At 42.5% G+C, this 67,997-nt stretch overlaps 1 long non-coding RNA gene across 1 annotated transcript; it reads right to left on the bottom strand.

Annotated features, from left to right (window-relative positions):
* Positions 1 to 29,169: 29,169 nt before the first annotated feature.
* Positions 29,170 to 49,902, bottom strand: LOC129737450 (uncharacterized). Its single transcript, XR_008735323.1, has 4 exons — positions 49,830 to 49,902; positions 34,252 to 34,548; positions 31,559 to 34,130; positions 29,170 to 31,412 (listed from the first exon to the last, which is right to left on the bottom strand). It is a non-coding gene; the product is annotated as an uncharacterized LOC129737450 (long non-coding RNA).
* Positions 49,903 to 67,997: the final 18,095 nt, after the last annotated feature.

Genomic DNA, 67,997 nt, shown 5'->3' with positions numbered 1-67,997 from the left:
TACCTTGTAGTTGGCCTATTTTTGTGTCCAATTAGTATGCTAATAATGGTAATTATGTTCTATACTGCATGTCTCATCACCTAGAGGGTTTTTAAAATGATAAAATAATGAGAATAAACAAGCTGATGCTGACATTCACTGGGCCATTCTAATTACTTACTGAGAGCACACTAGGGAATCAACACTCAACCAAAGAAAATGATTCTTGCTTACTTTGTTAAAACTACTCTTTTCAAAGAGCATTAATAGTTTGCTGCTGTTTTCTTTATTACAAGGGACTGCACTATTTTCCCTTTTATTTGCCCTGTTAATATACCGTACCAGGAAAAAGAAGAAAAGAAAAAAAAAGATAATCAAATTATGTTTGACTGAAGTGATAACTGTTTGCAGGGGGTGTCAGAAAAAACAAATAACTGTAATTGCTGAATTATACACCTTTGTAATGGCTACCATTTATTTCTTCACTGCATGATAAACATACCATCACCTTTCTCACCAAGAGAAAGTGGCATTTTTTCAGCGGGCTGGTATTGCCATGTGCTGGAAACATGCCAACCGCATCCCCCAGGGTGAGCGTCCCTTGCAGCCGCTGCCAGCGCCCGTACTCGCAGCCACTCTGCAACACGGGGTCTGGGCTCCCCCTCCTCCCATCCTCTTCCCCACACTTACAGACCCCTCAGGGGTTGGTTTGTGTTTTGGTTTTTTTTGAACATTGGAGGTTTGTAAAGATTATGCCCTAACAAAACCTATTTTCTAATGAAAGCTTTCACAATGCGTAAGGGGCATTATCATCAGCAACACATAGTAGCACGTACACTGGTTTGTACTAGCAGCCAGTTTTAAAACAATGCCTGGCACCCATCTATAAGCATGCAGACACCAGAAACATACACACAGGGTTTGAAAAAAACATGTCTTTTTCAGTCCTCCCGTACTCAGCAGTAACAGTATGTCTACTCACTGGCTGCATCAGAGGAGTTCACTGAGGACAGGACCTGGAGACAGCTGTTGCATTAACACCAGAGTAAAGAGTCAGGATTTTCCAGTTTCAGCACAAAGAAAACCAGAGGTGGATACAGAGGGTAAAACTGAGCAGAGCATGTGGGAATTCTGAATCCTTTATATATCCGTTCAGGATTGATGTTTAGCATCAATGTTATTTTACTTTTTTTAAGAATGAAAAGTTGGGTGATAACTTTTTTTTTCTTTATAAAATTAATTTGAAAAGTTACTATCCCAGGTATACAAGTGAAGCTGTATGAGAACTTAGGGTAGTCAGAAGAAGGCAAAGAAGATGCAGAACGGAGGCAGGCAGACAGACACCGATTGGTCAGGTTTGCCTTAATCCTCAAATTAATTGATTGTGCAGAAGATGGATGCCAAAAGACCTTCAAGGTTTGGAACGCAGGCTGCCTCAGGAAGCCCATTTAAAACTACAAGCTGTGATTAAAAAGGTTGTTTGAATGTAAATCCTTACAAAGACCATATAAAGAAAAAAATTAACAACATTGTAAGTTTATATGGATGTCAATATTTTACTCCACATACTAGTAAGCTTTAAGACAATCCATCATAAAGCCAAGCTGGGGTGATGGCTGTAAATGCTGTTTGCCGACACAGAGCAGGGGCTGGTTTCAATAAAGGATGTAATGTGTAACATGTTAACAGGGACTCATTTGTGCACCCTGTATTGGTTACTCCTTTGCTGTCATTTTGAATTATGTCTCAATATATCTTACTTGTTAAAGTAACTAACCACCGGCAAACAAAAAGTTAGGGTAAACTGGGAAAAATAGTGGGAAATGATGGAGAGATAAGGTATTCCAAAATACTTATACTTTGCAAGATATCAGAGATACGTCCAGCTCAGAACTAGAGTTGTAGTGCTAAACAGAAAATCTCTGGATGTGCCTGCTCTCCCTCCCCACCTCCTCCCGCACCGGCAGGAAAATTACACCCTTGTCTCATTGAATATGAGCTTATTTTTTTAAATTTTTTTTGTGAATAATCTCCAGTGTTTATTTTCCACCCCACTGTACCGGTATTTATGCAGAACGGCGGTACGCAGCCCCAATTGTGTTTGAAGAGTCACAGGAACATTTTGAGCTGCTGTTTGAATTCTGCAGCATTCTTACAGATGTGGGAAATCTTCCTGACAGTTGCTAACTATTTTGGCCATGATTTTTTATTTTGGAATGGCAAGCTAATGAAGAAAAGAGAAACTGCAAATTTATTTGAAATCAGTGAATCAGTGGTTATATTTGTGCCTTTTGTCCTTTAGGGAGATTACCAGCAGTATTTATGCCACCACCGCTAAAGAATTATCACTTTAATCAGTTCTTGAGAGAGAGAAATTCAGAGCGACAGCTTCACTCTGAGGTATGTTGAAAGTGTTTAGCGTAGAGTTTAAGAGTCACCAATGCCTAAGATAAATGCAGCAGCCTCAGTGACAAATATATTCTATAATTTTAAACTGTTTTAAAAAGCAAGACTGACTGAGCACAAAGGCAATTTTAAAGTGAAAGCCCGTAGCGCAGGAGCTAATAATTAACTGCTGTACAAAGGTGATGTGGATTAACTCATCTGTAAATCCTGTAACTTTTAGTAAGAGAAGAATTGTTATAAATGACAAATTGCACCAAGCTGCATATACCTCCTACTTGACAACAACCTCAGTAATTAATATCTCACAGTAAATTCTAGGGTGATATCTTTGATTTAGCATGCAATTTAACGCAACATACATCATTAGCTTTGTGAGCTTTTGCCAAATTAAACAGCCACTAGGAAACACAAATAAGTACATTCAAGTAATAATAAATATACATATGTGCATTTGTATATAATGCTTATAGATATGTACAGTACTTATATAAACAGTCCTACAGTATGCACATCTTCAGGGAGAGAAGACCCTAAGAAAGGAAAATCCTGCTCCCAACTTGTTAAAATCTCCAGGTTTCACTGGAAAGGTGAACTATTATTGAGCTGTAGGCATACTGAATTATATTGTTCGATATGTCAGCCAAAGCCACAATGCTAGAAAGCTGGTTGCTTTTATAGATACAGTCAGGTTGGAATCTGATAAGAAAGATGCAGAAAATGTGAACTTAGTGGTTCTGATACTTCAGACCTCTGCAACTACAGACCTAAAGATTGATTTGCAAAATCCATATTGCTATCTTGGCATTGGCTGCTGCTGTAAATTAGGGATTTTCTAATACTAGGTAGCAAAATTAGTTGATATTTCTCACAGCTGCATTACTGATCACTGATCGTTGAAATTTTGTGGAGGGAAGTGGAAAATTGCTTGGTTTTTTCTAGTACAATGAGAGAATCGAGAAAAAAATTATTTTTCTCTTGCTCTGAGCATCACCTGATGAATTATCTAAGAGGCATATTTTCCTTTTCTTACCCAAGGGTGAGCTTGGATATTTAATTTTTTTATTACTTATTTAAATTTGCATTGCCGTCAGTTGAACTTCTGAGCACTTTTGCAACTAAGATAAGCACCTATGTATCCTTCTGCAAGTTTGCTCCCTGTTAACAGTCTCCTTTAAGTAAAAACTTTCTAGAGCTGGGTTAAAAAAAAAATAAAAAAAAATCAGAAAACTACATAAATCCAGGTAGACTTTTCCAGTAAGTCATTCAACCTCCAGTTGCTCTGTAGCTGACCTAGTGCACACAGCAAAGCTCAGGAGAGGAGAGCTCACCTAAAGACCAGCAGCACCTGCCCATGCTGCAGAGCACTGGCCAACAGCCGATGGAGTGTTGAACAGTGACATGATCTAACTAGCTCTTTCCAGAATAAGGGAACCTAGAATAAGGGAAGCACGGTTAGCCTGAGGGTCAGAGAAAGCTGACTTAAGCACACAGCCACCTGAGCAAGGCTGGGCTCCTCCATCGCTGCCTTGGCAAAGTCCTGCTATCATGCATCTGGAAGTCCATTCTTTGGGAGGGCTATTTTGGTTTGAAGTAACCATTCTCACTGGTAGTGAGCATCTCTGTTGGACACACAAGGGAACACCTGAGTTTAACACCCTTTCAGCTTCCCAAAATTGAAAAGAAGGGTTACAACAGAGAGGTGAGTTTTACGTAGCAAGTAGGAGACATTTCCTCCAGGTCTTCTGCTTAATACAGAGACTAAAAATCGAAGGCAGAGATAAGCTCTGTGTGTGTGTGTGTTTTTATCAGAATTTGGACAGAGGAGGACAACGAAGTACAGCGGAAGCAATGTGACCTTCATCCCCTATAATCACTTCTCCAAACCGCAAGCAGGCCGTCACCGAGCCATTTATACCCTATGTGCCATTTTAAGTCTGGCCTCTCATGTATTTTTGCACTCCAGCATCTGACTTCCCAGCACATGACATCAGCAAGAAGTGGAATAGATAAGTATCTTCCACCAAAACATAGTTCAGTGACCTAAATTACATATTCAGCAATGGGAACGTTGCAAGTCCTAAATCTCACAACCATCTCTCTGGGATCAAAGGCTGTTTCTGCTACGGCAGCACTTTTTGGATGAGGAGCAATTCCTTCCTCCACTCACACTCTCTCCGCTGCTTCCCAACATCAGCCATAGCAGCGTAATTGAAAAGGCAGCGCAGAAACAAATAAATTACACAGGAGCCATTAGTTTACATGGGCTACAAGCAAACTTTGGGCGTTTCCTTGAGAAAGAGTAATGCAAACATCAGGGCATTATGTTCCTGCTCTGGGTTGCTGCTTTTAGAAGTGTAATTAAATCATGAAACATACATTTGTATATGTATTACTGTATGTATTCATTCCCAATTTGTCTGCACCTATACTGCTTACTTCAAAATGCACATTATCACGGTTAATTGCTTCATTATAGCTAGCATTGGGTTTTTCTCCTGTCAAGTCTGAACTGGTAACGCATTAAAACTAACATTTTCAGTGAACACGAAAGACTTAAGCTCCTGACCTCCATCGACATGTCTGATATTAAGATACTGAATTTATCCAACAGGATTTTACTTTAAACAGCTTGGACACGATTCTTAGCCACTTTTGCAACAACCCAGCGATCAGGCAGCTTTGGACACCTTTAGGGCTGTCACCAGCCAAGTCACTGGGTCTCTGGCTGCTGCACCACACCGGCAGTACGGAGCAGGCTCGGGGTTATGTTGCTTAATTCCCCTTTCCCTGGTGATGGGGTTGGTGGATGCCCAGGGCACAAGGCTCCAGGCTGACCTGAAACGGTTTTTTCCAGACTCAGGTCTGCAGCCTTTTTGGGCTTCCAGGTCAGAAAAACAGACCAAGGGACATCGGTCTCTCCCAACCGTAAGCTATGGAGTGGTACCCGTATTAAAGTACTAGACAACACATGCATTTCCCTTTGCGTAAGCACGATGCACGCAGTTGCAGACCCCTGTTTCATTCCACTTCAGCCAGCCTCCCTGTCCTTTCCTTGACCAAACATCTCATGTGCAGGTACAGCTGTGCACAGCCACTCCAAAGGTGGTAAAAGCCAAGTACTGGGAGACTGGCCACCTAACAGCCAATGCTCTAGCCACGGGCTTGGGGCAAAAGCCTTGGCAAGGACACTGGACAGAGCAATTCAGGGGCTTTGTTTGTTTGGTTTCTTGATTTGTTTATTTTTTCAAGATCCTTCTGTTTCCTTGCATGTTTCATTTTTGTTTTGTCTTGCAGGGAAACATTTGCTCCATCAGGAAGCCTCCCAGCCCTGAAACCCAAATACTCTCCTGCCCCTCCTCCCACTCCCCCAAATCTGCAGTAATTAATTACACAGTTAAAACACAACTGCCATTCCTTTGCTGGAAACAATCAGTGATTTCTACTACCCAGTGCTACTCATAGGCATTACTCCCATGCCAAAAGCTCAGCCTTGTTCCTGGCTGGGAAGGGGCTTGCTGGGGAGCGCGGGTCCCCAGCGTGCCGTGCCTCCCTGCCAAAGTAATTGGGGCCAGGCAGGGAGCGCCCAGGCACGCGGAAGCCTGACTCTGCACATGCCACTGCAAATAGAAAATAAAATGTTGCAGCCATTAGTGAGTTGTCATTAATTGTTCTCCTGGTGAATGAATGAATGAGTATCTTTGAGGGGAGAATTCCCATCTTCTCCCAGTAATAATTATTTCTTCCTGCCTGACAAGATATCTCAAACCAGGAAATTTGCACAGAAGGAAACAAATCCCTGTTTTATTTTGTGTCTCGCTTAGGCTTGTATGGCACTTGAAGTATGTGCCATGCAAGTGGGTTAAGTGAGAACTGCCACCAGTTTTATTCCCTGGTAATTATTTCTCACACACAGCCCCTTCTAGCACATAAGCAATGGGATAAAACCTTTTCTCCATAGCAAAAAAAACCAAAAACCAAAACACCAAAACCCCAAGATTCACAACGCTGGCAGCCCTCAGACCCCTGCAAACACTCCCTGCCCAATCTAAAGCGATCTTAAACTGAACAAGAGATCGTACAGCAACATAAGGAAAAAATCCTATACACAGCAGTTTAACCTTAGCAATTTCAGTAATGAACCACAATTTCCTCCCCCACTCATTTTTATATGGGAGGTATTTGTAACCCTCAACTTAGAGGCAAGATAAAGACCTTCTTTGGGTTGGGAGAACCCTTCTCCCAAAACTTTGGGATAAATAATAAAAATTATTTAATTGTAGTTTATTAAATGGGAAAGTTTAGACTTCCAATAATTTGCTTGGAAGATGCTAATTAACAGAATGGTACCAGTGGCCCCAGCTGACCTTGCATGCTGGTTATCCGTGGGCTCCCTCTATCAACAAAGCAAGATGATCTGGCTTTTCCCTCCAACAAACAGAAAACACCAGTTGCTACTAAATGCCAATAATGCAGAAGCTCCGTGAAACTTTGGGGAAAGACCCTCTCCTCCCCTAAATAGCTCACCCTAAAAAAATTCCAATAGCAGGTCGAACTTTATGGCTCAGGAGCACAAAATTCACGTCTGACCATCTGCTTTAAGAAACCCTGGACTGGGGCAACCAGAAAGATGTTATTTTTCTTCTTGCCGGGCTGCTGTAAGCTGGTATTGCAGTGAGCTGCCAGCCAGGCTGCACGCAGCGAAGGGCGTCTAGCATATGTCTGAAGGACGTATGTTTACAGCTATATTGAATATTGATCTATGCATACTCCACTGGCAATAAACTCCATAATACATAGTTGAAAATTCCAACACATACATCCTTTCCGTGAAGTCTCAAGGACAGAGGGAGGCCTGATTGCCTCTGTATACATGAAATTTCTTCATGTGCATCTTGAAGGAGTTAAACAGGAGGCGATATATGAGCTGCCCAGAGGAGGGGAAAGCAAGGAGCAATTCTGCAGGTTGTTAAAAGCTATAATAGGAACTATTGTGTATTGTGCTATGCATCCCCAAAATCTGAAGTGGATGTGCAAGTACAAATATTTTTGAATTAATCACTTAGTCTGAAAATGATTTAACAACTACTTCAAGAAAAATATTTATTTTTTAAAAAAAATCATATAAGAAACTACCAAAAAGAAAGAAATATCAAGTGTTTTGTCTTGCAAGGTTATGAAGGGACCACCAGAGCCATGTAGCGATGTACAGGAAGCCTAAAGAAAATCAGAGAGCTTTTTATACGAGCTACACCACTATAGGTCAGAAGCTACTGTCATTTCTTCACCCTAGGAATCAGTACTAATAAATGACAATAACAGGACTGACCAGCTTCCATCTCTTATCAAAAGGTAATGGATGTGGTGCCTCAGGTGGTCACTTTGATGCTATTTTTCATCAAAAAAATAGTAAATTATGTAAAGTCCTGTAAACGTGCTGCTTAATGCAGGGGGTTTTATACCTGAAAAGGTTGAAGAACCTGAAGTCTTGAGAGCCCTTGCAAGTGAATTAAGACATTTGTTTCTATACTGACAAACTCCAAACATGTTTTACATACTTTTCCAGCAAAAGGAAGAGAAAAAAAATAATCCTTATTTTCTTTCTTGTCCCCACTGCAGCACCCCTTATACCTTAATACCAATTACACATCCACAAAAGCGCAAAGCAGGAGCCCAGGAATGAGACTAGCTAGAAAAAACCTTGAGATTTCTTGCATTGCTTCCCCTACCCCCAACCACCCCATGAGTCCCGCAGGAAACACAGAATGCACCAAAAGTACACAGAAAAGGGACTCCTGCTGACTGGCATTTCAGATTCACACACTGCCAACATACCCCCGTCACTACTGAATTAAGTTAATTGAAATAAGTTTCCCCAAACCATTGCATCCAGCCTCTTTCTTTTAATATAGTAGACTATATGCCCCTTCCTCAGAAAAAAATTCACGTGCCCCCTCAAGGATAACTTATAGCTATGATGAGGCTGTTCTCTAATTTACGATCTGCCCAAATAATTCTGGTTTTACACATGAATTCCAGTAGCTTTACAATTATTAGCAGAACCACTCAAATCAGAGGTGCCTCTCCAAATCCCCTTCTGCTTCTGACCCTGCATCTCCCTGAGGGTCAGCCTCCAGTCCCTTCCCCATAACCCCATCACACCACCCCTCCACCCACGCCAGCACTCACCGTCGGCAGTCCCTGCCCTGGCTTCCGCTGGTCTGCAGCAAAGGAGGCAGCACCAGCAGAAGAACTTGGACCTTTGCCTCATCTTCTAGCCTTTGCAAAGGCACTGGACAAGCTTTTCTTGGCTTGACAAGCCCCAGTAGGTCTGCCTTTCCTCAGTCTTGGTGTACAAGGCTGGCGAGAGGCTGAGGAGCAAGTGAGCCCCTCTCGCAGCCGCGCACAGGTGGGAATTTACACAATGTCCACTTTCCCGCACCAGCAGAGACTGGCTGGCCACTACAAAGCAAACACCCTTCTGGTCAGAAGCACTTGTTTGTGGGAACAAGTCTGAAAAAAAAAAAATGGAGGTCCCTGCAAAAAGCTCACGGAGGCAGCAGATGTGCCTGGAGAAGACAGCACTGATCCCTCAGTTACCTACATCTCTCGCAATTTTCTCCTGACTTCAGAGATGACATGGCTTTTCTTTGCTCTCCTCTCTGACAGTGCCCTGTCCCTGTCCTCTTCCTAACTGAATCCCATCCCCTGCCCGGCTCTGACTCCCCCACGCTGCCCCTTCCCTCTCCCCCGGCTCCAACAGGCGCCTAGGCTGCAGAATCAGGAGCTGAAGGGCTTCCCCAAGCCAGCCAGATCGACCCCATCAGCACAGGATGCACAGGATGCACAGCCTCCAAGCCATAGATCCAACATTTTAGGTGGAACACTGTCTTCAGAACAAGAAAGGAAGAGGCAGAAGCCAATGTGAATTCAGATACATCCAACCCAGAGCACAAGTGAAACCTACAGACTAATTAAACATTTCCTCCCCCACCTCCACTAAACACTGTAGCTAAAATACTACTGGGAGATAGCTTCATCTTTTTTAATCACCTCGCAGAGCATTTCCCCTTGGCAGAAGAGGAACACAGGCCCCGCAGCCCCGCTGCCGTGGGGAGCCCAACCTGGATGCTCCGGGCTGGCTCTGCGGCGGCAGGATGGGTGCAGCTGAGGCGCAGCGTGCAGGTGCTGCTGGAGCCCACTGCCACTTCAGCCTGGGGGGTCTGACCAAGCAGCACCTCATACACAGGCTAACACTCCAAATCCACATTAGTTATAGCCAAATATAGACAGAGACAATTAATACTGTGGCAAGCTTCTTAGAACAGCATTGCAGATTTCTTTTTTCCTTCCTAAATTAGACTCCTTAGTGCCAGTCTTGCAAACCAACACATACTTTTTCTGGGCATGACAGCTGCACCCTGAGAGTTTATTTACTCTGTTTAAACCAGGAGCACAGTTCTCCATAACTGAAAACAAGAAAATCATTACTCTACAAAAATAAAGTTACAGAATTATTGCAATTAGCTATATAAAATAGAGGGGGGCAGCACACTGAAATCAGAACATAACATAACAATAATATTTCAATAACCTTATAAAATGCACATGGGAAAAATATGCATAACAAGTCCAATAACCAGATTTTAATCCCACCACATATCTGGAAAATAGAAACAAAATTGTTTCCATAAGATTTAACTTTTCTTTGAAATTATCGCCCTAAAATATTCCATCACTACCACTCTGCTTTCCAACACATGATGAACAGACATATTGAAAACATGTATTATGTACATGAATTTAAACATATGAAGAAGAAAAAAGGAGCAGGAAGGAAACAAATTAAACAGAAGAGACTCAAACACTTTGATGTTTCGCATTCAGCTGCAGTGAGCGATGGGTGGTAGAGCAGGCAACCAGACACCCAGTTCTGTTACATTAATATTAAACTTGTTTTACTAGAAAAAACATACAACATGAAAACCTTTTAATTAGCTTTTATGGCACTCCAAAAGGTTTAAACTCCAACAACTCCTTGGTCCATCATTTGCCATCCACATCCTACAAGTCACAGAAATAGTTCAGCAAAGCAGCCAAGCGGAGCTGGGGACACCTCCAGGAACCACACTGGCTGCTGTGTTCTTATGTTCCTGGGCAGCTCTTAGACAAATTTAATATTCTCTGTCTTTCCCAGTTGGTATACTTGCACATTTCTTCACTGCTTTTAACACAATTCACAGACTTCTTGGTATTTGGGCTTTTGGTCAGTCAGAGGACAAGAGATGCATGAGCTTGATGCAGCCTCAGCAAAGTTTGAAGGTTTTTTGAAGCAGAATATCAGAAATGTGACTTTACAGGGAACAGAATCAGTTCCGGGGAGGATATAAGCAACTCGCCACTGAGTCACACCCTCCTGCCTTTTCTGAGAAACCATGAAAAAAAGAGAAAACAAACACTAGGAAAAGCATGCAGAAAACCAGAATGCCTAATTCTTCCCTGAAACCACCATGTTTAGGTTCAGGTCAGCCTCCAATGGCAGTACACTATGATGAAACAAGTTGACCTTCTCTGGCATAGACATGATTTCTCAAGCAAATTAACCTTTCTCTCACCTACAGACAGAACAACAAAAACAAAACAAACAACCCATAAATCAACAAGTAAACCTGTTATTTTAGAAAAGACAGAGTAGTGAAGTAAATTCTTCCAATATGCCCTTACATCATTCATACAGACAGAAAAACAATTACAAAGCAAATCAGATCCTTTCTTTAATTGATTGCACTCAGAAGTTCTTTCCTCAAGAAGAAAAGTTGCCAAAAAAAAAAAAATAATCAACCAGTATTTCAATTCTGAGCATCACTGAAAACATAACTGTCGCTGGATTGCTGTTTTTCTTTCCAGCAGTCTCTACACTACATAAAAGATAAGTCTTTGTTAATCCCTTCCAGAAGTGAAGCTTCTAGATACTGCCTTGGATTATTACACACAAATAAAGAGAACATTAAAAAATGCAACCTGTAGATTTAGGGGGGGGGGGGGGGGGGGTATTTGGGTTTGGTGCATTTTTGTTGAGGTTTTTTAAAGTGTTCTTCAGCAGAAAAAGGAAGACACTTGCCGTGTGCAGCATGCCCTCCATGCCAAGAAACAAGTCTCAAGCAGCATCGGAGCTCAAAAGTGCAGCTAGGAAATCTGTTGTGGGCTTTGGAAAGAAGAGTAAAAGGAAAGCAGCAGATTAAAAAAAATCAAAACTCTCCCTGACTGACCTTGGCCAAGCCCCAGTAAGTGACACTGAGCTCCTGCAGGAGCTGGGAAGAAGATCCTACTCCACAGTGATGACAGCTCTGAAACGCAGGTAGACATAGGCTTACTGAAGCAAGCCCAATTAAAGCCACGGGAAGCCTAGGTGTCCCACATCGAGCTCAAAAAGCAGACTCATGCTGATGAGTGCTGCCCTTGTCCAGTTTTGAACAATGCGTTAATTCAAAGCTTGTGCCCTTAAACTTTAGTTTGATGAGTTCAGGTCCAGTTTAGTGAAGACTGTGCTGAAAGCAACTGTCCCAGCATCTCAGTCCGAACACCATGGAAAACCTCCTCACACCCTCCCTGAGAAGCAAGGCTTTGACATGCATTTGAACCTACACAGCACTCCCCTCGGCTGCTTCCTGAAGCTTTTCCTGGAGGAGACCCTCACCCCTTCACGCACGCTCAGCCTGTCGCACCACCTGCGCTGGAGCAGCGCTGAGATAACTTGCCCTGGTTCCAGCGCTTGTAACACTGCGGTGCCACCACTGCTGCCTCGCAGGGCTGCTACAGCTCAGCAATGTAAGGATGCTGGAAAGGCAGAAAGCAGGTGCAAGACAGATTTCTTCATCATTTGAGATTATCTGAGTGTAAAAGGAAGATCTAGCAAATTTGCATCCCTAATTAAGTGCTTCTTTGTGAAAAGGCTGACTCCCCCATCCCTCGTGAGCCTCAGAGGCTGGGGAGTGACAGCTCTAGTCCCCAGAAATGCAACTGCTGAGAAAAACTCGCTCTCTCCCCTTGGCCCTTCACTGCAATTCAAAATAGAATTTATCATGACCTGCCCAGTCCCTTACCACCATTTGCTCAACAGCTATTCATTCACTATTTCATCTCTTTTCCAGGTACGGTTTCTGTCCCCTTGCCTTGCACACACCTCCAGTTCTCTCATGCTCTGCCTTGGATTGCTTGTTGTTCGCTTCTAATTAAGAAGATGCAGTGATCTGAATTGAAATCCTATTGAATTACCTGACACAAAGTGGTCTAATGGAAAGCACAGCCAAACCCAGAAATATTTTTACTGGGTCAAGTAACTGATTTCAGATCACAGCATACTTTGACCAAGTTGGATGTTGAACTAGTGACTAAATAAATACCCAGGCAAAAGTCACCAGAAAGTGCTAATCCTTCTACTGGAGAAAGTTTATCATGTTGAGGTTAAGTTACAGCCAAGGCAGAAATACCATATACATTTTATTAAATTATACCCCACTAAATGATTACACATTAAGTGAAAGAAGTATTTTTGCACTAAAGGCTTTAGTACTCAATATAATCAATTATTTCATATAATATAATCAATAAATTAAAGCTGGCCATGTAAATAAACAAGACGTGGGGTGATCTGACTTTGCAATTTACTGAAAAAAGTGACAGTAATCAATTCAAATACACTATGGAAATATTTATTGTGAGAACCAACATTTATAATTAGAGCTTTCTCCCCCTCCAAACAAATACTTATTTTTGAAGAATACTTATTCAGTTTGAATTGAAAACATCCGTTCTCATTGCAAATTTTCACTTGAGATTAAATGCCAAGAAAAAGATGTTTAAGTTGATTTAATTTAACACAAGAAATCTTCATTCTTCTTTTTATCTGCTTCCTTTCTGAGGAAAAAAATCAGTAGGTGGAAGATAGAAAAGACAAAGCAGTGAAGGTAAAGACATGTTTTCATGTTGCATTTTATAAAAAATTAAATATACTCAGATACATCATTTACTGTGCTTGAAAGTGTTTCTTGAAAACACTTGGTATTTCATTTTCCAAAATATATGTACTCAGAAATTCTGATAAACAAGTTGATGTGATAATTTGATAGAGAGGAAAAGGAACATTACATGAAAAAAACAAAACCTAATAAGCCATGACACTGATGAGGTCAAAGTCAATATTTTATTAGATGTGTGTTAATTACATATGATAACACAAGGACTAGGTAAAGATATGAAGAACAAGGCAAATACATTCAGAAAGTTTCAACACTGATACTGTTCTATAGTTCTATACGCCTTGGGAATGGATTTTGTGTGGTTGCAAATAGCACATTTGATGGCAGGAGCCACTGGGAGTTTTCAGGGAACCGTTCTACAGGTCTAGAAAGTCCAGGGCTCATCTGGAGTCTGTTTCAAGACCTTTGTGTGGATGAACACATAGACTTTATGCTCATTGATCTGAGTGTTCTTTTTTTAAAGGAAATTTATGGAAGTATCAGAACCGCAGTATCTGTGTTGAGAGATGTCCCAGTGCCTTTGGCCAGCGCTGCCTCCCCCGAGCCCCCACGGGTGCCTCCGGCGTTGCTGCTCGCCTGCTCCAGGGTGACCACCGCAGAGGTGGCTGACCAGCAGTGACCAGCCTGCCACAAGCCACTGTCCTCCTGCCAGCCCGCAGGTGTCTGCTGGGAAAGCCGGTCCTGAGGAACATGACATTTCTGTGAGGGCTGCTGGGCCAGAGCTGTCTTCACAACCCACCTGAGGTCACATCATCCACTGCTTCATTAAAGGGCAAAAGCGAAGTGCTTGGCCACCCACTGGAAGGCTTTGGGTTTAAGGGATTCATGCAGCAGCCAGTCTCCCTTCGTCAGCTGCTGTTCCTCCCAGGTGCAGCTACGTGTTACAGGCATAAACCCCCCTCCATTCCTTGCGCTACCACTCACTTCTAGGTTGGTTACTGCTACTGCTGGTGCAACTTTCTCTGGGTGGTCCTTCTCATGGATCCTGACAACACATTTTCCATCATTCTGTGCCTGCTGCAGCCCTGAACAACCTCACCATGATGTGATGCTGGCACATTTCACCAGAGACTTATGGACGTTGCCACGGCCAGGCTGGCTCTCCTCACTGCCCAGAGGTACTTAGACTACAACGACGTGCTGAAATCACTCTGCAGGAGACTGCCTTATCAGTAAATCTGAAGTTGTACGCAAAAGGCTGTTTCCTCTGTAGTATATGTATCTATTCCTTTCTCTGCATTGAGGAAGAGCTGGACACTACACGTTCTGTAGAGCATCACCCACTGAATGCCCTCACCAGCAGCTGAGCATCCCTACTCCTTAGCACAAGTCTCACTGGACCCATCAGGCTGCCGCTGCATTTGCTGAGCCACACGTTGTCTGACAGACAAGGAGTCCACGTTTGTAGGATGGAAGAGACTCTTTATTGCTAATTTATCTGTTAAACTGCTTCCTGTGCAACTCTCACGCTGCTGCAAAGTCAATCCCTGGCCCAGTTGGTTCCCCAAGCTATGAGTTACATGAGCTGATGCATTTTTTTTTTATTCCACTCTAGCATGATCCAACTAAATGCTCCACTCCTTTCCAAGGAACACTGCCCGTTGTCATGTCTGGTCCATGGCATAAGCTCCAAAAGCTTTTCACAGGAAGCACAGTGCCCCAGGGTCAGTGGTGGGAATCTCCCCAGTGTTGCTGTTGCATAACTCCTCCACGTCTAGCAAGAAGACATCAGTGCCACCCTCACCCCCATCATTTTTCCATTTAATTCATCCCTTTAGATTTGAACACCAGCTCAGAGAAAGAGTACGGCTGTAGCCCTATGGGCAAGAGTAATACTCCTAATGGAAGAAAATAGTTATAGTTGTGACCAATTGCTTCATTGCTAAAAATTAGGGAGATGCCTAAACAACCAGCTGAGACTACATCAAAGTGAAAGGCTAAAATTTAGAGGGGGGAAGATTATGTGAGCAACACTTATGGAAGTTGTGAAAAAAAGTATTTCTTTACTGTGCACAGTCCTACAGTATTATTTCCATCATCTAAAGTACGGATGGAATAACAATGGCTTTTTGTAAGGAGTAATTCTTGAGCAAGGCTTCTGTAACAGCAATTGTGACTGGTGATGCAGGCATGGAGGAAAATCAGGGCTGCAGTCTTTAAGGATTTCACTAGGATTAATGTTCAACTAAAAGTTATAAAAAGTAGATTAGACTTTAGCAGAGCAAAGTTGGGAGAGTAAGTGCAGGGTGAAATTCAACATGATAAAGCTGGGCAGAGAAAGGACACAACGGAAATAGAAAGTGTTCAAAGATAAATTAATGTATGCCCAAGGGTTACATGTACCACCTCGCAGTAATTGCACAAGGAATGTTCAACTTGTTTTTTCCATTTTATTTTTAAAGCCAGTGTGAAGGAACACAGAAATGTAAAAGTAATCAACAGTGGGGAGGGGGAAAAAAGAAAAAGGCAGACACAAGTTACAAAACATCAAATACAGAGCAGGATTGGAACAATTGCATAATGAAGTTGAGAACATAGAAAGCGATAAGAAAAGCAAAGGCAGTGAATGAAAGGAAACTTTACAGGAAGGTAAAATAAAATTAGAACAGTTTTCAGGTACAGTGCAGAAACAAGAGGCTGGGAAAGCAGTCCAGGTACCTGCCAGAGCTGGGGCAAGAGACTATGCAAAGAGGTGACAGTGTTGAAAGACTGAAGTGTTGCTTTGTGATTTGCAAAGTCACTAAGGTTTAAAATTTTTCCCAGGAGACAGCACGGAAGAAGCAAGTCCTAAAGTGTTTTCTGTACTGCTGCTAATTAACGTCCTAAGGAACATTCCAGGCAGCATGATGATGGCTGCTGGGCAAACATCTGCAACAAGCTGACCTGGTGCTGAGGACAAGGTGACCGGCAAACATGACCCTTAGCCAAGAGGTCTCCTAACCTCTGTGAGCTCAGGCAGCCACAACCATGCAGCAGGCACACACAGGCCTGCCAGAGTCAAGGCTTCCTATGGCAAGTCCTTTCCTCAAAAAGTCCCAACATGAAACAGGTTCCAAAGCGACAGCCTTCAGAAAAGGCAAAAGAGATATTGATAACTTTCACAGAAGGAAGATGCAATTAGATGCCTTGCCAATTCACACCCCAGCTGGAAGGAACAGAGTTTGCATTTCACTCTGAAGTCACCAGGTTCCTCCCCGATGGAAGGCTTCCAAACTCATGGACTAATGCACATGCCCTTACAGTCAGGCAGACAGCTGCTGTGTCCCAGGGGACACCACACATGTAATAAGGTGCCCTACAGGAGCTGGCCGTATTGTCCCCCTTGGGCCTTCCCAAGACAGAGCTCTTCACTCCCAGACCCAGGTGAAGCTTACCAAGAAGCAGGCAAGCTTGCACACATGCTACCCCCCACCTGGCAAGGGATGTCTCTGCTACTGCCCCACATCAAAGGTAACTCCCACCACCTGGGGGCTGCCGTCAGCTTCACTCCTGCCACACTGGGGCTTTCTTATTGTGTTTTCTTTTGATAGCAACTCACAACCTCTCACTGAACAGTATTTTCAGCACTACAGAGCTTGAAGGACACATTCTCCCTAAGTTCAAGATGCTGTTTCAACCTTGCCTTTCATTCATGTAATCATTTCTATTCAAATAACACTTTACTGAAATGCAAGAAGCAGTGGCTGAGTCACGGAGACTAAAACACTGACAATGGGTATTCAGAAGCCAACCGGTGACCAAGCTTTCAGCCAGCCCCCTTCCACAGAAAAGTCTAAAACATTGTGTATTAATGGGTTTATGCTCTTCTGTTAGTAAAGGCATCAACAGGAGATGGAAAGCCAAAATAGGACAGAAGAGGTAGATTTGTTCACTGTGCTTATTATTTTGACTTATAGGTGGTGGTCAGGCTCTTCTGCCTATAGATACAATATGTTTTTCCCTTTCCTGTAAAGGCACAAGGGGAAATGTAGTCATTTAGAACACGTGGGTTTACATTTTACATGTCAAACTAGCATGGTAGCCTCAAAGGTGGTTCAAACACTCCAATTCAAAACACAATTCAGGCAATTCTCTGAAGATCCCCCATCCCTCCCTCTCTGCAGGCTACCCCCTGTGGGGACAGATGCTGAGCAGGTTCCAGCAGTTACTCCTGCGTGCAGTGTCTGCCCCGTAGTTCTCCCACCAGAAGCAAGCAGGACACCAAGCTCATTAGCATTTGTGTTTATCAAGTTGCCTCAGTTGTACTTTGAGCCTCAAGGTCATTCAAAAAATTAGAGAAACCTTCTTTCTGTATCTTGGTTTGCAGTTGCAGATATTTTGTGCCGTATGACTATTTCTCTGAAGTTGTAAAAAAAAAAAAAAAAACAACAAAAACCCACAACCACACACCAGCAGGTTTTTTTACCTCATCTGTTTTTCTAAAAAAAAAAGTGAAGCTACCTGGTCTGAGAGCTCTGCACCTTCCCTTCTGCTGCCACTAGAGGGAGGAACCTATTCCCGGGATCTCCTGGCTTCCAGGCTATTTCTGGGATGGAATCAGAAATATTTCTGTTATATGGAAAAAACGTTTGTCCCTGTGCGATAAGCATGAAAAGCGCAAATGGAGCCTCTAAAAATGAAGTGGGATAAACATTTCCCCCCGACACCCCCCGCCCTCAAATAAACTCCAATTACAATCATCAAACCTTGTGAATTTAAACACTGCTGCAATTGTTCTTCTTTGCTGGTAATACAAATCCTTCTACTGTGTTTACTCCCATTGCACCCAGGGCAGAGGAGGCCAAACAGGAAGAAAGGAGAATACTGGGTTTCTATCAATATAGGAACAAAGGCTGTTTTCTAGTGGCTTAAACCAATTCTGATTGAAAAACCATAAACTTTCCTATTAGCTAAGAGGAACACTGGAAATTCATTCTGGACCGAAAAAATCCAAAATTTAAATGCTGCTTTAGGATTTGCAACCCCCTCTTTCCTTTTCTTATCCTCAATTCAACTGGAAAACTCATATTGATGAATGCATCTTATGTCACTATATTTTAAGCATGTGAACTAATAATGATTGCTTTTGATAAGTATTTATAGCAGTGACAAGGTCATTCCAGTGGCATTTGCAAAACAATTTTCAAACATGAGTGCAAAAAACTTTGCTAATGAAATCCACCCTCCCTGCCCAAGTATGAAGTGTCTCAGCCTCAGACATGCTGAGTAACCACCAAGACGTGCTTTCAAGGACGGGCTGCTGGTGGCCACCAGTGAGCACCCAGACCTGGCTTGGTGACACAGAACATGACAGTCTTTGAGGGGGAAAAAAAAGCCATTTTCCTGTACAACGGAGCAGTTTGCAGGCTCAAGGCTCAGCCACATTCTTTTGGGGATACTCATTGTCCTTTTTCTCTCCAAGAAGGAGCAGAAACACTGACCCTTAAGGTCATGAAGAATGGAACTTTGTAAATCGTAAACTTAATTGAACAGCAACAGTTCCTAGAGAAAAAACTTGCCCCCAGACCATTCCTTCCTACCCTTTAAAGGCAGTTGCAAAGGGGCTCTGTTAACTAATCGCAGAATGATCTCATATGGAAGGGGGTCCTGAAGGTGCTTTGGTTGAATCCCTTCCTGGAAGCAGGGCCAACTTCAAAGGCAGAGCCCTCTTCCTTTCAAGCTTTGAGTACTGACTTCCTCACTGCAAGGACACACTAGCGACTCATGTTCAGTTTTTCCACCAGGACACCCAGGTCTTTGCCTGAAAAGATGCTTCTTGGCCAGTCTGCAGCCTGTAGGGTTGCACGGAGTTGCTCCAGACCAGGTACAGGACTTTGCACTGTCTGTGGTGGCCTTCATGAGCATTGTCAGCTCATTTCTCCAGCCTGTCAAGACTGCTCCGGAGTGCAGTCCTGTCCTTTGACTTATTGACTACTTTCCCCCAGTTTGGCATCATCCCCACAGCATCTCATGTCTGCAGAGCCATAGATTCTTTAGGTACAGTGCCAGGGCCAGAAGATTGGCTAAACCCACAAAAATAGGAAATTTTTTTCCTGGTTCATCGGTCCCAACCTTCTACTGCAGTGGCCAAGGTTAGCAGCTAATCCCTCCTATGCCCACTGTGTTTCACCCTAAACAAATCTAAGCATCTTGCCCACAGTTTTCACTGGAAGGCTACCCGTCACCATTTGCTCTTTTGTCAGACTGTCTTACAGCTCAGACACCGTTCTCCACCAACGCACTCAGCCTGAGCTCTGCCCCTCCTCATTGTGCACTAAACTAGGAAAACCTTGTTATTCTATTTCTCATACAAATAATTTTAAAAAAAGCTTGAGAAGCAAGTCAACTGAAGGCTTCCACCTGCAGAGGCTGACTCTGCGGCACAGAGAAGCACATCCTCCCCCACCGGCCGCACGCCTGGGGAGCCCAAGTATCAAGTAAAACAAGCTTTTCTTTTCCTGGTGCTTTACTTGATGCTTTTTCAGACCAGCTGCAAAACCTCCCTGACTGAATGTGAGGTCACTTCAGCTCTGTTTCTGTAAGAGAGGCTGGAAGCTAAAATTGTTGTTCAAAGTTCTAACTCATGACCCATCATGTCTACAGTATTTTGTTGTCATTGCTGCGAGGGTGACAGGGTTTGGGATTTAAAAACTGCAGCTATATTTGTTTGATCCAAGTGATACTCTTCTGTGATGATTTCATATCGGAAAGCTTAAGACAACATTCCAGATTTCTTTTCCCTTTTGTGTGCATATGTCTGTATACACGCACACATAAACAAAAAATAGAAAACATTCCACAGTAAACTTTCCTTTCGGAAAGGATTTCCACCAGCCTTACAGTGTAACAGCATATGCAGCATGTATGCCACTCAAACATTTAACTACAAAGTTTGTGTCAAAATCTGTTCTGAAAAAAATGCTACTATGTGGACTCCATATAACCCTGAATTACAGGTTAGGCTACATTTTAAGTATGAAATATTAAGTGAGATCATAATAGTTAAGTCACTCCATTGTCACTGCGACACTAACTCAGGTTGGCAGAGCTCATGCTCAATGATGTCACTGTTTATACCTTGCTGCAGTTGCGAGCAGAGCCCAGTTTGCATAAATTAGCTTTGATCAATGAACAGCGTTAACAGTTTTTATTTTTCCGCTGGAGCATACTTTGAGTTATCAGATGCTTTTCAGTGTTTTAAAAACGCATATGAGCGAGTTAAGTGGCAGGTTAAAATATACTGCAGAAGCATGGACAGTGCGTGGGAAGCAGAAGGGTCTGGCCATGACAAACACCCCTGGCAATCAGCAACACTTTGATAGTGTCCGAAAAGTGCCATCCAATTTGCAGGTTGGAAGATTATCGAAGCCAGCCCTGAAACAGCAAGGACAGCTGTAGGATAGATTTCACCATCCTTCTACACGTTAAACACCATTCCACTTTGCATCAACTCCCACTGAAATAAATAACTCAAGAACCACGCAACGTAAATAACAGCAGAATGATTAGAAAAAAAAGTCATCTCCCCATCTTCTAAAAATCACTTCCTTTTAGCCAAGTTGTTCCTTTATGCCTCTCCTTGAGCAAGCAGTGGTGAACAGAATGCTGATCTCAACTCACTAGCAGAAGCTGCTTCAGAGGCATCATTAAGCAGCACGTTTCTCCCACAGCCTCCTGTTTCTCATCCGGAGGAGAGGAGAGGGTGTTTTCCATCTCTATTTTCTCAAGGTTGGAGCAGTGACAGCCTACTCCCTGCTCCTCTTCATCCATTCAGCTCTCCAAGCTTTCCTAGCCCAAGACGTGCCTCTGCTCAGTGCCTCAGCCCGGGAGGCTGGCCGAGCCTCTGAGCTCCCACAGGAAAGCTGGCACATCCCCAGCACTCGCTCGGATCTCGCAGGGAAGTGCCAGTAGGACCTACAGACACACACAGAAGGGAGCTGCACCTAACCAGTCTTCAACAGCCCTTCGCTGGGTCATCTCTTAACTGTGTGCCATCAGTTCTTACATTCACAAACGCAGCGGTTACAGCCTGACTGGGGTTAAGCTGAGGAGAACCTATCCTCACTCTGCCCCGTTCCCAAAACAAAGCCTCAGGGATCAAGCAAAGCTCTCCTCACATCAGCAAGTTTGGAGTCAGGCATGGGCACACCAGGTTCATGCAAATAAGCCCTACTCCACTGCTGTGAGAGCTTTCCATGGTTTGCCCCCAAAGCAGAAGAGACCTTTATGTCATTTATCATTTGTGGAGTGGTTTTTTTTTTAATATGTAAACTGATTTCAAAGGCATTTGGAGGGGGACGTCACCATCCACTCCTCCTGTGGGCTGAAGCCACCGAGATCTGCAAGGCTGCTGGGACTTCACCCAGAGGCTACGAGATGGGAGGTTTGCTCTCCCATACAACACTGAGCTACTCTGGAGGAAGAGCTCAGGCAACAAAACCACCTTATTGTCCCATGTCACGATGTCTTCCAAATACCCCAAAGCATACTGAAATAGAGTAAAAAATGCCTGCGCTGGTGGTACTTGAGCTGTATAGGCTGCTAGGGAAGGAGTGACAGGAGTCAAACGCTGTGCTAAGCATATACTTATAGCCAAATAAATGGACAAAAGGTCAAATCAAAGACTATCCACGTTCGAAGTTTATTTCAGGACCCCTTCTTCTATCACTACTAGGGGAGCCATGGCCCTTTCAGAAACAAGCTGTTCCTGCTATTGCTGGCTTTGGACAAAAAGCATACTGCTGCTAACCTCTTACATAAAGTGAGCAGACAAACAGCTGAATTGCTGACCCTTAATGGCCTTTTCCCTAGGATTTGTGGGTTTGCACAAAGAAGCCAACATTTTACATGCAGCCCTTGATGGAGTTTGGAATTGTGCAGAAACACTGTTTGGAGTGCACACTCGTAACCCAATTGTTTGTGTACAATGTTCCTCCACTCCCATGCCAAACACTGTAGGTCTCCGGGTTATTTTTTTTAATTATTTATTTTTTTTAAGCTGCTTGGCCATACACAACTTTGAAACCCTGTATATACCTCCACTGCCACTAACATTGCGATACAAGTACAAGCCTGCCGTCAGATGTTCCTCTTTCTTGCAGTCATTCCTCTTTTCTCAGCTGAGCGCTCAGAGCTTGGTAGATACGAGCTCCAAAATTATTAAACACTCCTTGGCTGCAAACACACAAGTTTTCTGTGACTGAGCACAAGGAGCAGGCAGCAACATGCATCAGGTTTATTTTACGAGTGGGAGATATTCAGCAAAAGCAGTTGACTCAGGCTGAGTTTTGAATAAGCAATTCTCTTCATCCTTACTTGCACATTGATTGATCTAACAGATTTTTATAGACTTCTGTTGGTTGGCAACAAACCTGAAAGTTCCATAAGGAAGTACCATTTCCCTCCGAATGAGAGCCACAGGCAAACCTCAGGCACAAGGTGCCAGCCTGCAGCAAAGCAGCCCCTTCCCATTAAACCACAGGCTACGCTGACTTACCCTGCCCAGCAAACCCCAGCGCCCCCAGCAGCCTGCCCCCTTTAGATCCATTAAAACTGCTCAGACATGATGGTACAAGCATGCACTGCAGCAGCATCTCGAGGACCACGCGCTACCTGTCACCAAGGCACTGGGTGCTGTTCAAGCATCCCCAAGTAATGAAGCCTCACACCTCAGAGAGAAAGCACAAGCGATCCAACAGCCCAACTGGTATCTTGACACAAGCGAAGGATGAAAGCACGAAACACTACAATACTCGAATTCAACAATAACAAAACAGCATTCAGGCGTAACAGCCAGCACAAAAATCACCATTGTACATTGAGTTTCCAAGCATTTGAGCTCTGAGCTACTAAAAATGACAGCGTATACTATTCTGTCCTCTTCAGCTATAGTAAATCCTACCTTGGCATTTTTGTTTTAATTCAAATGCATACTAGTTGTTGTGAACATACAAAGTATTACCTGGAATAACACTTCAAATGCAAATTAAGGGCTCTGTAAAATTATTGTAACGCAGGAGTACATGGTTTATTAACAGTAGATTTGCAAGGTTAATTTTCAATTATGTATTTCTTATTAGTTTCCTAGCTGTCTTGGTATTATTAAATTTAAAGAGGAAGATACTTTCAATGTGTCCAGCTTCTGTGGCATTATTACTGATAATTATTCCTATTTTCCAATTTGTGTTACTCTCATGTCTTGCAAAATTTGTAATTAATGAGCAAATAATTATAGCAGCACTTACTAGAGCTGCTTTAGTTAAAGCTGTGTCAGCTTTTGTATTAGGATCTCTATTTTTCAAGGGTTTATAACTCAAGCATAAAAATTCACTCTGGGCAGAGCCTTGTCATAAGAACTGTCTGCTGAGCATGATTTTTTGGTTTTAAATATTTCTAAGCATTATTATTTGGTTCCTTTTTCAAGTTATGGACAGTTCAAAAAGATCTTAAACTTCCAAGGACACTAAGTCCACAGCACTCCATTTTTTTCTATGCTTCATTGTCTCTGAAATCAAGACATTTTATTTGAAGGTGAAGGCATTCACCTTTAAAAATATGAAATAAGATGCCTCAGCATCTCCAAAGACCAGAACTGGTTTTTTAATGCCCGGTGGTCATTAGCTTTACAAAATAGACACAGAAGAGAGCTTGACATTCAGGGATGTTTGTGCTGATCCCCCCCAGTTAAGCATTCATGCACATACTCAATTAAGGCACATGAGTGGTCCTTAGGAGTCAACAGGTCTGTCCTCGCTCTCCGGGATGCTTGTGCATCCACCGCCCTGATTCAGCAAAACAGAGCGCTCCCTTCGGCGCAGGTTTTAGCCTGTCCCTCTTCACCACACACTGCTGTCCCCGCGCTTGGGAAACTGAGCATCACAGGGGTCGGTTCTTCAGGGCACTGGGGACCCCCCCACCCTTAAACCCACAGGGCTTCAAAGGCTCAGCACTTTCTTGACAAGGTGCTCAGCATCGTGCAGTGTCCTGTCTAGTGCAAGTATAAAACTTATCACAGAACTTGTTTCTCTTTTGTCTGGAGGAGGAAACCCAAAGGGGGAAAGCAGCAGATTCCAAAGCATGATGCCTGCTATGCACCCCAATCGCTCTGTCACAAAATAAAATGTGATAGTGACAGCACTAGAGCTAAGAGATTCTGCAGAATTAAGGCACATACAGGAAAGCTGCTTCTTCCCAACATCCTATGTGGGTGGTCATCCAGAAGACACTGAACGCACCCCTTCATTGCTGCCTGGACTTCCATATGCCTTCTCCTGCAAAGAGCAGTCACCTAGCTCCTACAAGCCACTCTTGGAAATATTTGACCTCAATACTGACTTTAAATAAAGCAAGATCACTATAATCCAGCAGATGGGGAACAGCAGCAAGTCAGCAGCACTGTGCATATCAGCTTTAGTTTATTTTATGCAAACTTTAAAGAGCAGGGTGGGTTAAGACACTCCCAGCAGTAAGCAAACAGCAAAAACTCACACCACAAAGCCAGGTATTACTGGGAAATGTAGTAAAAGACAAGGTGAAAACAGAGAATGATGAAACCTACCTGCATCAGTCACAGACAACAAGGTTCATCCTCTCAAATATCCAGGCAACTTATTCCTCAAGCCTCCTTGCTAGGAAAGGAGCATTTGGCCTCAGTGCTCCTTTTATTTACTTTCCTTTGACTACTATCAGCTGAGGTTCTTCACATCCTCATTTGATATAATTATCTCCTCATGCTTGAGTTAATTTCTAATGAGGAAATCCATTTCTTAATCTATTTATCAGTCCAGAGCCATGGCGTTGGAGCCTTTTGCCACAATGACTCAAGGGGGTGCAAATATACTTTCTCACTGGTGCTACCTTCCTGACCAAGTCATATTTTATAAAGCCATACTATCGTTTGAAAACTCACCAACATCTGCAAGCTTTGCCCTGGCACAGGAATGCTGAAATCTTTATTTCTGCAAAGCACATGTGCAAAGCCTGGCCCAACCAGGGCTGATGCTGTTAATCTATAATAAACCCTTGCCATGTAAACCAGCTCTTCCTCCTCATTGCAGGTGCCTGTCTATCTTTCAGGTAAATATATTCTTTTGCTAACCCAGTGTCATGAGTTTCCCCAGATAAGATTAGTTTGCTAAATCTAGTCAGAGGCATCTATATGTGCTGATATTCCCTAGCTGCTGATGGCCTCGCATCTTGACTGTAACCATGGTGCTGCTGGATTTATCATGGCTGCATGGCACAATGTGTATCTCGTTATTCTTTCCTGGCAGCTTTGTATAGCTTTTATTTAGCTGTAAAAATAATTTACATTTCTTGAGCATCTGAATTAAAGATAAAATAGAACTATGACATCGAGAGCTGGAGATTTTATGCAAATTTATTTATAAATATAAATCACATTTAGAATGCAAAATTACACAAATGTCTTCTACAAATTGCCCATCTTTTAAAGAAATTAATTCTTTACTTTTTGAAGAATAATGCCTTAACATGTTATCCACATAGTTGCAACATGAATGGAAACTCTGTAGAAAATCCAGAGGGAAACTGGTGTACCCTGGGTCGCCGATGAGATCAGTTATGTGATAAAGAACTTCGTCCACTTCTGTGTCACTGACTCGAAATTGCTGCAGGTCAGCAGTCCCAGGCACTCCCCGTCAGCTGCTCCTGGCCGAGGGTGAAATTCTGGCTCCGCTGAAGTCACTGGCACCCCTGGCTGGCTTTACCAGGGCCACGGCATTCAGCAGCTCTAAATGACGTTCAGGGAACGCGGCAACACCACGAGGCCACCTCACAGTGCCCGTGTGCACACATCACACATGCACCCCAAGCACCTGGTCCCACAGTTACGTTAGTCAAATATTCCAGAATAACATTTCTGAGAAAAAACAGCTACTTGCATCTAATTCCAATACACCCCAGTATCATAGAACGAGGCAATTTTTATTGATTTTAGGATTTCAGAATGGAATAGAATATATTTTTTAAAGTGGGATACAAGCGACTGCGGGTGGGGGGTGGGGGTGTCCTGACTATAATGTTTCTTTGAGCAAATAATTTGAGAGTAGTTATTGTGATTTCGAAATGATCATAGATTTTGAATACAAATATGGCTTCATAAAATTCCTTTTAAAACTTTTGACAGTTTCTCTCTGCTCCAAGCTCAGGCTTTTCCTTGTAGCTCCTTCTGGTGCCTGGTTATTTGGATGCTGTCTCCTCTTACACAAGATCTCTGCTTCATATTTGTGGGGAAAAATCAGCGGCTGTTTTCTTGACCTTCCGATAAAATTATCCATATGAGGTCTCAGTTTTGATGAACAATTTTAGTGTAACATCCCTTCTGCTTGCTGGAAGCAGCATCCAAACTATCTCAGAAATCTCCATGCTTCCCATCCTTCCGCCACACCAACCTGTCCAGCATACGGTCCTATTCCCATCGCATTTTATCCAAAAGAAAGGGTGGAGAATTGTTTCCTAAGGGAAAAAAAAAAAAAAAAAGCATAAAAATATGAACTGCCAATGCCCTGCTCTTTCTTCAGCTCTGCTTCCACGCTGAGGCCAAAGACAACTCTTGAATCAAGTCACGCAGACAGGGACGTTTCCGTCGGTCAGAGCAGTGCCGCAGGGTGCATGCCGCGCTGAGCCTGGGTGAGCCGCAGCACCCAACCTGCTGAGCTCTGCTCCTTGGGCTCCACGCAAAAGCAGCCAGCCGCATTGCGCTGTGTCTTGCAGATCATTTCAGACCGATTAAAACAGTTATTTAAGCCCTTCGTACCAACTGATATGGAATTTCCCTTTGCCTCTTGCCCACCGTGCAGCGCTGCTGGGCATCTGTGCTTGCAGCTGGGGTGACCGCAGGACAGCCCCCTCCCGAGTGGCATCACCATCGCCCTGCCTGCAGCTTGCCCGCCAGCCCAGGGGGAGCCCAGGCAGCGACAGCACCTGCCAAGCACCTCAGGAGTCCTCGGAGTTTCAAAGACGTTTTTTAATTATAGATTTGGGCATTCAGTAGCCGACAGGCTGATCCAGACACCCACATCTCTAAGGACTTGTTAAGACTGGAAATCTCAAGCCCCCCCCTGACTGTTACCACATGTGCCACTGCTTCAGGGGCATCCCTGCTTCTTGTGAAAATGGTACCTCAACACCGCAGTCAGCGGTGGAGTTAGGAGCACAAGGAACACAGGCTCAGGTAAATTTTGCCTTTCAAATTCTAATAATAACACATTTTAATATATTTTTTTTTAATTTCACCTTCTGAGAAACTGCACAGAAAAGAAAGTCCAGGACTACAACAGAAAATATTCATAACATGATCCTCTGGAATGTACCAGGTTAGAAACTCTGTCAGTGTTTTTAACCATCCCAGAAAATTCCTTAAAAGAAACACAATTTTTGTTAAGTCTCATGGAACAACCTAAACCACAAGTAAAAAATGGAAGTTCTGGTGGATTAACACTGAAGACATGATTCTAACTTTATACATTTAGTTTATCAGAAGTACGATACCTTTTCTAGCCAATTCATCAGCACACTGGGAAGGTGCCACGGTGCTGCGGGCAGAACACAGCCACATTCCCCAACACCGCGTTAATCTTGCTATTTGCAGGGTAGCAACACCTGCTGTGAAGAGCAGGAGAGTGATGGCTCTGGATGTTCAGCTTTGCATCCTGGCTCCTGGCTGGTTCTGGACCAAACACAACCATCAGGGCATCCAAAGGATGGAGAAGAAATGAAGAAATGAAAAAGGAAGAAATTAGAAAAAAAAAAAAAAAAGAAAAAGAAAAAGAAAAAAAAAAAAAGGTGGTGTATGAATGAGAAATGTCATAATTAAGAAGAGCCAGTTAACCAGGGACTGGTTTAACGAATATAGAGTAGTTTTACATCTCAGGAGGGAATAATACTGTTACAACCTCAGACAGGGCCTGAGGCCCCAGTCACGAGGAGTTTACAGGCTTCAGTCCCACCACAGACAATTGGACTTAAGCACATATTTAAGTACATGGCTGAGCAGGGATGGTTTGCGAGATCTCTATAAAAGCACAACCTTCCATTCTCCCAAACCATATGGGTTTGACTTCCCATATGGAGTGACAAAATAAAAATATATTCTAAAAATAGCTCTCAAAAAATGCACTGGCTGAAGGCTGCTTCCTGTGCTACAATTTGATTAGCCTTGTGTTTTATTTCTTCAGCAGCGATTTCAATTTATCTCTGATTTGGAGCATGAAAAGATGCTTTTATAGTTGTAAGCGGAGGAGAAAAAGGCATCCGGGAAGCAAATATAGAGAGCTCTTCTGGCTTTATAGTAGCTGCAGGAACAAGTAAAATGATTTTAGAGCAACAGAAAACAAAGTGATGCTGGGAGATGATCTATCTTTGCAATCTGTATTTAAGTTCCCTGTCAGCCCCTCCGCGAGTGCAGAACATTACATATTCTGTGCAGCTCCAAAGTAACCTAAAGGAGCCAAAAATTGTCAGTGCAGAAATCCCCTCCGTGGAAGGGATCTCTGCCAGCATGGCTCCTGCCCCGCTCGGCGCGGCGGCCGCACGCAGCTCCCTGACAGCTCCTTCTGTCCACCGCAACGAGAGGAGCTGGAGGAGCCGCTCCCTCAGTGTCGCACCGTTGATGGATGGTATCGAACACGAAAGTTCCCACTTGGGCTCTGCTGTAAGGTGCCTTCTGAAAAATCCTTTTTTTTTTCTTTCAGAAAAAAAAAAATACTGGAAATTTTAAATCCCTTCCCACTTCAGCTTCAGGGAGCAAACCATCAACCAAGCGCCCAGGGATCTGCTGGTGGTACCTAAGACCAGACACCACTGGCTTTGGAAGGAGGGAAGATCAGCCTTGGTGGGAGTCTCCCACCACCAAGTTCCCACTTGAAGACTCAAGAAGTCTCAATCTGGGCTTAAGACTCGATGCTGGAGGACAGCTGGGCGATGGCCCCACAGCACAAACACGTCAGCATCCCTCAACTGCAGCTGGATCTTGACTAGACAAAGGGCCAAGGAGCCCTGTGCTGTCCATGGGGGGGGGGGTTGTGTTCCTGGTTTCACACTGACACAAGGTGTCTCAACAAGGATCCTTCCTTTGGAATCTGATATGAAGCTCCAGTGACTCCAGAAGTTGCCCACAAATGCCTGGGCGTTGCCGATCCCTGGTTTAGGTTGCTGCCTTAGGCTGAAGACTGGGATTTAACACCCACCGCCCCTCTGCAGCGTCAGCTGTCATTTGTTTTTCTGGGCTATACAGGTCTGCCTAAACCACACCCATCCCTGTTGCCTCTGAGAACCCAAGGCGAGGTAACTGCTCCAGCTAGAGACAGATGTTTCTCGTTATTTGTGTCTTTTGCAAAATAAGTAAAGAAATAGTTAGATAGCAGCTAGACAGATAACTAAAAACATTTGAGTTCAGCTTTCCCGGATGATTGAATAAGTCATCTCTTGCTCCAGCATTTCAGTTTTCCCACATCCATGAGTTTGCTTCTTTTTATGCAAATAATAACCATAGCTTTCCTGCAGGCCTCTGACACTGCTTTAACAACACACTCTGGGAGAGCTTTCTGTCCTGTTTCTGGGTTAATATTTGTTGCTGTGGTTGCAAAAGTGAAATGCAACCAACAAAAAATTGTGTTTGCGAGAAAACTGTGTCCCTCTCCTTGGCACAGGAGGGAACAGTGAGCACCGGTGGGGGGGCTGGAGGGGGAAGAGCAGCACCCGGATCCAGTTCAGCCCAGAAGGAATGAATATGCAGGGAAGGGGCAAGCCCTCCACCAGCCGCTGGCACCAAGCAGTTATCTGAAGAGAGAAACCCCCCCAGACCGATGGCCAGATCCCTGCTCCAGCACTGGCCAGGCGCTCAGCATGTGCCACCGAGCCACAGCCCCAACACGTGCAGCAGGTCGAATAAAACTCTTTTTTTCCCCCCCTTGTCTTTCACTCCAGTTTATTAAAGCTTTAGGAACAACTTTTACAGTCTGAGCAAAAGCTCTAGATTTACCCGTACAAGAGACTTTTATAATATCTAAGAAATATTAAAAGCTAAACAGGGAAAATAAAAGATATCTAGAGTGGGAAGAAGCTGAGCTGTAAAAGCTTTGGAAGAGGAAGGATTAGAAGCCAGCTGTTCTCTAAAGAATTTATATATATATATTAAAAAAACCCACCAAAATACTTTGGAAACAATTATTTAAAAAGTTCAAAGCATTTGGCAACCTTTGCTTTGGTAAGATAAGGGGTAACAAATAACATCCATAGTGGCAAGGAGTTAGCTCAATTACTTCTGTCAGCAACACTGATTTTACAAAAAATACATTTCTTCTAGGAAGAATACTTTTCTTGCTTCAAATTCATTTTTACATTGCTAATAAGTCTCTTAGCAGTAGATTTTAAGTGCCTCTTCAGCCAGGAACAGGCAGATCGCCCTGAGCACAGCCAGCAGTCTCTTCTCCAGAAAAAATGTGATTGCAGCCCAGGAGAATTTCACCTGAGGAGGTTCATTGCAGGTGTTTGGTCCCGTGTCTGTAACCTGCACCACTACAGAAACTGTTAATAATTAGTACACACTGCTAATCTTTAGAAGCATGATCTAGGACTGCTCTGACCTTCTAACCTCACCTTGTTTCTAGAAATGAGAGGGCATTTTTAGGGCTACATGCCCAGAGAGTAGAAGAGTCCACCTGCCTGACAGCCTGTATAAGGCCCATGAACCTTAAACATTTGTCCAAAACGATCCACAAACCACCCGAAGTATCCTAAACCTGGCACCTGCTGAGCCAGGTAAACCCTTTAAGGCAATGTAAGTCCAGAAAAATTTAACTCCAGCAAAAAAGTGATGGGTGAGAGACAAAGGTGATCAAAGCCAGCCCTCTCCAGCTGGCACTGATGGTCCCACTGCACTGAGCCTGCAGATGCAGCACGTGCCCCAGGGAGATGCTGCAAAGGACCCGGCTCTGCTCTCCAGCGCTGGGTGAGAGCAGGAGCTGCACTTCGCAGGGAGATGAGTGGTGGCTATGGGAGACAAACGGAAAAGAAAAACTTTTTGAGAGAAGAACAATCTGAAAAAAAATAAATTACTGTCTCTTTGTGGATAAATATAGTTATATTGAATCTACTTGAAGGTTGTGAGAAGCCCCAGGTTGCCCTTGGCACCTCACCTGCACAGTGGGGAGCTCATCTCTCCGACACCAAGGAGCCCCTTTGGTGCCCTCTTCTGTGCTGGAAGGGGCAGAAAAAATAAAAAGGGGTTTTAAAGCTGATAAGAATTACAGGTGGTAATGCCTGTGTGGAACAGTAAACTGTTTTCAGGGAGGTTGTGGTCAGGTATTGCCCGCTCTGCAGCACTTGGCACAGAAGAGCATCAGAAGCAGCGCACCTGGAGAACCTGCCTGCAAAATAAATGCAGTATCTTAATTCGCCGAGAGAAATACTTACCCGTGCAAAGGAAATATTTAGATGACTAAGATCAGCTTCCAGCTTTGAATATTCTGGGCAACGGCCTGTTTGGTTTGTGCATAGGCACCTCACTGAAGAACTGAGATTAGAGGTGTCAATGGCCAGTCCAGACATTACAAGAAAGCATCTGACAAAATTACAAATCAAAATACGGCACCCAGAAACAGGGCTAAATTCTTTCAATCAAGTTATTCCCTTTTAATTCCTTGCTTTCCTCAATTTTTTGTTCCAAAGGCTTTGTGGCAATTCATGTCAAAGAGCTAAGTACAAATTTTGTCGCACTGTGTGGAAGATGATGTCAGGCAGTGATGGAAGTGAAATACTGACTTTGTATAACTGTTTGTACCTCAGATAGAATTGACTCATTTTTTGAGATTATTGAAAATGCATTCTGTGATTATATATGCCCCTAGAGGCCTCGTAGAGGTGAGATTATGCATCTCACAATGTTATTTTTACCAGGAAAAAAATGGACTAAGTAAATAAAAAATCTGCAGGATGTGACTTCATCATGCACTGTTGACATCTGCTTATATGATTTAAAGGATGTTACTATGAATATCGTAGTAGCTAATGTAAATGATGAAGAAATCCTAGGTCAATCATATAATAATAAATATTAGCATAGGTTTCCCAAGGCCAGAAATGGCTGAAACAGTAATTGGAATTATGATTTTACTCTTGAATTATGTGATACTGAAAACACTTTGGTTGCTGCTGCTTTCCTGGAACTGCTCCATTAAAGCCAAGGAGGTACATTCTCCAATCTTTCTTATTCCAAGAAATAATGTCACCTTTTCATGAGGATTATTTTTCTTTCACATAGGCACCCACTTCCCCCTGCCGCTTACGTTGTTGTGGTAGAGGAGTGTGTTGAGCTGTACGTATGTGGTCCCTATTGCCCATGCTGCTGGTCTGAGGTGCACCCCACCTCTGTCATCTGGATTAGGTACCTCGGGGTAAGGTAGAAAAAAAGGAAAAAAGCCCTCATAACTGTACTGTAGGCACAAAGCCAGCATCTAACCTTGTGCGCAACCACAAGCCGCTTCCCTCTTAAACACGGAATAAAGTGCTCTCAAAATGCATTAACGCAGTAGCCAATATATTAAATTTGATGAAAGACTGGTCCAAACAATATGGTTTAAATTGACAAAATACCTGAAACTCATGGCAGTATTTATGACACCGCTGAATCACCCTGGACACACAGAAGACACAGAAAAACGTGACTACAGCTTTAGCGTCACTCGTTTCAGAGTTATTTGGCAACATCTTGTGCAGCAAAAAATCACCCCAGCCAGCCTGTGGTTGCCGAGCATGTGCTTTCTCCCAGGGGGCGAGGGGGCCAACAGTCATTTTAAAGCACTGACGTTCTTCACCTGCTTTCCCCAGCTCCGTCCATCCCTCCCTGCGAGGAAGGCTGCATCAATTTGTCCCAGACTGGCCTCAAAGTCAGAAGCTGCTACACAAAAATATTTTAAGTAATAGGAGTTGTGGGGTGATTACTGTATTGAGAGGGGATTCCTGCCAACCGCTGCATGCGGCAGGGTTTGGAAAAGCTGCTAAATCATATTCTTACAGGGAAAAAAACCCAACCCACAAGCTAATCCTGTAATGCCACCTGAATATTGTTGGGCTGTTTTCTTTCAATGCTTGAAACTCCTTGCCGATGGGAAGCCCGTAGCTGAGCTCATGCTCTAGCTGGTGTCTAATGCTGAAACACTCTGTGAGAAGGAATCCAGATACGCCACCGGTATTTGAGCGCTGTTACACAAAAGTCTAAAATTAGGTCATAAATTATATAATCTTGCAAGGAAACAACAAACTTAATGACTGTGTCAAACCAGAGATAAAAGCTGAGGAAGGAAATAGCATCTCCCCCATTAAATATTAAGGATCAGATCCTTTCAGAGGTTTTCCAGTGACGAACTCTGCGGGAGTTTGGCATCTGTATTTGTGTGTATTCTATAGAATGTGCTTATACATCATATACAAGTGCTGAATGTGATTTATGGAGCACACACACGTAGTAGGTATATTTATAATGCATAAATATATTCCATCAAGAGGAGAGAAGGTGATTAGTGACAGTTTCCTGAGAGGTTTAATCAGATATTTTGATGGCTTATTTCCAGTGCTGCTCCGAAAGCGTTTTTCATTGCAGGGCACTGAGAGGGAGCAGGTAGAGGCAGCTTTTTTTTCACACTTACAGCAGCAGCAGGTATCACAGCCTTAGAGATCAGCTCTGTGCATCCTCGGTGGGATTGAAGAACCCTGTAAAGGAAGAAAGATTATCAAGTTATAACAATGGATTTGAAAATTCCCTGCCACCTTTGCATCTCCCCCTTCATGTCCCCGTGCCCCAGCCTTTCTTCTAACCTTACACAAGACAAACCTGATTTGATCTATTTGAAATAATGCAGGGGTGAGGTCTTGTGCGTCTTCCCTTAAAAGTTTTGAGCAATTCCCCTGGGACCGATGGCCAGTGCTGATGTCCTGGGTATGTTAATGAGGGGGAAGCAGAATCTCTGAGGGAATAAGCCAGACAGCGCTCCCGTCCTTGCTGTCGTCAAAGCCTCTCTGATAACCATGTCAGTTTTTTCAAAGATTTGAGTCATTTGTGGATTGACTATATAATCCTTGTGCTGAAGCCTGGGAAAACTGCTGTTGATGCCCTTGGCAAATTCTTATCCTAAAAAAAGCATGAAAAAGAGTACCAAGTAATTTCAATTCCATAAAATATATTAAATGCAGCATACAGGTATGTAAATGGGAAACTCCGTAACTGTAATTTGCCCATTTAGAACCTGATCTAAAGGCTATAAAAGTTAATTTGAAATCTTTTCATTGATTTTAATGGCCTTTAGATCAGGCCCATATTATTCACTGCATATCATGTTTGTTTCACTGCAATACTGTATTTATCTAAAATGTGAATTATAAGGATTATAACACATACAGAACTAGTGCTTCTTGTCCAAAGGCAACACTTATGAAATTTGTTGACTTTAGCAACAGACGTAAAAATCTAAAAATCAAAAGAAAGTCCCAAATAATGATTACACTTTTTAAAAATGAGATAAAAAATGAGGAGGCCTTCTCTTCATTATATACTAATACAATCTAACTGTATTTTAAGCATCATGAAATCCAAATGGAATTTCTCACAATTCCTCATTTCTGACTGCAGTGGTTCAACAAAAAATTACATGTAAATGATTCAAAACCTCTTGAAGAAACAGCATTTTTCTCTAATTTGAGGAGAAAAATAAAAATGTTTCAACCCAAGCTCAGCAAGGGATAACAGCATTACAGTTGCTGCACGGAGAATTTAGCCACTCATAATTCTAAATCCTTCTCAAACGCTTTATTGCTATAAGGTGGCTAATACCAGCCTCTACACAACAGGACTCCATAGCATTAACCATGAGAGATAGGCTTCCAGAAAGAAACTATAGCAAAGTAATTGTAAATCTCTAATGATGCATAAAACCAAGCTGAATTGGTCCTGAATTCTCAGCATAAAAGAAATGAACCATCAGAAGAACCAATTCTGGTGGCAGTATAACATACCCCAGTGTGGAAACTGTTTATGGTGGTTGTTGCAGTGAAAATATTCCTACTAATATGCAAGCAATACAAATTCATTAAAAATGCCCGAATGCTGCAACTTCTTGTGATACCACATGTGACATTAAAACCAAACCATTAGCCAAAAAGAAAAAACAATTAACCGGCTTTCTCAGTCATAGCCAGTTTTCCATACGATAAATCCAGTGGGTTCGGTGTGTCTTCAAACCCATCTTGCAAGACTTTCAGGGTGGTTTGTCTGCCATGCCAGACCCTGCCTCACCAGGCTGGGCTGGGCTGGGCGGGAGGTGCCCGCCAGGACTGCACACCCCTGGGGCTCAGCTGCGCCCACACTGACTGTGTGGGCAGGAGACCGGCCCCGAGGCCCATTCCCCTCCACTGCTTTGCTCGGGCACTGCGCTGGGACCTCCAGCGATGGCCTTCAAGGCTACAGAGCCATGGCCATGCACCGGCAGGGCAAGGCTGTCCCTGCTGGTGTGCCAACATAACCCCAAAACTTCCCATTTTCTTAGAAAATTTAGTCAATTTCCACCGGATAAGCATCCAACAAAATATTTAAATCCATAATTAATTATACCATTGCATTAGTTCATGATGCAATCCACAATCTCTAACAAGGAACCCAGCACATTCCAGAAACCTCAGTGCACAAACCTGGACATTCACCCGTTAATCCATCAGTGTCCAAAGGCAAGCTGCTCCAGAAGCAGGTCAGACTGATTATCCCAGAGACCAGAAATCACCTACTCATGCACAAACGTGGCACAGCAGGCGCAGAGGTTACGCACGTTGCCCCATGCAACCTCATCCAGGAGCTTCAGTGTGGCCATAAACACCATTTCTTTTGAGATGAGCAGGCAGTCTTACTTCTGCATGTAGAAGATCTCTAGCTTTTTTTAGACACTGCCAAAAGGTATTGCATGGGATGATGCTTTTCTAGCACCAGGGCATCTGTCCACTGAGAACTAGATTGACAAGGCTGAAATGGTTGGGTTTGTTTGTTTTATCATTTCACAACTCTAAGAGCCAGACATCTGAAAGCTCGGATACATCATTGCACAGTGTCAAAATCGGCGAAGGCACAGATTTGAAATCTGCATACATGGACAAAAATAGGGCATATCTGAAATTAATTAAAATTTCTAGGCACTACCTAGAGAACAATATTTATCCATAGTAAGCATGCATCGATGTATATCATATTTATTGCATGAGTTTTAGTGAAGCTGCAGATTTCAGGTCTTGTCTACAGGACTCTAAAGCTTAGCAATGACTTTTCATTTTATAAAAGCATTTTAAAGCATTCCCATATAAAAAAACAAGAAGCGAATATTCCTGATTTAAAGTCAAACTGAAATAAAATGGAATGCAAGTGACCCACTGAGGCTTTCCATGATTGCAGTTGCAACTACCTGTACCACATACTACATGTGCGGTATAAAACATACCATAACTACATATAGGTGTTACAGCTTTATCTATAATCCCCATGGAAATTATGGGAAGAAAGCGTAAACAATTTTGTGAGGGATTTAAGAAAAAAAAACCCACATTAATCTGTTGTGACTGTGGTTAATGACATTTTTAACACTGACAGCAGTAGAAAAAGTTAGGCTAAGGATAAAAGATGAAGAAATAAAGTTTCCCTGTTAAATATCCTCCTTGTACATATATACAACAATAAAGGAATGGAGAAACCGATGAAAGAGGGGGAAAACACTACCAGGCATAAAAGAGAAATGAACTTGTTCACCCTGCCACAAACTTCACTCACACTGGCAAGGTGCTGGCACCATGAGGATCTTCTTTATTTGCTTGTGAGTGAGGGGTCTTACCCTGTAAGGAATGTTTATGGCTGCTCATTTTGGAAAAAAGTCCAAACTACTTGACCCGTTGCCCTGAGGATCTCACAGCAGTAAGTGCTATCCGAGACTCTCCATCCGACACCTCTATATTCAAAGGTACCTCCATTTTTTCCAATCAAATCAGAACAACTAATTAAATTTAAACAAGAAGCTAAAGTGAGATGAATGGTTTATAGGTGCTTCATGCTTCCCTACATTGATTAATAGACAAAGAATTCATACGTCCACCAAATTAGTTGACAAACCCTGCTGTAATTTATCCCTTGTACAAGATGATCTGTAAGCACAGTGCACTCTAGAAGGGACTGAGCTCCAGCTCCCTCAAAATATATTTTGTGCTGGTTGGATGCACCCACCAGGCATTTATGTTCCACCAATCTTGTCTTTGTATTCGAAGTTTCTCAATGCGGTTTTCATTTAAAATTAAAGTAGTAGTGGTTATTCTTGCATAGAATACCATTATTTGAGAATCAGGTTTTCAATGCGGGCAGCTGCATTGGACCATGCTATTTCTCGGTGCCCAAAGAACCACTCTGTTGAGTTTTATTTTTCCCTTTGTTTTCGCTGATGTTGCCTTGCATATTACTTCGCTCTGTAAATGAGCAGCAAATGTAATTTTCTTTCCCATACGGATGAAATTTTGCTAGAGCCATGCATCTGCTGCTTCAAAATCAGGCTCTTTAACCCCGAAGCTGATCCAGGAGATGCCTGACTGCTTGCAGAGGGCAGCATCACAAGAAGGCAGCGTGCCTGGGGCTGCACCAGCTATTGCCTGCCTGCCCCGGCCACCACAGACCAGGCTGGAGCCCTCCAGACATGGGCTCCCACCTTTGCAGGTGGCAGTGACTGACCTTATTTTTAAGGAGTTTACTTTTTAGAATAACGCAGTTCAGGTTAGGGTATGAGCCATCAGCTGGCAAAAGATGTATACGAGGCTTAATCTCATTCATCAATAACTTTACAGTTCAAATTGTGTAAGGGGCTTCCAGTGCTTCAGACAGATACTCCTGTGTCAGAAAAATGGAAATCAATAATCCATTCAGAAAAACGTCATTTCATTTTTCTTCTTACCCAGAAATTGAGATACAGGCATTTCTCCCTCCCCACTCTTCCCTGACTTAAATATATCCTGTTATATAAGTAATTGTTTTGAACCCACTCTAGGACACAGTCAGAGACATGACTCCAATAACACATTATCAGTAAAACAAAGCAAAACAGTTTCATGTCCCCGCTGGGTTTGTATATACACTCTTAAATGAGCAGATTCTCTCATTATTCACCCTGATCTGGTCATTGTATGCTTAGTCACAGCTGTCACAGCAGGTGCCCGACCATCCTCCCCCTTCATGGCACTGTGTTTTCTCTCTAGAGTTTGTTGTCAAATTCCTCTGCTGCCTTTCTCTGGTGGCTTTGCTGTTCCCTCTCCGGCTCTTCCCAGATTCAACTATACAATCACTTCTGAAATCATCCAGGGCTGGCCAACTCTGGGCGAGACAACCCTTCATCTTAAACATCAGTTCTTCTACCCATCACATGAAACCGGTTTATTCATCAACTTTGGCCACGCTTTTCTTGCCTGGACCTTTCTCCATCTTTCTTGATGCCTCCAGTGACCACTTCTCCTAGCTGCAATGCCCAACAATGTATTGCAGACTATATTTTGGGACTATGCAGCAGCTATAGGCTGATTCCTCCGCTAGACCAGATTACTTCCCACTATGCCAAAGGACAGCAGGAGTCTCCAGTGACTTGAGGATTTCTGGGTGGGTTCTTGCCTGACATCATACTTCACATGAAAATTCTTTGAAATTAACATCTATGTCCCAAGATATCATCTATTCACTTTTGTTTCTCTCTAATGTCCTTCAGCAGTGGTTTGGGATTCCCAAAACGGAGTGCAGACCCGCTCCCCGCCTCTCCCAGCCCTCTCACTGCAGATTTATGTGCTGCATTTTCCCACTGAGTTTAGCAATCTTCGGGGATCTTTTACTGCTGAAAAACCTGTGACTTTCTAAATTATCAGCATTGTGCCACTGCGCACTAACAAAGTTTATCTGATGCAACGGTAAATCAAACATTTTTTAGTTCTGTAACAAAATTTTTCTTAGCTGGAAGCAAGTCTCCTCTGATATTAAAGTACCTTCAAATAAAGAGACAATTTTATATGATTTTTTTGCTATTGTCTTAAAGGAATATAGTGTAGGTTGAGAGCAAAATATACACAATTCAACCTCTTTTATGTATTGTAAACACCAGAATTTAGGGCCAGATTTCCAAAATGCTATAATCCATCAGTCCTGCTGAGTTGCAAAGGCTGGTGAGGGACAAAGTAGTCGGAAAGCCAGCTATGCAACCATCAGTCCCCTGCAGCACTGAAAAGATTGGACCAAAACGTTAAGGCAAAAGCTTTCTATAATTTTACTTAATAAAATTACAAAGGAGCAAGGAAGATACCCAGCTTTTGCTTCACAGAACAAATAGATTCAGTACAGCACTAATATCATTTAGTTTGTTTTCTCCCTAAAAAAACATCGCTTGGGTTAATATGTGCATTTGTATCTCAGGTTTCAGCCATTTCAGATTGAAATCTTTTTTTCCTAATTTACCCGTACAGCGCTGCCTTCCCTGTCCTACAGCACAGTATAACATCTCTACAGAAATTACAACTGCTTGCAGTTGAGAACAAAATATTACAAAAATCTTTAATGTGTTGCCACCATTTTTAATGCAATTTATTAGCTGACAACCAAAAGTAGAAGCAGTGCCACGTATTCAGCCAGATTTCTGCTGGTCACCTGCGCTTTAAAGAATTCACCCTCTATATTACTATACTTTACAGCTCTTGGGACATATTAATTAGCATGTTGAGCTAAATTGACTTAAAGTCTTGCTGCTTGAAAATGGAACAGAGGACTCATTCCTCCCTCTCTTATTCCCCCTCTTTTCCCAGATTACTTTAAAAGGGAAGTAATTATTGCTGGTGTGAGCGGCTCGACCCTTCCCAGGATGGGATTTCTCCCAGGCTTGCATTTGATCACCCGCTAAACTAGAATGGGAGCAGCTCATCTGCTCTGCTATGGTGCCAGTCTGCCTGGTTGCAGGTACATACCGATCTTAAAGAAAACATAAACCTACAACGGATGCAGGGAAATTAATAGAGATGAACAGTAAGGGGGGGGGGGGGGGGGTGTGTGGCGGGGAACAGCAAACCGGAACTGAAAGCCAGTGCACTGCAAAAGCAGCGGTGCAGAGAATGGCGAGGGAAGGAGCTTTGCCATGGGTGGGGGTGGGAGTGGGTTGTTTTTTAACCTTGTTCTTATTGCTTTAATTTGTGGCTTAACTTATTTTCTCAAAAAATAATTGGCCAGAATAAAAGAAACCTCAATTGCTGCCGAGCTGCAGCTGACTCCAAAGGGAGGGACGCAGTCACTGCCATGGGGCAGAAAGCAGGAGTTTGGAACTGACTCTCAGCCTGACACACCATTTCTACAGCTGTAAAAGCTCCATGTTCCATATTATCAACCTCTTTCTATTCAAGGATCCGGAAAAGGTGGCTATACCAGCTACCCAACCTGAAGTTCACGACCTTTATAGGTGAGGCAACATTTTAGAGCGTAATAACTATAGAAAACCCTTATCAGAGATCGTCAGAGAGTTGGAATTACCGGTGGTTATCAGTCAATAATCGTTAGAGTAACTGATGGCTAAGCAGTAACCCTTCACATGCAATTCTTCTGTGGGAATGAGAAAAGCAGCTGGAAGGAATTCATAACAAGAACCTCACAGAGCTCAGAGAAATGCGATGTATAAACAGATCATTATTTCCTATGGATATTGATGATAAATGAACTGGATTTGGTATGTCTGGGAAATATCACCTCACTCTAAGCCATCTGAACTACGAAAACTCGGCAAAGAGAAAGCACCAAATATCTGGGTCACTAGAAACACAAAAGCTGAACATTCCTCTTGCACACTTTTCATTTAATTAACCTTTCCTGTGGGTTTTCAGTGTAATGAGTCATTGATTATTGCAAGGGGTGCTTTATAGGCTAAATTAATTCATATAAGAGAAACAGTAAGAAGTGCTAAGTAGCCAGATAAAAAAAATAAAATGCAAAGTGTATTGGTCATCTGGTTGCAATTCTGCCCCAGAGGACTCACATTTCTGTAAATCAGCTACTTGGTGAGCACTGCCAGCGCAGCTCCTCTGTCCTCATCTTCATCTATACCTATAGCTTTTATAAACCAGGAAAAATCCCCACAGAAAAGCAACAATAACCAAAACTGCGTTCCTTTGTTGAAAACTAGATTACCTATAATGAGATGATAGCTAATTACATGAGAAAACATATACAAAAAATGGCTTTTCCATTTAATTTAGAGAAAACTTCTATTCAGTGCATGGTTACTCCATTCAGGGTAATAAATGGCATTTCTAAGAAGAAAACAAAGCAGGAAGAGTAGAATACCTACATTTATGGTTAAAAAGAGAAAAAGTTGACGTTTGGAGAAGATAGTTGTACCTGTAAAATTAATCTTAAAGTACCTTTGTGGGCATGGGCCAGTCTAAAGATATTACCTGGCTTTTCACAGTGCTTCCAAAAAGATTAAATTCTAATGACAAAGACACTGAAACAAGAAACATGCTCAAATGCAAAGAAAGATGGAAAAGGTGCCACCTTCCTCCTTGGTTCATCTCTGTTTCTTCTTTAGCTTAAGTCACATCAGGCATATATCAGGATTTTTATGCAGCACATGGCTTACCAAACCAGTCAGCAAAGAGTAAGTTTGCAGCTGGCTTTCAAGAATTACACACGGGGGAAAACTACACTAAAGAAACAATATAATTCCTCATGACCTTACCTTGAAACTAGTCACACAGCGAACTAGCTTGGATCACAAAAGATTTTGCACCACTAAAAACATTTTGGAGATGGCGGGGTTATAGTTTACAAAGATCCCAAACTCCCTGCAGTGTTAAACTGTATAAATCCAGAATAAATGTTGCCTCGTATTTTGACTGTACATGGAGCTACAGCATACATGCGTATCTCAGCTACTTTGATGGTTTTTAACGTTGAGAAGGGTTCCCATCACGCTGTGAGGATACTTATTTGCATCGGTCTCAGTTTGTCTCTGCAAGACATGCCCTTTGTTGTCTACAGCCTTGGAAACTGAATTTTAGATGTTTGCCAGAAACATGCCATGAACATCCAAGCAAGGAAAAGTAACAACCACCTCGGTTTGCAAGTGTGTATTCCTTCAATTCATACTACAGAGAACGAGAGAAAAAATACCTCTACATGGGAAAATATTCATAGAAACCACAATCTAAGCAGGGCCAAGTGTTAAATTCAAGAAATAAACTAATCTTTTATAATATGCACTCAGATCTAGCCCGAAATGTGCTATTAACTCACTTTACAGCACAGACCTCTAGGGGCAAGAGCTACATCTTCCACTACAGGACCTGCACCGTCAAATTTAAAACACGGTCACAGTGCTCCCCAAGCATCAGCGCCGTAAGACGGCCATGCTGAGCAAAGTCAGAGCCCTGACGGCGTAACCTCCAGTTGTGTGAGGTCCTTCTTACAGCGACCAGCAGTGATCAGGCTACGTAAAAGCTGCACTGGAACCCCCAGTTTGAAATACAGTATTTAGAAAGTAGCAAGGAGTACTTTTCCTCCCTGGAGATCACTGCTTTCCCAAACAAACAGATGGATTATAACAAGCCATTGTGTATTATTTTCTGTTTGCCACTGACCTACTTCCCATGTTGTCTGCAATACTGAGATGGGAAACGAAAGCTTGGGGGTAGATCTTCAGCTGGAGTAGTTCAGCCCTGCTCGCTGTGTCAGCACGCAGCAGGCAGAGAGCATCTCCCAGTGAAGGCACAAAAATCAGGAAGTTTCGGTCCTCGGCTCCACTGAAATGAGAAGGATGCCTTCCCAACGTCAACAAACAGGTGAGTAGGGACATATTTACAAACATGACTTCAATGACAGAAATTTGCTTGTTTGACAACTCACATGGTTGGGGTGCATTTCTGAGAAGAATGCATAGATTTTAATTTTTGACCTGGGACTGATTACCTGATTAAGTTCATATGGCTGTTGACATCCAGGTTTGTTTGATGATTACAATTAATAAAAGCATGCAGTGAGAACATTCACAAGAAGAGCTGCATTCTGCCTTATTATTATCTTGGTAATTTTGGTGTTTTTTTTCTTAAAATTGCGTATGTTGCATACTGATGATACTTGCAATGCCTTACGAATAATGCATTTATACATCATTTAGATCATACATTATAATTTGTAGGTTAGTTACTTTATTTTGGTGTCAATCAAAATCGCAAGCTCTATGAAAGAGTCTCGATTAGGAGAAAGAGGTTTTTCATGGTAAGCTTTAATAAACTAATGATGATATTATAAGAGCTATCACAGAAAAACATGCCATCTAATAATAAGCTTGTTCCTGTTTATTTAAATGTTCCACCTTGCACTTGTTTGTAAAAAGTTAATAATTACAGCATAGCTAAACTTATGTAAATAGGTGAGTCCGCACTGGATAAAACCTGCAACGCTGAGCTGCAGCCTTACCTAAGCAGAGAAGACCGGAGACAGAGGTTTCAACCAGTTTTATTGCAGCACACAACATCCTTCTGAAGAGGTATTTGGTGTTTTGCCCAAATAACTCCCATAAGACTGGTGGGCTGAAGACGACCACCCAAGCCCCATCCCGGCACAGACACAGGGATGGTTTTGAACCACCGCTGTCTTTGCACAGACTTGTCTGACGTTGCTGGGTCAGCACAGAGAACGGCACATGCGGCAGCTGAGAGAGAAGGCAGAAAATTGCTGTAAAGTAAATTCGTCCCAGGTCTGTCTTGCCTTTACCCCACCAGGCTGGAAGATCCAGTGGATTCCAGTTGTCCACAGAGCACACATATGAGGTGTTGATGGGTCCTGCAAGGCAGCCGCCTGCTTTCTTGTCATCCGCAAGCTAAAATACATTCCAAATTTTTTTAATGAAACAGTTTTATTTACATTTCCTTTCCTGTACCTGTCACCAAGATCTTACCAAACCCCCCAGGCTGAGAAATGAGCTGCTGTCAAGAAGCTACCTTGTCCCCATAAAAAAGTTATTCCTGAGGAACCAATTCTCCCAACTCCACAGATCCCAAAACATTCCCATGTGCTCTGACCCCAGGGGAGCACGGTCATCCTGACCGCTCCAGTCGGAAGCCTCCCAGCAAAGGCTGGGTCCAAGCGCCAGTCGACGGCTGCTGGGGACAGTACGAGCACGACGGCTGCTCTCTGCTTGCTGCCCACGCCGCCGCGATGAAACGCTGACACTGCCTGCTGCCTCCCTCCTACATGGCAGACCTCTGGCAGCTGTTGATAAATGCGATTTCAGGATGGGCCTTGTTAGATCACGGATATTTGTACTTGTAAAGCTGTCTCCTGCCGTGAACCAGCCAAGCACAGCCATATGGGCCGGTGGGAGCACCGCTGCTTACATGTGCGGGCGGCCCGGTGGGCAGGTTTGGCAGCAGCACTGCCCAGTGCCCCTCCACACTGCACAGAGCCACCTCCATAAATCACGTGCTACCGTGCACCTCTCCAGCGATCTGGAGCTTGTCCAGCTGGACCACGGGCACAGACCATCCACCTCTTGGCATTGCAGTTGTGGGCGAAGGGGCAACAGTAGCCATGCGGTTTGGGCAGCACAGGATGCTAAATGCGCTCTGTGGTGATGGGATGTTCTCAGAGAGATGCAGGGCACCAGCTCATCATCTCAAGACCTACACGAGCCCTGGTCTTTCCACCATCCTTAGAGGAAACTCAGGGGAACAAGTCCATCTCTAATAACATCAGCTTTCTGCAGAGCGAAACCCAGGTGCTTGGAAAACAAACTTTCTTCTTACAAAGAAGAAAACACCTCTCACACCCACCTCTTCCATGATTTTTGCTGCCTAGAGCAAATAGTTGTTGTTGCTCTCCTGCACCAAGGGGCAACTTAGCCTATACAACTTTGAAATATCATTTGCCTTCTTCCCGCAGTTGGCAAACTCTTTGGTTTCTGCCACCGCTAAACTTACAAATAAATCAAGATATGATCTGCTAACATATTCAGAATGATGTTTGGCCTGAATTTTTTTTTTAGCTTCAAACATCAATTTCTTTTTGTAATGAATACATGCTGCATCTCATAACATTTCATTTTTCATACATTTAGCAAAATTGCTTAACTGATACTATTTTTTTCCAAAGCAGCTTTATTCCTACCCTAAAAACATGCAAATCAAAGACTCATGCACTTATATAACGTGCAGAATTCCCTACTGCTGGTTCAATCGCTAAGTTATAAAATAGTTACAGTATCTACACTTTTTTATTAAATGAATTCAGTATCCTGACTTTTTTATGAAAACCACAATAAGATACATGGACAAAATTTTATAGGCGCCTCTGTGCAGCTCTTTCCATTTTTATTTGCTCCCCTCTCCGAAGGAGAACCTCCCCAGCACCCACCACACGCTTTGCACGCTGGCAGCCTTATCGGAACCGCCGGCGAGGCACATCCAGCCCTCACTTCCTAAGCTTAATGCCCTTTGCAATTCTTGTTGGAGCAGTTGTTAGCTGAAGACAAGAAGACTTATTTCTATTCATTCCCTGCATAATCCACCTTATGAATTTACACCTCACCTACCCGCACACTCAAGGACCCAGAAATACAAAATATTTCCTACTGTGTTTTAAACCCACATCCTCCTGGATACAAGATAAGAGCTTAATAGCTTTGACACAGCACTGTTTTCATATTCATGCATAAGTTATGGATACAGCAACAGATCAGCACTTCTTTGTGCTTCTCATTGGCTCTGGTTCGCTGCCTTAAACTGTCTGAGTCAAGGCCATGTTTTAATGCCATAGACGCTCTATTCAAATACCAGTATGACCACATTTTAAAAGCCACCCTGTACCACTTCATTGCCGCAGATGTCCTTTACATCTGGCAAGGGCCGTTTCTCTGCATGTCAACAGTAATTCAGTTTAACAGCTGTCTCTTTTGACAAGCTTAGTGTCAGACTCTAAAATGACAGGGTGACAGTTTTCCTTTTCTTTAACAGAACGTAGTGCAAATTAACCATTTGAATGCAGGATCACTGAACGCCTCCCGAATACAGTTTTCAGAGTTGACTGAATAGGATTTAGGAATTGTTGGTATTAGCAGCCAAAGCTGAAAACCTGTAGGGTCTGACAAACCAAGGCACATCTCCTGCAATCAAGTTTCTTACCTGAAATCTAAGTGTTTGACACCCAGAAAACCTTACATTGAGTTGAAATAGGTGTCAGAGGTAAACACTGGGCATTTGCAAACTGGTATGATAAGTACTTTTCCTGCATTGCATAAATACACAGGAGAATTTTCCATTTATTTAGTTAAAGTGCTCATTAATACAGTGGCTAATGGCACCGTGTGTATCAGCTTTCAAACGGCACGCTGCACACACACCTCTTCCACAAATGCCAGACGGACAAAAGCACCTCAGCACAATTTCTCTAGGACTAAAACTATGCCTGAGATAATACTGTACATCTTAATGATTGAAACCTTTAGCGCAAAACCCAGCTTGTGGACAGTAACAAAGTGCCACCGTGATTTATGAACAACCAGTAAATGCTACAAAGACACCGCTTTAATCTGGTGCAAGAGTGAGCTTTATGAGGCTGGCTGTATTAGGCTCACATAAAAGTGAATTTAAAAAAATATAAACATTACACTATGGATATTTAAACTGCATACTGATGTAAGTCGTACGGTGAGCCATTTCACTGTGCTAATATTATACCATAGCTGCCCTGGTGAGGAGGAAGGATGCCTGCCTGATTTGGTCCTTGTTCTGTTGAAACCAATGGCAAACCTCAACATAACTGCAGTGGGACTAGTCTCCAGCTCACACAATTCGTGTTATTTTAAAGAACTGTGAAAGCCTTTCTGCTGTTTGCTCCTGGGTAAGCAGTAACATCTACCAAAAATACTGGGCTGAAAGGATGCTACAGAGAGCGTTACGTGCAAATGCCTTAAGTAATTGCTTTTGTTTGCTTATTTATACATTGCTGTAAGTATTTGTATGTGCTACCCATTGCCATAGCATCTGGGCATCTCATAATATTTAGAAAGATTCACACTCAAGTGCCTATTACTATCTGTAAGAGACATGCCCATTTGTATGAGCTGAAACGGAGATTTATCATTTCTCAGTCTCATAATACAACCAAGTTATTCCTCGTTCATTCAGCCCTTTTTAACACGTAATTGGCCATGACATGCTGAAGAAGTAGTCACTTATTCTCAACCACTCTGTAGCCAGGTCTCTCATACAGTAAAACTTGCATGTCCCTGCTCTGCAGAAGCTGGGACAGAGATGCTGATGGTGCTGACCTCCTTAATGGCTCCCTTCTTACCCACATACCCCGCCTGCTCCTTTCCATCTCCCAGGAATTCATACTTCCATAGCCAAAGGTGAGCCTCTGTAAAGGGAACATATCACTAGTATTTTATTAATGTATCATGAAGCTAAGTCAGCTGCAAACATGTATTTTTAGCACAACATCAGTCCCACAGGAGCGCGCAGGTTGCTGGGTTTGGAGGGGAAGGTTGCTATTAGTACTGCACGCTTAGCTCAGCTACACAAAGCATACAAAATAATTTCAAATACTCAACCTCCCCAAAAATCTATCATATGCCTGAAACACTAATAATTCTATAACTTAAGCTAAACAGAGTAGTATTCAGCTGTAAATTTTATGGCTACTCTCTCCACCTCTTATGAAGTGTGAAAAGAGTCTTCATATCTGTCAGTCTTTTCTCAGAAATGACTTTCGCTGATTACTTAAACTTTCGTTAAATAAGCTTTCCACAAGCTGTAAAAACAGAACACAGTAGGGAAAAAATTGGCTCTCTTTTAAAAGTGCTGTAAAGTCTCTTTTTGAATGAGTAATTAGAAATGTGTAAACTCTTTTATGGATATGTGAGAAGCACACACAAAAAATTTGACATTCCATGCAAGTATTTCTGTGTGCTATCAAATTTCATTGTATTTCACAGAGACCAAAACTATACAGACCCAAAATACACATACATTAGTGGACATGGGTTATTTGCCAAGAAGGAATTTACATACAGTACAAGTAAAACATCCTAATTTAAATCTCTGACAATGGATACTCACATTCTTAAAGAGAAATCAGAGTTGTTTGTCTTTCCACTCATACTTATACAGATTGCAAAGCTGTTGACAGAGCACGATTTGAGCTGGTCCTTTCCAACTGCTTACTGTTATTTTTATTGCCATTGTCAGCTATCTTTTCCGTATCAAGAATCGAGCTCAGATGAAGATGTTCCGATTCCCCCACCCCATGCACGAACACAAAGAGCCACCAGCGGCCAGGCAGGGAGCGGGCAGTGGGGAAACCTCAGCCCCCTGCTGGCCCTCGCCCCCTTGAAAACTCCCCAAAACCCTTAGGTAAACCAACACACTCCTCCGTCTTCATTTCTCCCCACACACACAAGTGGTCTGCCCCCAAACCAGACTCTGCAGATGCTCTGCAACCCCCTTGTACTTCCCTTGCTTTGGGTCCCTCTCCCTCCTCTTCAAACTCATGTTATTCGTGCTGAAAACTTGCTTTGATTTTGAGCCTCATGATCAGCTCCACGGCAGGGGGGCAAGTATCTTCATCGAAAAGGAAGGGAAAGCAGCCTATCGACATGGGGAGATGGGTGCTACCCCTGCGTGATTGCCCACCTCCCCGGGAGAGGGGACAGGGCATCTCGGGGACACCAAGATGGAAAGCCTCCCCCCTCCAAACTGGTGGGATATTTGCTTGAAAAGCCGGTGGATGTCACGCTGTGTACACGTACTGTGCACTATAAATAGTAATGTCTTCTATGCTCCTCTCCATGGAAAAATCTGCAGGAGGGGAAATAGTCTCAAATCTGTGTAGTTTTCAAGCCAAAGAGAGACAGCCTCATTCTCTCCTCGGTGGGGAAGCTGTAGGTAGGGGGTATGCCCCTCCAACCCCATAGAGGCGGAGGAGCCAGAGGAAAAAACAGGTCCCAGCTTATGCATCTGGCGGTAAAAAGCTGCCCCCTGCCTGCTCCCAGTCCCGGTGGGTCCCACTGCCATTCACCTTCCCCCTCCATGAGCAAACTCAGCCCCTCCCTGAGGAAGATGACAGTCACTGCAAAGTGTTTACATGGCATCATTAAGTAGGTGGCATGAAGTGCCACAGGGCTCCTCGCTCCCCAAAGCACCCCCGTTGGAGGGGACTGCAGGCGCCGCTCCCACTCCGAACCTTATCGATTTCCAGCATGGAAATGGTGCTGAGGACTCCCGAGGAGAGCAAAGAGCACCGCCACGTGCTCTCCCTTCTCCCAGTAAAGGTATTAGTGCCATTATTATTATTACTTTTAAGCCCCAAGACAGCGATTCAGACCCCACCTGCGAAGTTCAATAATCCTGTTGATAGCCGAGCGATGCCACCGCTCCCTCTCCCCACGATGTTGCTCCAAGCAAGTTCTCTGGCAAAGCACTCACAGGCGCAAGTCGGTGCCAAGTCTGTTATAAAACCAACCACGGTGCAAATGTTTTCGGGTAAGAGAACAAAAGTATGAGAAAGGGAAAGGCTTCACACATCTTTAGCGTGGAGAATGTATTTAGTGCTCCCAGAAGCTATTAGATCGGGTGATACAGGCAATTTATTGTTTTGTCAATACCTTTTATTTTGATTTAATAACTTACAAAAGCTACGGTCTATCTGTAGCGCAGCCTCAACTTTCTTTACACAACCCCACTTAACTTTCAAACACTTTAACTTTCAGGTCAAATCTCTGTCATATTGATAAATGGGTCTATTTAAATTTTTATCACTGCAGAATTCTCTCCAGTGTCTTTTTCACTACCAGATTTCATGCACAAAATAACAGGATACTCCTTGTTTTTGTTACCCACCACATGCAAAAAAAAGTCACTATAGAAAGCACAGATGTAGTCATGAAACGTCTATAATTTGTCTGAAATAGCATCGTTCCTACTGACTTTTCATACAGAGAGAGGTACAGTACTACAAGAATAATGTGAAAAAGCGCAGGGCAGAAAAGCCTACCATGGGGTATATACACTTACACGAGCTGCAGTCCACCCCTGTGCTAGCAAGTAAACAAGACAAAGTATTTTACCCTCACGAGGCACTGCTATGCATGATAGAGAGGCCCCAAGTGGAGTTTAATCTTATTTGGCTATCTGACCATTGCTTCATTAAGGTAACTAAGAAAACTGCTGCAAGGTCAACAAATTTTTAGATACTATTGTAAATAATCACCTGGTTTCCCTGCCAATAATCAGGACCAAAAATATAAGCCTTATAGCCCTAAGTATGCTGTATATGTTTAACCTTTACTTTTAAACGGTACTAAATGCTGAAGGCTGTGGCTACTGTAAAGATAGTACAAACAGATACTGCAGGAATACAGCAGTGTTTAATGACAAGTTACAAAGAGTTCTACTGAAAGAAAAGCAAGAGCCAGAAAGGTTAAATAAACAGAAACCACAGTGCCTCCCATCTTTCGTGCATTAACTTTCAATAACTATAAAGTAAAACTTCTGCTATACGTGATTTGATTTCCCAGATCTGTGCATTAAATATTTACTTCTAACTATAAACTTATATGAGACCCAAACAAAAACTAATTTGCATTATTAATGATGCAAGAAATGTGATGCTTAGTCCCTTAAGATTCATAATACAGAAGAAAATGTTAGAGATTTACTTTCTTTTCCATTTTAAAAGGCAAGTTAAAACGATAAAACTTATTTAATTAACAGAGACTCTATTTATGAATTAGTCGTTTCTGCCAGCAAGAATGTTTTAAAAAAAAAAAAACAAACCTGTCTGAAATGAGGCTGAGACTACAAAGAGTCCATTTTCAGCTTGGAACCTCAAGGGAAAAATCAAAGGGTTTCTTTCTTTCAGCGGTTTGGGTGAGATGATATTTTGAGATGTTGACAGCTGCCAAACTGCAGAACCAGTGAAGAACTACCAAATTGAAATTGTTTTTATCTTTTAGAATTCTTCTCAATATTCAGCTCAACTTCCTTTTACAGCTCACAACTGAAATTTCTACTTGGTTAAAAGGTTTTTCCCCTCCTTCAATGCTTGTGTCTACTGCTTTGGACCAAAACCAAACCCTCTCTTTTCTAACATTAACCCTAAATAATAGAGAAACATTTTTATTACCTTTAATAGTGTTTCTAGTATAGTAAAGCACTAATTGCTGTCCTTTTCTTCTGTGCTCTGTGTGGCACCAAATTTCAATGGTTAATCACCTTAATCATCTCTATCCCACCGAATGTTGTCACTATGTTTACTTACAAGATATGAGCAAAACAGAGCTAACAGTCTTTGCTCTAATAAACAAAGTAGAATTAAAAGTCAACTTTTACAACTTGTTTTCTACTTTTCTGATAGAAGCTATTGGTAAGATTCAAAACAAGCCAGCCTTTCGTTAATAATAATAATATAGTAACAACGTTTTCCATTCAGCTCATGCTACTCTTCATTTGACATTTTGTTGCTAAATCCTCTTTCCACTGCTAAAGCCATCCCTCTTTCTCTATCCACATCTTCTCTATTGGTCCCACGACCAACCTTGTGGTGGCTTCTCATCTGCTTCAGACATCTGCCTCACGCTGCCTCTTAAAGCCTTTTCCCCCACAGACAATCAGCCCGTGCATTTCTGTCTTCATCACATATTCATTAACCAAATCAAAGTCAAACAAGCCCTTTCCTCTTATTGTTCAAGCTGTCAGCCTCAGCAGCAGCCTCTGCTTTGGCTTCCTCCACCCTCCTCTGCCTCATATCTTCCCTCTTGCTGTCACATCTGTGTCTTGAAGAAGACCTCTTTAATCTTCTACCAAGCAACCATTTCTAAAACCTGTCCTTCAAGAGCCTGTCGCTGGCATCCCTCCGTTCTGTCCCCTGCCTAGCCCTGAGCACCCTGCCCTGCCTGAACTCCAGCGGTACCCATCTCCTCTTGCTTCGCTCCTACCAAAACCAGCTCTCGCAAGGCCAGACTGCGGGAAGCCAGGAGCCATCATCCCAAAGAGGAAGGGCAGAGCCCTGCTGGGGGGCGAGCCCCTGGCACTGCTTCAGCAGATCCCATTTCTGATCCATTTTGCCATCATAGAACTGACCACGGATAAGCATCTTCCCAGCTTGTGACCCTCACCACTGTGATACAGAGGACCTTCTGGATTCCTGTAACACGGCAACTCCACACTCTGCCTTGTGAGCTCTGATGCAGATGTTTTTGGAGATAGCAAGCCTGACTTCTGCTGGCACAAACTCCTCAGAATTCAGGTTAACTGCACTTGGGGGCACTTTTTTATAAAAAAAACCTTTAAAGTTTAATTAAAAAATAATTCAAGAACAGAGGTTCAAATATTGGCCACTGCAGACATTGAACATCTTTTAAAAATACATTTTCTTATGCATTATAATGAGAGCTCAATGCCCAGCAAAGATAGTGAGATGAGAAAGAGAACAATAACCCCAGCTGTACTCACAGACCTCTTCCGATAAGTGATCCAAGGACTAACTCTGAACAGATTTACATCAAATTATTTTTGTTTTCGTATTTGTTAGTGCAGAAGGCAGCACATAACTGTTTTGGGAGAGCTCCTGTCAACACTGAAAGAAAAATATTCTCCCCTTTCAAGGAGACCTATCCACACCATTATGCTCCTAAACTAGTAAGACACAATATACAAAGCCTTCCTTAAATCTGAAAATAAGACAGATATACATACAAAGATTAGGGGTTCAATACTTCTAGGCTCAACAAAACACAAGAAAACTCTCAAAATGATGCCTCTTAATTCAGTAACCCCAGATCTAACTGGGCAACCCACACAAGCAAAGTGGATGTCCAGAGGATGACACAGCCTTTCACTCTCCACTCATCAACATTTCTGATATCCTGAGGGGGTGACCCTCCTGCCAGCACAGGATGGAGACACTGATGGAGAGTGCGGTGCCTGCATCCCCTCCCTGGGGCCAGCAGCACCATTGCCATGGCCAGCAGCAGGGCAGATCGTGACCATCAGGTCCCAGTGATGCTGCTCCCTCACGACCAATGCTCAACATCAACAGGAGTCAAACAAGAGTTGCATTTGCCTCCCGTTATTCCCCTGCCCTCACTCTGGACATTTACATTTGAAAATAGTATCTGTCACTCCCATCAACCGGGTATTTTTCTTTTCTGTTTGAACCTAAATGAAAAAAAATCCAAATCCCTGGGTGTCTGACATCAAAGCTTGGTAGAAGGAAACTGTTGGGATGGTGTTCTGGCATTAAAGCGGCACTAGAAAGGAAGAGCAGATGGGCAGTGAGGAAACAAATCCTGTTGAAATATGATTAAGTGACACTGAAGATAAGGAAAACCATGAAAAATAAAGGGCAGGTAACAGGATTTTAAGTACAATATAAAAGGGGATTTGTGGCACATGTAATTCCTCCTTTATATGTTAATTAAACATAGATATTTTTTTGCCTCTCAATTATAGTTACAGATCACTTTGTTTCTGTCTACGTTCTCTACAAGCATCGGTGAAAGCTGAAGGTGCTCGGCACTTTTGTATCTACTGTATATTCATGTTTCATTCTTGCTCACTAAGTATATTTCCGATTAAAGATGAAAACGGGAGGCATAAAGGGAAGAATGTGCCGTAAAGCACCTCCAGCATTCTGAGAAGAAAAGCTCAGCATTTTCGGAAGACTATGGTTTCCCTGCAACCATGCTCCAAATCAAGCTTTGTCAATCGCTATTTGCAACTAGGCAAGCCTGGCTTCCGATCATGTTGTTTCTTACGTCTCATTTGCCAAAGCAGAAAGTCTGCTATAAATATTATGGGATGGAGGACCCTGATTTTATTTTTTTGGTAATTCGCGCTGATGCAATCAGTTGCATATTTCAATAAATCTCTAATTGTGAGTGAATCATCATTCTTAGCATTAACAGAAATAGGTTTTATTCTCACGCTCCTCTGCATGCCCACCTCCCTCGCTCTGCCCTGCTTTGAAGCTCATTTGCAGACCTAAGTGGACTACAAGAACCAGCCCTCCTGTTTCCCCGCTGGACAACCTGCTCAAGAGATGGCCTTTCAAAGGGTTTCGTCTCACCACTTCCATTATTTTCTCAGCCTCCCAGAGAAGAAGATTTAGTTCAGACTTTAAATTTGACAGGAGCCCTGGTGGAGGGGGAAGACCGAGAGGGAACGAGGGATGGGTGAAGAGAGGGAGGCGATATCTCATGTATCTTTTTGGGGCCAGTCCCACGCATTTTACTAAACTTTTCTGCAATCATAAATCCAAAGGGTTCCTTGCACACCTCTCCAAGCTGTGCTGCTCACTCTGCTCCAGCACAAACTCGGGATGAAGGGGGAGAAGGAGAGGCAGGAGCGGGCAGACAGAACGGTTTGCACCAGCACTGCAGAAGAGGAGATCTTCATACCAACCCTGCAAAACTGACATTATACTGAGATAAATAAGTACCATTCTCTGGATATCGAATCCACATTTATTTTTTTCTTTGCATGGGAAATCACAGCTCGTGCCTGTGGCTGGGATTGGGCATGTGTGGTGTGCGTTCATCTGGTATTGCTTGTGGCCAGTTAGAAAAATCATATAATCCACTGCAAGTTTAAAACATAATTTAAACCTGCCAAGTCTCATAAGTTCCAAAGCAGGCAAACTTACCATAAAGAGAAAGGTTTCCACTTACTAGATTTTATATGCAGATCGCTGGCACACAGGCTTGCCACCAAAGAAGTCTGTTATGCAGGCACATAATCAACGGAAGCCTTCATTTTCACTGCAGTTAGATTTAATGTGATAATGAATATTCCAGTGTCAGACCTGGGTAAATGGTTGGGGTTTCACCTCAGATTCCCTCCTTTAAATATCTCAAGCAGGCACATGCTGGCTGAGTGGTAAATAATTCAGCAGCACCAGCAGGACACTTGAGGTGTGTTCAAGATGCAGGTGTATCTACCCTGCTCGTGTCCTGCCCTGTGTTCCTGCTCTTGTAAACAGCGCCAGTACCGCAGCGAAGAGCGTAAAGGCTTTATCACCTATTTACACCTGCACCCGCGTGCAATGGAGAGCACACGGAAAAAACGCACGGCTCCAGCAGGCTGCTGGTGGAAACATCCCTCCAGGTGCACCATGGGCACCCATGGATCACAGAACCAGTTAGGCTGGAGAACCCAGCTGGGCTCAGCGCTGCTCAGCTGGTTCAAGTGGGATGCAGAAGGTCTGGGCCAGGAGGCTTGGTGGTGGTGTCCCAGATTAACGCCAGAGCCCTGAGGAATGCACATTTCCTAATTAGCAGCATTTATTTTTATTATAATTTACAGAACTACAGATGATATTTCACATTCATTTGAAAGTCTCTCTGCAGTTTGCAAACATTTACCCACCCCACATGAGGCGAATTCTTTCATGCTCATTTTATGGACATGGAATGCGGCTGAATTAATATTACTGTGAAAATCTTCGCTGCCAGATTTCCCCGCCATATTTTGGGGCATAAAATATGTCACCGTATTTTACCCTCATTACCTAACTAGGGCTGCCTGGGAGAGCGGCTTTCCAACAGAATTGATAGGGGTCTGCTATTTCTTTGGGCTTTTCACCTATTTTGCAGTTACTGGCTGATGTTTTTCCTCTCCTTCTTCTTTTTGCCAGTTTCAAGTTTCCACTCCGACACCAAATGCTTTCCTCTTTCTCTACCGCTGTTAACACTAGGCAGATCAAACAAACACAAAAGTGTTTTCTCAAAAAATAATCATTAAGCGTATCATGTAGTTTAATTCAAGTGACAGCTGAATATTTGTTTCATTAATAAGTAATTTGCAATTAATTCATGGAGTCATTTCTAAAAGAACATTGTGATGTTTCCATGGTTTTAAAGTGGCAAAACACTGCTCATTTTTTGACAAAATTTCAGTACAAATTGCTCATATGCATCCACTGGAAAAATCCAACCACTGACAAGAAGTGTCTCCATAATGTGGGAATATGGCTTCCATCACCATTAGTGGCGAGGCACCCACATACAATATGCAAATACATGCAGTATTTAGGATTTGAATTTCAGGTGCATGAGTGTTCACAACGCTCCATTCAAATAATTAGTAATGAATTATTAGAGTTAAGGTTTTTTCCATTTAAGGCTCATAAACAACTCTTCTTCATGCTGGAAAAATAACAACTTCTCCCATACAAATTGTTCAGTTGATCTATTTTCAACAAAAAGGCTAGAGAAATAAACAACTGTTATCCTGCCATTGAAACCAAAGACGTTCCAGCTCACAAAGGCTCCTGAGGGTCTAAAATCATGCCAGGAGTTATGGGCCACCACTCCACTGGCTGAGCATGTCTCCTTGGAGGTCCAAGGGGCTCCATTCGCAAACCTATGAAGGTCATCTTTTGCCTGGGATGGAACAAGCACTGTTTGCACTGACATTTCATTAAGAATTAACTAGCAGTTTACCATCTTTCACAATGTTCTTTCTAACCTTAAAGACTGGCACGACTTGGGAATAAGTAACACAGGGAAGTGTCTTTAATCCAGGACACCAACACCACTTCACTCTAAACCCCAGGACCTGATACCTGGCCAGCAAAGACTAAGGACACTTCTAAGCTGCCGAAACAATTACAACTGTTGCCGTATCACCTTCTCAATAACCTTCCCCCGAAATTATAAGGTAGAGAGTTGTCTGTTATCATTAACTGCCTGAAGGAGAGAGGCGCATTACCAAAGCAACAAACCTCTAATCAACAGAGTGGGAGCAGTGCAGAAGAGAAAAATATCTCCTAAAGAATCAAGTTGCAATAGTTAAAAAAAAGAAAAAAAAAATCTTATTTGGCACATATAGTTAGCACCCCATAGTTGCAAAATTAAAATTTTGGAACAAGTGAACATCATAAATTTGTGCCTACTTGGGAATGTAATTTGCTAGAATTACACTTTTGGTGGAAGACCTTACAGGTTTTCACATTCAGCAGCAAGAGGACCAATTATATTAACGAACTGACAGCTCTGAAGTGATGCAACAGAGAGCTGGCAGAAAAAAAAAAGTTATCATGTTTGGTTTTCAATTAAAAATGAAGAAAAGTTTTGGTTTGTTTTTTTTTTTTTGACTGAAACAATGCCCAGTTTCAGGATATCCTAAATGAGATTAATAGATAGCTAACTTGGTGTCCGGAAAACAAAGTTCTAGACCTTTTAAAGATTTTTGTAACTTGGAGGGGGTTTTCATTTGTCAGAAAGATCAGGTTAAAATTCCTATTTTAGAAGTTGCTGCAATGCCATAACTTATGAGCTAAAAATTAATAAAGTTGGATAAGAGAATCTATAAATTATCCAGCAAGAAAATCTGGAAACAATCAGTGATTTTGTGTCTTCCATCAATACACCATGCTTTGCGACACAATGATTTCCAGGATAAGATGTGACTTTGCCTTGAATGCAATTTGCAACCTATTAGCTTGATCCAGTTTCCACTGGAGTAAATTAAAAGATTACCATTGACTTCAATGAAAGCTGGATTAGACTCTGTTCACATTCACAGTGGGGAAAAAAAAATCTTAATGATTATTTATGCCAGAAATTCCAGTGTAAAAAGCAAAATTGGTGCAAATGTGTTGAAGAATTTGAAGAGAAAAATGAGCACAGTGGATATAAAATATCATTCCACTAAAAATTATAAGATTACTAATTACTCTGAATAAGCTTATAGAAATGCTATAGATGTAATTAAATGGCACAAATATACTTTGAAATCCAATTATAGCAATGGAGCAATGATTATGCAGTTGCATTAAGAGTTAAAATAAAATATGATACCAGATAAATGGCTATATTAGAAAGGCATTATTAGATTTTCTTGCATTTATTCACCATCGAGTGCCACCAGCCCTTCAAGCTATGGACAAACAGAAGAAAACAGATAGAGGAGAAAGATTGAGTTTGTTTGCTAAATATAGTCAGGAACAACTGAGGTATTTCTACCAGAAAAGATAAAAGGAGAGATACCAGCTACCAATACACGACTCGCACAACAAATCAGACTACCCAGTCTTGTGCACAGTCCTACAGTTCCACCAGAATTATCAACTTTTGTAAGTACCAGACGATAAAAGAAGTAAAACTTGGAAACGATTTACTGCAGAAAGTTGAAAAATCCCCAAGAAAACACAATATACCACAAAGAGCCAGTTATTGCAACCATCAATATTCGGCAGTGGGCTACCAGAGGAAAAGAGATGCAGATTCAATTAAGAAAAAATACAGTCATGCCTATCATTTGGCAGAAGAGCATTACTGACAGGAAAAGGGACACTCACTTTATTTGTAAGTTTAAATAATCATTTGACACTTTGCCCATTATGTCAAGAAATTAACATTTAGAGGAAACAAATATATGCACAGTGTCACAGTGAGTCCCTTCTTGATTTAAAACTAAATTAAGCAATCCCTTGCTTTACTCTCTCTTGTCCTTGAAATTCATATTGACTTTATATATATATATATATGTAGTACATTACAGGTTTGCCAACTTTTGAAACCTAAGGGAAATATTCACCAATTACCAGAAACTTGTTAAAACCACTTACAACCTCACCTGTTTTTAAAATCCAAACATAAACCAGGCACAACTTGCATGGGGGTTTTTGTGAGAATTCCTCTCCGGTGAATTGGTAAATGCTTCTTTGGGAGGTTTCCCATTAATAGACACCTGCAGTTTGTCCCTATTTTGCAGTCTCTTGGAGAGAGCTGGCATGGGTTTCAGTTTATAAGGTCACACAGACCGTACCTGCCCCCCCAGGTACATGTTGAGCCATTAGCAGAATAAAAGGAGGGGGGAGAAAGAACAGAAAAAACCACCTAAAAATAGTATTTCATTCTGCTTTTGCTATAATATTGTAAAGACAAACAGAAGCATCCACATGCTCAGCTATGCCTTGGCTAAGCAAATCTCATAAATGTCTGAATTTCCCATTATGACCGTGATTTCTACAGGGAGATGAAATCTTTACCTCTCTCTAAATTGATGGGAGTCTCCCTCCTCCCTTCAGACCCCAGAATATGGAAGTAGAAGACTATGCCTCTGAAGGCTGTATTTTATAATACTCTGATGAGATGGATGCCTTTTGATTTAGGGTTTGCATGAAAAAAAGAAAAAAAAAAAATCCATGTAGTCTGCCAGCTCATCTAACCCAACTTTAATCACTTACTGTGTAGACAGCTATATCTGAGCTAGTCATCTAAAATCCCTTTAAAGTCAATGGTGAGAAATAGATGTTTTTAGGATGCAATTAATTGATTGGAAGGAAGAGGAATATATCATATATGGAAAAGAATTGTGGTCCAGAGGGTTCTGCTTTTCCCCATTTACTTTACGGGGAGTTCACACATCTGCATTGTAGTAGTCATCCAAAATAGGTGAGAAGAATATCACCAGCCTCTATGAACTAACCTCTCTTTTTCTTTTCTTTTCTTTTTTTTTTTTTTTAAGATGTCTTTTACTGTTACTCTTCCCTTCTGTTTCTACTCCTACTGTCTCCTGGGACATCAGTTCTATTTCTTACATTATAAGCCCATTAACTGCTCAAAGAAATAGGTTTATTCATCTGATGGTAATGAAAACTTTTGGATCATACATGACCACTCACCTGGGCCAGAAGAACTGATCCATCAGGTTTAAGAAATGCATTAATAGATAGTTTCATGCAAGTTGTCACAGAAATATTCAGAACAGGACAGAGAAAACTTCCTATAATTTAGGACTCTCCCACAGAACCCACATGCCCTTCAGCTCCCACGACTCCAGGTCACATCCACAATGTACCATCAAATTGCAACAGTTACCTATAGCCTAAGGACCTGGGCTGGGATCATTTTCGTGGAGACAGAGAAAACATATTCCCCCTTGAGAGGACATGGCAGATCTGTCAACTTGAAAATATAGCAGACGTCAGGGGGAAGAAAAATTAATAAATTTGTCTGCTTCAAGTAAGATCCAATGAAGTCCACTTAAAAAAAGTTTTGCCGGGCTGGAATGTTGTGGATACCCCCAAACGCCTTCTTTTAGCCTGATCTCCCACCCAACGGATAGCCCTGTGCAATTTTGTTCTGCTGTTACAAGCTGGTGAACCAGCCTATTTCCTCTCACCCACCAAAGAGCAACCATTGTACTGAAGATCTTTGAGAAATTTGCTGCACACTCTGACATAAGGGACTAAGTTTTGTTTCATGTTTGCCTTATGCTGGGGCATTCATCTTCAAAGTGCCTCACACGCAACCGGGGAGCCTTAGAAGCGTATCAGGGGCAATTCAAAGAGCTTTGCATGGAGCAGGAGGGGGGTCCTGTTCAAAGCTGCAGCCTTGCATCTGCCAGAGAAGAGCAGATTCAAAACCGAAGAGGTCACTTCACCTACCTGTAGTGGGATCTCATACTCAGAAGACTCCAACTAAAAATAAGGGATATTCAGAGAGTGTGATAACTGAAACCCTCTAGGCAATGCTCTTTCTCTCTCTCCCTCACACACAGACGCGTACAGAGCGACGTCTCCTTTCGAAAAAAAACCCGGAACTGCAGGAGACATAATGGCCTCCAGAAAGAAACCTTACTCGTAGATTAGCTCCATCTATAGCATCCTCCTGGTTTGAGCACAAAAGTTTCCCATGAGCTGGACCACCACAGACCTCTGTTCGAACGACCTGAAACAAGGAAACTAGAATAAGTGGTTGTTCAGTGTATGCTGGAGTGGCAAGAAAACTGATTTCTTGCAATTGCACCATTTAATGCCATGCAGAGGAAATACTCCTCTTGGTTCAGAAATTACAATTATCTGTTCTGTAGTTGGACCTGGAAGCCTCTGGATATCACAGGAGCTCTGCTAGGATGGGCACTGTCAGAGTAATACAGACCTGTTTTCCCCATAGTTTATCATTTACAGGGGAAACAGAAAAGCATGGAAGAAAGCATTGCTCTCATTTAATACATGGAGAACCGAGACAAGGAGAGATGTAGGTTCACATACAAGCAGATCAACAGATGTTTAATATCATTGATGAGGTTAAGGCAATCAGAAGTGGATTTTTAAGTGAAGCAGAAGTATAATGGTCTTGCAGATTATCTGTTGAGGCTTTGTATCAGGCACTTTTAAAAAAAAAACAAAAAAACAATGTAGATTAGATCTTTGTAACGCCTGTTTTTTGATAAGATATAAGTAGCTCTGCATCTGCAAGGAACTCTCATGTTTGATACTGAGAGAGGATGGCTGCATCTATGGGATTTAATCCCACTGCCCCGAGCTAGCAGGGTCTATCCCTGCTCCCATTGCCATCACACGTATGATGCTAGCCACCTCCCTCTTCCTTCAAACATCCACTGCTGCAGATGCAAACCCCAACTCCGTATACAGTTCCTACCATCTGTAATAGTTCGTCAGTACCTACTGCCTTCAAGGACTTATTTTTCCTTTTTTTAAATAGTAAGTTAACATGCACAGCATCCTACACTGCTTTCTCAGACTCCTCTTATTTATATTGCAGTTGTCTTATTAAAAGCTGTAAAGCCTTTGGGACAGCCTTTGTCTGAATGGCACTTCACATAGACAGTTACATTACTCCCTGTGTAATTTTATTATTATTATTATTAGAAGTACCTGGTTTTGTTTTTCTTTTAAACTCAATTTAAACATTGCCTCCTTTGCCACATGCTTCATTTTGCTGCAGTGCTGACTGCGGTATTTCAGATTCAGCATGTTTACTCCAAGTTCAGTTTATAACAGCAGGCCAAGATGGATCATAAACTTTATGTCTGATTCCACTTCTTATGTAACATTTGTGGTTTTTCCAATTTTCCTACTTAGCAAATGCATTATTCCTTTAAAGCACCTGATCAAATATACTGGGATCTAGGACATCATTCCAAAATTTAATTTAATTGTAAAATTATGCATGTATTACATACACTCATGTGTAGCGTAATTTGCTACAAGGCACCTCTCAGGAAGAGCTAACCATTTTGAGACCCTTTTGTACTACAAGGCAGCTAGGACACACACTATGCCATACAACCTGCTTTCAGGTGATTTCAAAGCCTGCATTTGCAATGTGTTTCCTTTTTTCCATATTTTATCCTCACTTTTGCTGCTCTCGCAGTGACCTCACCTGGAGCAGCGCGGCTGCAAGCCCTCGCTGTCTTCACAGAAAGAGCAATCGGTTTATGCCCCATATGTTTTCCAGGTTGTAAAACAGCATAAAAGTACAAATGAAGAGCCTCATACTATTTTTCTTCCTGCTGTGTGCAATCAACCCAGAAAGTATCCCTTTCTCAGAAAGAACCTGCAAATTACCTCAGCGTACCTGACCCGCCAGCAGTGATACAACATTAGGACTGTTTCCCCCCACTCACTCACATCATCAGTGCAGTGCTGGCTCTTCTCCTGCTGAGCTCCTCCACCAGCTCTGTGATGCTGCCTGTCTCCACAATGCCTGGTTTGAAAGAAAAATCCTGAATGTGAATGAAATACAAACCTTCGCCACCAAAATACGTGATTTTTTTTTTAAAGAACTTTACAGCACTTTACGTATTGCAGAATTGACCCCATATATCTGGGAAGTCTGAAACTGAAATAGATTTAATGCAGCTAAGAAATAATCACGGGAAAGCATTTTGGATGCAGCCAAGTATGAAGTAAGGCAGTCTATTTTCTTCAAAGAAAGCTGCACCTACCTTTCATTGCATTCAACTACATCAATTACATAGAGCTTTAATGGAAAAGGATTAAAAAGCACAAAGGTAAAACAAACAGCATTACTGCGATGACCAACAGGATGAAACAACATCCTTACATGGTAGGCACGGTTACAGAATTACTATAAAAAGGAAGGAAGGGGGAATGGAAGGAGGGATTTCACGTCCCTTGACCAGACTCACTGCAACAGTGACAGAAAGGCAGGACACTGCAGTACACACCCTTTGGAAATTACCCCCCACATCCTCAGTCTCATTGCCAGAGCTCAGATATGAACTCTCAGTTTCTGTATTTCCTATTTACCTCTATCCAGAGAGGTACATTATTTCATAAATGCAAAAGTCTGGACAATCTTGCATTTCTTTAAGTCTCTTCCAACTGTGTCTGTACCATCCCAGATCAATGGAAACTATTTACTCAGTCTACTTTCATCCACATTTTCATTTGCAGGATGCGCGCCATTCAGCTCTATATTCCTTAAAACTTTTATATCAACTTCTTCATATGCCTAATTTGGGCTTAATTCAAGGCTGGGGTAAATCGTTACAACTCAAATGAAGTCAATAGGACTGTAGCGACTTACATCAGCTTTGTGTCAGTAAATACTGACAAGATTGATCTCAAACTTTTTCAGAACAAAAGATTTTTGAAGATGGATTAAACAACATAAATGCTGAGCTGTTTTGCTAGACTGCAAATGGCATAACACATGCTTTGTGTGACATCTCTGAATTATCCCTTCGTGGTAATGTTGACATTACATGGTATTGACTCATGGAAGAAGCTTAAATACCCTTTTAAGTTTTCAAGACTCTTTGACAAAGCACTATTTCATTAACAAAATGTTAATGGAATCTAGGAAGCTTGAATATACAGTATAGCCTGCTGGTTTCAAGAAGCTCCGTTCACTGGCCAAGAGATGTGACTGCAACAGAGCAACGTAATTCTTCTTTTCAGGCCAACAGAAAAGGGAGCATCTCAAGCAGGGCGTTCAGTGGTTGAGAAAGGAAGACCCAAGGCTATTTCTGCAGTGCTCCACCAAAGGGCTACCACACCTTCTGCTGGAGAAGGGCAAAATAGCACAGGGGAGAAAATACATCTTACAAGGTAAACTAGGAGAGGCAGCAGGGCTGGCCTTGGCTTGCAGCTAAGGCTTCTTGCTTGTGAAAAGGAGGAAGACCTAGAGAGCATTGCCAAGCAGTGGGTGCTGGAGTCACGTTTGGGAAAAGGGTTATGTGCCTACAGCTACAATCATCAGCTGGAAGTATGCTGCCAATGACACGAGTAGCTCTCAAGTACAGGGCTTTATATCTGATGGGCTTACTGCTAGGAACAGAATTCGTTTTCAGCTTCTTGATCTGCCCAGTAGAAGGCATAGTGAGAAGTTATCTGGGAAGGGGCAGAGGTCTCCAAGATACATTTGTATGCATCCATGAAATATATTTTAAAAAAAAAAAAAAAGTCAGCTGCATATACAAATAACATAATCAACCAAACATGACAAAACTGTGAAACAAGCCTGCGCTCGAGTACTGATGGCTGGACCGAAGGGTGAAGTTACGCAGGTAGTAATGAGCCAGGAGTCAGCAGGACTGCGCTCCACACCTGCCGTCACCAATGCTGTTGGCAGCATTGATGGGATCAGGAACAAGGATTATAAAATGAGAGGGAGATCCTCAGGTGACACGTTTGACTGATGGACAAAGGGCTTGTTCGCTGGCTGAAAACAGGTGTTTTGGTGCAATAGCAAAGCTTCTTACACATCTACCAAAGTCCTACGGAACCAAGTGCAAAGTGATGCTGACGGTCACTGCTGTTGCCAGGTTAATGTTCTACCTAACAGCTCCTTACCCTATCTTTTCTCTTTTAATTCAAGTCAGATTACTTTTGCCTCAAGAGGTGTACAACAACTACAATATTAACTGCAGTCTGATGCCCCACAAAGAAGAAAAATGCTCCTATTGAAAGGGATGAAAGATTTTGTGCCAGGCTGAATGCAAAGTGCAGATGATTCATCTCTCCAAATACCTTGCTTGCTCTCAAAAGGAGCGGGGGAAAGCTGTGCTGCCTGAAGGGTGCCTGGCTGCACTGCACCACGCAAAGGAGCCCTGCAAATCCTCTGCTGGGGGGATTCATTCCAGCACAAGGCAATTCCACCTTTCAATTAATTCACCACCAAAATACAAGAGAAAACTGCTCAGGGCACATCCTTGGCAGGCAGATCTGCTCCCCAGCCCACCCTGCAGACATGGCAGTTAGAGGGCTCTCCTTCAGCTAAGAGACTGTCCTCAAAATCTTGATGTAACTAAAATAAAAATAAAAGATTGAGGGTCTTCAAGAACAAGCAAATAAAGTCCTGAGTGGTTGCTACAGTGATGATGGCCACACCAGAATCGGCGGAGCTGAACATCTGCACACGATGGGTGCAGCCCATGAGCAGAGGATCCAGGTGGGCTTTCAGGGCTCAATGACCCTACTCGTGTGGAAATACAATAACCTAATAAAAGAGAAAGCCAGAACACACGGAACATTCCTCAAAGGTTTCTTGGAGAATACTGTCACTTTTGGTATAAAACAATTTAAAGGACTTACAGAAGAATCGAAACTCAAGGAAATTATAAGAAAGACATTTCAATCTCGCCTGCGAAGTATTGCACTCAGTCAAGGACACTGAACTTTGTGATCTCACTGGGGTCGCAAATTTTCCACATGAATTAACAGATGTCCATTGAGCTGCAGCAACCAAGCAGGATTTTTATCTTGGCTGAAGATCCGCCCCACGATGCTCGCATCCCATTGCCAGGAAAGCATCTCCCACCCTTCAGATAGCATTGGTCAAAGCTCTCTGTGAATAACCACTTTATAGTGTGAGACACTTACTATGCAGTGGGTCACTGGTAGCAGGGTTGAGAAAGGGACATTCAGATCTAAAGTCACAAGCCTCTATAGTCAACACTGAAAGAATTAGCTCTGTCTCAAAGGCTCTCATAGACCTAGGAGGATCAACGCATGCAGAGAACAGATTGCTGCAGTACGTTAGCAAAGGTTAGGGAAAGCTGAAAACCTTACGGTCTTGCAAATCAATCTCTGTATCGCACAAAAGTTTCTCCTCTTCTGAACCTGAGACAAACGCAAATTGTATTTGTCATACTTTTAGAAAAACCTTTAATCAAAATCTCTCACCCTCTCTTGAACAAGACTACAGCACTCCAGAAACACAAAGACAACTGGAAGGCAGAAGCTCTGCAGAAGGGCCATTTCACTGCTGAACCTCCACTTCATCCCCCTCGTGATTACCCAGGTTTCTAGCACCCTCCCAGCTCAGTATACTTACACCCATCTCCTTCTCCAGCTGCCACACATCACCATAAGTACTGCAACCGTAAACTACAAAAAAAAAAAAAAAAAAAAAACCAAAAGCAAAAACAAACTACACTTCAAAAAAATTTCCTCAACTACATCTGCAATTGCATCAACATAAAGCTCACTAGGCGCAACGGGTGCTACAGGGTAGGGTTTTTCGTTCCCATTCATAGGGAGGAGCAGAGCTGCGCTGAGCGGAGCTGGAGCCCACCCTCCCACCTGCCACTCAGGCACCCTCTCACCAGCTGCTCCTCAACAAGCACGTTCGTTACTCCAGAAAAAAAAAAACCACCTGTGTAGTATCAGGTACTGCTGGTTTTCTTGAGGTAAGAGAGTATTTACTGTCTTTACAGTACAATTATAGGAATCAAACTTTTTTTTTTTTTTTTTAATCTTTGGGTCTTTAAGCCAAAAGATTAAAGAACCAAGAAAAGTTATACAGAAACTGATAATCTCAACACAGAGACCTTCCAATCATAAACACTTGTCATTCTTAGCATAATATGCAACCTTCAATATACTGTTCTGTTTCAGGCACATTTAAGTACCCTACAGAAATTACTTTATGCTGCTATTATTCCTGAAGAACTTCAGATGAATTTGGATCCATCATCATTCATCTTGTCAGCCACTCTACAGATAGTTACACACACTTTGTTCAGTTTTATCAAATAGCTAACCCTAGGTTTTAATAATTTTAACTGGTTTGCAGAAATTACAGAGCCCTTATGCTTATTTATAAATTATATCCTAACTTATACCCATTTTCCATGGAAACCAAGCAGTGCTTTAGAGATACATTTGGTACTTCCATAAGAAGAACATCCCAAATCTTGCCTTGTTTCTTGTAGCTTAGATTTCTCTGTCATTTCTGTTTGCTGGGATTTACACTTAAGGAGGAGCAGGTTTTTGTTGTTGCTGCTAACTGCATTCCCAAGGGCAAGTAATTGATTTGTACGGTGGGTCTTTCTCTTTCTGGATGTTCAGCAGCCTGAGTTGACTTCAAACCTTTTATTCTTCAAACAATTTTACATCTGTGGGATTAGGAAGCATCCCTATCTAATCAAAGATAGAGAGGATCTGAACTCCTCTTGTCATGATAGAGAAGGAGAGAAAACCAGTGGCCAGCATATTGTTGTCACCATCCAGTGTGGGGGTTTGCTCCCTTTTCCTTGAATCACAAAATTTTTGGAAGAGCCGACAGAACTGTCTGTTACAGAATGCAGCACACTCCAGCAAATCCGGTCAGAGCAGGCTAGCCAAACCCGAGCTGCAGGGCTGCTAGTGAGCAGAAAAGATGATGTTCACCGGAATCTCATTCCAAAACTTTTCCTGAAGTGAGGTAGAGAAAATTACAGTATTTTAGCAGGGTACGTGCAGGTGTGGCACGCAGGGCCATGGGTTAGCGGTGG

This window comes from Falco cherrug, chromosome 15, assembly GCF_023634085.1.
Source record: "Falco cherrug isolate bFalChe1 chromosome 15, bFalChe1.pri, whole genome shotgun sequence".
NCBI lineage: Eukaryota > Metazoa > Chordata > Aves > Falconiformes > Falconidae > Falco > Falco cherrug.
The sequence above is the reverse complement of the archived record's forward strand: the minus strand, read 5'-3'. Positions and strand labels throughout refer to the sequence as shown.